This window comes from Malurus melanocephalus, unplaced genomic scaffold (assembly GCF_030028575.1).
Source record: "Malurus melanocephalus ecotype Western Australia unplaced genomic scaffold, MMel_1.1 scaffold_119, whole genome shotgun sequence".
Lineage (NCBI taxonomy): Eukaryota > Metazoa > Chordata > Aves > Passeriformes > Maluridae > Malurus > Malurus melanocephalus.
Window position 1 is genome coordinate 905,825 of NW_026623351.1, and position 72,089 is coordinate 977,913.

The 72,089-nt window shown below is 38.4% G+C and overlaps 1 long non-coding RNA gene across 1 annotated transcript; it reads right to left on the reverse strand.

Annotated features, from left to right (window-relative positions):
- Positions 1 to 45,798: 45,798 nt before the first annotated feature.
- LOC130575869 (uncharacterized) lies at positions 45,799 to 56,776 on the reverse strand. The gene is made up of 3 exons (XR_008965607.1): positions 56,637 to 56,776; positions 55,681 to 56,323; positions 45,799 to 47,446 (listed from the first exon to the last, which is right to left on the reverse strand). It is a non-coding gene; the product is annotated as an uncharacterized LOC130575869 (long non-coding RNA).
- Positions 56,777 to 72,089: the final 15,313 nt, after the last annotated feature.

A 72,089-nucleotide genomic window follows, 5' to 3' on the forward strand; every position in this document is an offset into this window, starting at 1 on the left:
CCTGCTGTGGGTTAGTCCCCTAACAAGACCCAGGCTTAACCCATATCCTGCTGAGATCCCATATATTACAGTAAAATGAATATTTGAGCCTCGTTCATTTGCACAGGGAGCTGTCAGAGCTTTGCCCTGTTAGTCAGCACAGATACTGGATCTGGAGGAACCACAGATCAGAAATGGAGAACCACAGGAGCCTGTGGTGCTGTGGAGGTGCTGTGACCTCCCAAAACACACCCTGCACAGGGTCTTGGAAAGAGTAACTGGACACATTGCAGATGTCCCTGGGTGACCAGGACACAGGTCCAGCCACAGTTATCAGCAGGGCACACAAACACTTTTCTGAGTAAGCATATTCATTAATATTCTTACTGTCATCACTACTTTAAAAATTGACTATTTTGGTGCCTAAGACCAGAGGCTACCTAAAGCAGGGGCTAGACAAAATTAAGAGAATAAAAAGCAGTTATATTTATTGAAGAGCTTTCAGGTACATTTAGTGCAGTCACAGCCCACCCGGGGGCTACACCCAAAATGAACAATGGGTCATGGGTTTTTCATACTTTATAAATTTTATCCATTTGTATATTGGGGATTAATCCTCCAATTACAGCTTCAGATAATGAAGTCATTTACTCTAAGTTGGTTCCCCCCATTATCTGTTGTTTACATATCTTGGGGTCTGGGACAGTAAGGTGCCCTKGAGTTTCAGGCCTAGAGAGGAATTGTTTTATCTAAAAAAAGGGAGAACAGTAGTTTAGAACTGTATACAGAGTCTAGAGTGATACTCTACAGAATCACAGGATTACAGATGCATGAAAAATATAGAAGCTAAAAACTAAAATCCTAAGGCAACAGTTTCATCCAACATTTCAGTGTTTGRGAATTCCATCATCTCTCATGTTTGGGAGAATAAAATGCTGCATACACATCAAGGAACAGAGATCATCACACTCACTCATCAGTCTGTAATTTACAGCCAGCATTGAACACTCTGATCTACCCTCTATGTACCTGGCAGACCACAACCTTGACTTATCTGTGTGGTAAAAGGTCATGATGACATCCCTAATTTGAAAATAAATAGCTTCCTGTAATGCCATAGAATTGCTGCAGCAATCAGCCACATTAAGATAAAAGCTCATATAGATAAAAGCATATTAATTAGCCCATAAAGCCTTATTAATCAGCCTTGTAATGGTAGCAGTTTAAAACCGTAAAACGTGTGAGATATTTGTCTGCAAGCTTAAAATAGAGAAAGGAATGAAAACAACCCTCATAGCACGATGTGACATTAGCACCCTGCTACTGGGAAAAGGAATTTAGAGTCTAAAAATAGCATCTTCTTTAAAGTATGTGAGTGATTTAGTACATTTGCTCTGGTCTAGCTGAGGTATGGCAGCAAAAAGTACTTTGTATTTACTTTAATTCATTTCTGTCCTGGTTTTGGCTGGGATAGAGTTAATTTTCTTCCTAGTATCTGGTACAGTGCTGTCTTTTCGATTCAGGATGAGAATAATGTTGATGACATGATGATGTTTCAGTTGTTSCTGAGCAGTTCTTACTCTAAGTCAAGGATTTTCCAGTTTCCTATGCTCTCCCAGAGCCCCCTCTGGGAGGGGGCACAGCTGGGACAGCTGAGCTGAAYTGGCCAAAGGGACAGTCYGTGCWGTAGAATGTCATATTCAATCTATAAACTGTGGGGAATTGGCTGGGAGACACTGATCACTGCTTGAGGATGGGCTGGACATCAGTCAGTGGGTGGGTGAGACTGTAAYGTGCATCACTTGTGTTTCTTGGGGTTTATTGCTCTGTATGTCTTAATTACTATTATTACTGTTATTATTAACAATAATATTATCAGTATTATATTCCATTTGTTTCAGCTAGTAACCTGTTCTTAYCTCAACCACTCCTTTTTCCCAGTTTTTCTCCCCACCAGGGAGAGAAACTCAGCCACAGGAGAAAAGGGAAGTGAGCAAGCAGCTGCTTGGTACTTCATTGTCAGATAGGGTTAAACCACAATTGCTCATGGAAATAAATGTGATCCTGATTGAGTGGATCTTCTGAGATCCATTTGTAAAGAAGAAATTCTATCCAAACTGAAGTCACTGGCTACTGGTTTCAAAACAGAGGATGCCCTGCAGTTCCTGATCACCATATCCTAGACCTCTTTGAGGCAAAATTTCCTATTCAGATTTAGATTGAAAGAAATTCAAGGATTCTATAAAAATGAAATATATCTTTTTATTTCATGGAAAAACTCAATTTTTACATTTATTCAATATTTGATACTTCCTGAAAAAGGCAGCCACTCTCTTTCATTAAATTGACAACAAAAAACTAAAGATCAGAGACATTTAAAAAAGTTGTACATTCCTTTATTTCCTTCCCTGTCACAACCCATTGCCCTACAAACTTCTGGTGAATGTGTCTTGTTCCAAAGAAGACTTTTCGCAAATGCTTGCACCCCATTTTATTGCAAATAACTGAGKCAATTGCGCTGATTTATGAATCTGAAAAATACCCTTCCTAATGACTAAATCTCCATTAACCTTAAAAATAATTTCATAAGGTGGAACAGTTTGCTGCGCAAGAGCCTATAAAAGAAGAAAGGTGTGATTTTTCCCTCCTTTCTTTTTACTTCCAATTCTGTAACAAATGTATAACAGATTTACTTGGGAAAAGTTAAGTTCCACTCCCTTCTTGAGCACCCGTGAGCAGCAGCAGGAGCTCATAGTCCTTGACACTTATTCACCTCCTCTTCACACGTGTCACCATTTGTTCAAAATTGCATAAACCAACACTTAGCGTGGACAAATCCTGACAGGACCACATCAGGATGATGAAGGCTTATGTTCCATTTCAAGTGCTTCCAAAGAAATGCATTTTGGGACATCAGAGAAGTTGATTGGGCTTTTTTTTTCCTTTCAATCAAATATTAAACTGAAGAAAGCACTATTCTACTTATTCAGTGGTTCRCCCCTTACACAGAATTAATGGTAGATCTTAAATTGCCCTTGTGGTCAACCTTGTACTTCCTAACAAACATAAGATGGTGACAATTACACAATTTTCATTTGTTGCTTTGTCAAATAACATTGTTTATATTATTGCAAAACAACAGTGACATCCAGAGGCACAAAAGCCTAATCAGAAGTGTTCATTATCCATGATAAATTGTTGAAAATCTGGGTTACTCAAGATTTCAGTAATTTTGGTTCTTTGAAACTCTGAATTTTAGAAGCATTTGTAGTATATAAGTAACACATGTTTTTTAAAACAAAACTTTTTGTTTTAAATCTTCTCCAACACAGCCTTATACTTTACTGGAATATGGTTGGCAGAGACARTATTAGGATACTGGCATAGAGAACCATTATGTCCTGTCATTGATAGTTGTCAYTGATAAGGCTCTGTGTGACACCTTTTGGCCCCAGCCACTTTTCTGCACTCTTTTTGCTGAAAAGAGGCAAGATCAAAAGAAATTCAAGTATTTCCAACTGAGATACAAGAATACCTTAAAATTGCATACAGCCAGACACCTTCCTACGGCACCAAAGCTGTTAATGTACAGCAGATTGCTAAAAGCACACCTACCAGGTCAGCGGGCTATAGGGTATTAGGCAAACTGCAGGGCACTTCTGAGTCATGAAAATGAAATTGTGATCTCAGTCCAGCCCACCAGCAGCAGTGACCAGCCTCAGCACACATTTACATGCACAGTAAATGGTTCCTTTCAACACAGAGGTTGACAGTGTGTGTTTGTAATGAGGCTGAATGCTCACCGAAGTCTGAGTGGTGAGARTTTTGCCTTTAAAAGGGACCGACAGAATAGGAACTTTAAAAATTGTTTCTAATTTCTTTTATGAGATGCCAAGTGGGCTGCAGAAGAAATAAATAYATATGTAGCCCTGAAAAAAAATTTAGGTATCCACAGCACTTGCAATTACCATAATCATAGAAAAGTTCAAGTCTCAAAGCAGTGCACTTATTGACCAGCTCCTCTGCCAGCCTGAATCAATAACAGCTCTTCTTTCAATGGAGCTCTGTCAGGTTACATCAACAGAGGACTGGGTCCTATCTGTCTCATTCTCAGCCTTCCTGTCATTTCCAAATGGATGTAAGTGCTGTTTCATTTTTGAACTTTTTAGCTCCTCACACATGCTGAACCCGTGCTTGCAATATGAAGATGATTGCACATATTCACCATTTCTGTCTACAAAATGGAGAAAAATACAGGTCTGTTTAACTCTACACACTCATTTCTTTGCCAAGGAATAGTATTTTGCAACATGTCTTTTAAGCAATCCTTTTGTACACTGAAAGAAATGGCTGTTGTAACAACCACAGTATCATTTGGGTTTTCAATAGAAATTTTCTCCTAGTGTAGCTCCTGGTTATAAATAATGCCTGTGAGTGGTTTATTTTAGGGGGTWATCTTTCTTCCCTGCTAATACAGGTCTCACACGGCCCTTTTTCCCAGAATTTCATTCAAGGAAATAAAGTTTTGGAGAAAAATGCTTTTCATTTCCCTCAGTGTCAGACTGGCAGTTGGCATACAGGTGAATTGTTTACAAAAATACAATAGTGCTTCCTGAATCCAGCTGAGAGATTTCTGTGGTTGGTAATTTATTAGTTATCCTTGCTATGAAAGAATATGGACATAATCCCTTCATTGCATTCATTTTTGTATAAAAGACAGAATAATTATGATTCTTTTATTTGTGATCACACAGCTGCCAGTTCTAGTCATATAKTCCCAAAACAATTTACTGATAAGCATGTGTGAAATGTTACTGTATAAATAAGACTCTTTCCCTTTGACCAGTAAATGATGATCAGTTGGCCTAAATTAATCTTCTTTTAAATTTTTTATGACAATACATCTTTTTCTGAATCTAGAAATTTTGAATTTCTGGAACTAGCAGAAAATAATCTATAAAAATTTTAAAACGGAATTACAGTATTAGTAATATATCACGGTTGAAGTGGAAGAAAAAACTGTAATAGAAAAATCCTTGAATACATTTAGCAGTGATGAAGTGTTTTTATGGATAAATATTTTCTACCTCAGGAAAACATGTTCAGCTAGCACAAATCAACAATGATCCCTTATTATCCTGAGCTAAGAATCTAGCCCATGTTTTCTTCTCTAATATAAAAGTATTTTTCATTCTGATGTAAGAAAGAAACAATAACTGAACTCATTTTATAAATTGAGATAATGGTGGGGCATGGTGGGGAGGGTGTTAAATAATTTGGCCAAGTTTCCACAAAATGCGTGTAACCAGGCCAAGGCTGTCTGCACAGCTTTTCTCCATAACAATGCAGCCCTTGCCAAAGTCACCATRCACAAAATTTCCAAGTAGGATGACCTTGAATTAGGCCAAGGATTAATGTTTTAGAACAACAAGTAAGTACATATTTCCCACTAATTATTTTACATGCACAGCAAGAGAAAATGAAAGAAATCCATCTCACGATAAAGGAATCAGGGAATCATAGRWTGGTGTGTGTTGGAAGGGACCTTAAAGATCATCTAGTACCAAACCCCATGCCATGACCAGGCTCACCTTCAACTACAGCAGATTTCTCAAAGTCCCATTCAGCACAAGTGGCCTTGAACACTCCAGGGATGGGTCATCCACAACTTCTCTGTGAAACCCCTTCCAGTGCCTCACCACCCTCACAATAAAGAATTTCTTCCTAATATCTGATCTAAATCCATTCTCTTTCGGTTTGAATCCATTCCCCCTTGTCCTGTCACTACCTGCCCTTGGGAAAATCTCTCTCCAGACCCCTTGTGTTCCCTCCTTAGACACTTGAAGGCAGCTAGAAGGTCGCCCTGAACCCTCTCTTCTCCAGGCTGAACAATCCCAATTCTCTCAGCCTTTCCTCAAAGGAGAGGTGCCGGAGCCCTCTGATCACCTTTTTGACCTCCTTTGGAATAGCTCCAGCAGTTTCCTTGAAAAATATTAAGTTGAACTTAGCCTTTGATTACCATGATGTCACAGATGAGCAGAGAGGGCACAAAGAAATGGAGCATTTTTTTTCAAAATTGCACAGCAGATGATTTATCATCATGGTTCTGTCTGGTTAAAGGTCTGCATCCCTGTGAATCCATGGCACAGATGATATTATAAAGGACAATCCTCATGCACACCTGCAGTCTATACTTGTCCTAGTCATCATCTGCTGCCTTCTGTGTCTGTTAATCATAAAATAAAGGAAGTCAGCTCCTTGAAAATGCATTTTATTCTGTCCCTAAACAGATGTCAGAATAGATATCAGGGAGGCACAGCCCATCAATAAAAATTGTGTGTGCTTGGCATGGGCATGATCATCCAGTCCCAGAGAGAGCAAGTGCATCAGAGTTTCAGACCATCGTGGCCCGGGTAGCTGAATGCACCATAAACCCCATTTCAGTCATGGTCCCCTAAATCCTGCAAGCACTTCTAKACCCTGCTGTGCAAGTCATCTTTGGAAATACATGTTAACCTCCTCCAGCACACCTCCTCTAGGTGTAAACCCCCTAACTTTGTAATTGGTTCTGTGGATCTCAGCGGCAGAGAAGTCAAGGCTTCTTTGGATTATCTTCCCAATTCTGAATGAGTCACACTCAGAGATTAATATGGAATTAAAATTGAAGGTACATGAAGGCATTACACCATATTCCTCACGTGCACTGAAGTCATTTGTAATCTCTTAATCTCTAATTTGCATGTGATTAAACTTCAAGAGTGTTACCTGTCTGCCTGTGCTGTATCTCCTGCTTCAGTGCGTATTGCCAGGCATTTTTCAGAACTGATAGTGGCTTATCACTATAAAAAAGCAGCTCAAAGGCCTTAGGAAAATCTTCGGTTTAGCAACCATCCTTTTAAAATCATAAATGGTTCCTGTTTTCCTTCATCTTTATAGCTATTAATAGGCATACTTTTCATGACAACAGGATTGTTTGCRGGGTTGTGAGATATCATCTGCTCCTTCTCTTTCCTCCTCTCTTAAACTGTAATTTTCTGTCATATCATAGAAGGTTGTCCTGGAAATAATTTATCACAAAAATGAATGATTTGTTGCTACTGAAAGAGCAGAAATAGCTGTAAAAGAACAAAAGTTAGATYTTAGCCAAATGTTCTTTAAACAAATGGAGAGGAAAACAATGAAACCCTAAACAATGCTTWCTTAGGAAGTTCTTTTTTCTCCAGGCAGCCTTTGTAAAGTCTGGAAAGAAAAGTAGGGCCTTACAAGTGCTTGTACCTTCAAATATATTGCGTGGGTRGATAAATATAGGGAAGCACAGTGAGTGAAGGAAATGGGATGGGCTTGGGTCTGTATTTAGAAGGAAAACAAAATTTCTAGCAGAAAGCAATAAATAAATAGGATGGCTCATCATTACCTGCTTTAAGCTTGATTAGGCTAAATATACCTCCAGCAATCAAAATGGGAAAAAAAACCCTAAGTTTTTCTTTCCTCTGAGGAGTCTCTGCTGCCCTCATTTGGTGTCAGGCATGAGGATGGGAGGGTCCAGGGGCCAGCAACCACACAGAAATGTGATATCTATTTCCACTAGAGTCCTAATCCCAAGGGTTGTTCCACCACCAGGACACGCCAGAAGGCTCCATGCAATTCCTGTTGTAGGTAACTAAACATCCCAGTGTGTGCCTCTTGCAGTCCCTGCAGGAGGAGCAGGCAGAGCCACAGCCCCCAGCTCCGTGTTGGTGTGTGTGTGACATTCCCAAAACAGCAGTGACACACAGACAGACCCTCTTCCTTCTGTATATGAGCAGAGCACTGGGCTGAAACCACAGCTCGGTGTACACAGCACACAGGTGTTGAGTGTTCATATTTTTGCAACTGAGCAGCCCAGAGAACAAACCAACCCGCTTCTCTCAGTCAGCCCAAACCTGAGTAACTGTAGCTGGTGAAATTAAAGCATGGTCAAACCCTTCTAGCAGAAAGACAGCTGAAGCCCACAAACATTCCCAAAGAGGTGTATTTTTAATCAATACAGTGAGTCAGGCAGTATTTGGTTTGCCAGTAGTATTCACTCAACTCTACATAAGAAAGTAAACTGAATCAACACCAAAAAAAAATTAAAACAATTTGATTGCAACTGCAGCCTGCAAGGCCTGGCAAAATGAGCAACCTGGCCTAGTGAGAGGTTCCCTGCCCACGGTAGGGGGGTCGGAACTAGATAATCTTTAAAGTCCCTTTCAACCCAAAACATTCTATTATTCTATGATGTTTCAGCTATAGTTAATGTATACAAACAGAAATAAGCTTCTTCTACTGCCTCCAGACTTAAACCATGRTCTTATTCGTTACTTATGGTAAGAGGCTATGTTTGTAAATCCTCTGAATGATTATCATTATTGTAGTTATGCTGATAATTTCTGGTAGCCCCACCTATAAAAGCCATTGTTATGTGCTGCCTGCATATGGTAAAATATTCTACCAGATGATGAGAAGAAAATTATGATAATTTTGATTTACTTGTTCAAAAGTAAACATCTGTAAACTAATTATAAGATACACCTATTTTACAGGTTTTGTGAATGAAAAAGACTCACTGATTGCCAGTTTTGTCTTCAGTTCTATTTGATGAATCACATTTAATTACAACATAATTAGATAGCACCTCTGGAAAAATATGTCATGTGACAGTTCTAAAGAATGAAAAGAAGTGATCATACTGTAATTTTGAAATACATCATAGCAATTCTTTTCATTAAATTTCTGTGCAAAGGATGTCTCTTATCTTAATTGTCAGTGTCAATACCATAGTCTAAGTATTATAGTTTGCAAAAAACTAATTTCAATCCCAAAGTAAAATCTGGGTTTACTTAAGAAATCATCCCAGACCCATTTGACTTCAAAGACTCAAGGAATCCCATTTGACTACTAAATATACGAAAATAGAGAAGTCTCTGCATTCTAGAAGCTTTAGACAAAATTGGAGCCCTCTAAAATAATTCTGATTTAAAACAATACTTTGTGTGGTTTACAGATATCTTTTAGTCTCAAGTGAAYAGAAATACTGCTAAAAACATCTCAATTTACATTACTGCAGCTTTCAGTGACTTGAGGCAAAATCAGGGCCCCGTGTGACTGAAAAGTATCAACATTTAAAGAAAAGCAAAACTAAAAAAAAGGCCTTGCTGGATTTATGTAGAAAGGAAACAAACAAGCAGAGAGGATGAATGAAGCAGAMATCTCTACAGAGCTTTTCTTGGCCTGATGAATACATAGTGAAATACTTGTGGACAGTTCAATAATTCCATTTCCACAGGAACAACCTTCTCTGGAACAGCCAGGTCTACCCCTGGCTATAAAATATATTCCCTATTGGCAGTGGATGGGTTATGCTGACACAGATTCTGTCTTTCCCTTTGGAGTGCATTTGGAAGCCCAGCCACCCTCTGCCTGRTGCCAGCATGCTGAGATCTGCTGTAGGGTCTGACACACCCAAAGGTTGTCTGGGCTGCTCCAGTCAGTCCTAAAGCCGAGAAATGGTCCCAAGTCATTGCTTTGTTACTCAGACTTTACCTCAATTTATTTTACAAATCTAGCAACTAAGGCTCTGTCTATGCATTTTGTCCTGCTGTAACTTTCAGCAGCCTCCAAGATGCTGGGTCAGGCTGAGGAATTCATCAAGAAAACATTCTCCGTGACCACAGCAGACTTTGTAAGCCCTTATTTTGCACACTGTTGTCATAGTTCTGTTTTTTGAGTCCCTTCCAACAGTGATCTTTCAGAGAGGAACAGTCARTTCTAGAAGATTCATTGATTGGCTTAATAACCTCTGGGTTTTAAGACTGCATATTGAGCCTCAGTTAATTTGAGCACTGGATTATTAACCTATGAAACTGGCATCTTTGCATGTTTCTCTAGCTCAAAAGGTTAAACATATGCAAAGTTTTGTTGCCTTTTTTTTTTTTTTTNTTTTTTTTTTTTTTTTTTTTTTTTTTTTTTTTCTTTTTCTTTAAATTTTATTTCTAGGATTCTTCAGTAGAAACTTGATTTCTTCCACATCACAGGATACCATGAGGTACATCCCCGGGTGAAAAATGGCAGATATTTTAAAATGTGGCAGAAATCATGGAGGCTGCTAGTGTTACAGAGTGAACAGCAAGGAAGAAAAGCAAGCTGGCTAAACACTCAGTAAGCTGCCTGAAACTTTTGTGAATATTTTTAATGATTTTTTTTAATGGAATATTTTTAATTTTATGTTTTCTATGCAGAGAGCAGTTGCAGCASTGGAGACTGCACAATGCTGTTGCTAGTGCAGCCATGGGACAACCAAGACCCTCYCAGACAGTTCCTGTGGAAAATTCCACTGCAAAAAACTGCTGTCTTCACCACACATTTACAGTTGTAGAGAAGACTGACAAGAAAAGATTTTTGAACTAAGGTAGGTTTTCAGTTTCTGGGCTACTTTGTTTTGCTACAGTGAAGACATTTTTAAGCCCAAAGGGGTTTCAAAGGAGCAGGCAGCTGTGAACCTGCACCAAGCCTGCAGCACAGTTACTCAAGGAAATAAACCCAAGGCCAGATAAATATGAAGTTTCTCTTAATGCTGTAACCTAAATGAATATTAACTTAAGAATCCAAGTATCTTTTTTTCTGTCCTTATCTCACCATGCAATTCCCAGCATGACCCAGTGCCAGGAGGTTGCCCAGTGCCAAGGACCACAACCAGCCTTCTACAAACCGAGCTGTGCATCTCTCACAAGGGCTGGAGCACAGCATTATTTTCCATGAAGTCCCAAGTGGTGAAAAAGGGCCTAGATATTGCCTACATGTCACCAGAAGCATAAAGAAATGTTTTTATGGACTCTTGTATAATTTTAAACATTAAAATTGCAAAAGTTCTTAGACATAAAAACAGTAAGAAGAAAATCAGGCATGTGCAATGCTGGAATTTTTATTGTGTTACAAGAAACTCAGTAGTAGGTTGACTTTAAGTATCTTGGGCTCAAGTGAACATAAATGTGTGGTTTATCTTTTGCAATTGCCTGGTTTTACTACTGTTTTGTTTAAAACATCTTATCATTAAAGTCCTGCCTGAGAAATGCTATCCAAAAATGTTAAAGTTAGGTATGATAGCAAACTGAGACAATAAAAGAGACAGCTATTAATACAAAATTATATTTTTCTATTTTTTAACACAGATGTCAACATAATATGTTACCATCAATAATGTCAACGGAGAAGGAAGAATACAGAATTGTTTTTAAAATATTTTTTTCTTCTCTTTCTTTCTCATGTTTGTAATGAATGAAATTTTTTTGTCATGACTATAGAAATACTGCTGGAAAGAAATTAATGAGAATTTTATTCTGAARGATAACTCCAAGATAAAATGCTGAGATCTATATAGCGTGGAATATAATTATGGTAGAGGAAGGAAATGATCACAGCAATGAAAAAGAAATATAAGCTGCTTTGGAGAATTAAGTAACTTCATCCCCAGTAAGTTCAGTACATTTCTCATCAGCATTAACGGGAGCTATGCTCAGAATATGAGTAAATTTAAACAAGTTAATTTTATACCTCTCAATCCAGAAAGATGATTTTAGGATGAAGGATGAGGATTGCTAAAATCTCTCTCTTAGGATGAAGATGGCTACCTCGTCCTTGTGCAAAATCCCATAGTCCCTTTCCTTTGTAATCTTTCTTCGAAGTCAAATAATTGTAAATGGCTACTCCTTGTTCCAGGATAATAGTCAGAATAATATTACAGCATAGATTTGAGTCTACATAAGAGGAAGATAGTAAGCTTCCAAATCTATCTTTGAAAGATTTTGGTCTGAAACAAATTAAGATTTGAACTAACACAGTTGTTTTAGAAGGTAATATGCCATCTTTTTGGAAAGACCAGCCACACTGATCTTACGACACTGACCTGAAGCACCATCGTACATTTCACATTTTGCACCTCGTCCAGATCTGTGGACTCAATATGCCTCYGTCATTCACTAAACAGCTTTTCAGTATCTTGGTCTGAGTTCTCTTTCTCCGTTACCATAGCACACATAATTCTAATCAGATTTACTGCAGCTGGGGAAACAACAGTTTCTCAAAATTCATAATCACGCTGATGGCACATAACTTTCATTCTGTTTAAATGACATCTGCCTTTCTCATGTTTTCTTCTGCCAATAGCTTAGAAAAATAATTCCACTTACTGGAAAAAGCTCCACAAATCATGAAAGTTTCAAACTACATTAAAACATGCTCCTATTCTTGCTTCAATTTTAGGAACTTCAGCCTAATGGATGTTCAAGAAAACCATACCCAAGGACCTAAGAGGTAAATACAGAGTGCCAGGCCAGATTTCTCCCAGGTACAAGAAGACCAGTGTCAGTGCTCATCAAAAGCCTTTTTTTTTGAAATGTTAGCTCATTATAACTCATATTATGTCCAGCTGCAACTTCTGTTAAGATACAAACCTTTACATCAAGCAAAAATTACACTCAGGAAATTATTCTGCGGACATAAAATATACAATATGACACATATCAGCGGTGATGTACGTAGAGAAGTATGAATTCCCAAAGTAAGAATTTAAAATAAAGACACCACTTCTGATAAGTAGCAAGTATAACAGGAAATAAAATGACCAGATAGTGCTTAACAGCATGTACTCTCAAGAACTGTTTAAAACTTACAATGAAATTTTAATGAGGTAAAGGTTAATTGGGAGACATACCTTTTCTATCTAACCTTCYAAATCAAATAATCACAAAGCCAGCAAAGACTTGGTATGCTTTGTTAAAGCAACACAAGTCTGATTGAAAAGAATCATTCTTGAGCTCAGTTCTGCATTCACTTTCCTCAAGTAATTCTTCTGTATCCAGTTGTCTCTCAGTACCAATAAAATCTCTTCCTTTTCCTTAAAGTTCCCAGACAAATCACCCAACCAGTATTTACAAGAAAAGACCAAGCTGCTCCAAGCTGGGAGTTCAAACCTGCCTATTTGTATCTGAATTTCAAATTGAACAGGGATAGCCTCCAATATTCCTTGGGTCCTACAGAGGAAGAAATTAGAACAGTATTTTTCACCAGCGAAGTTTCACTGCTCCTAATCTCTGTAAGATGAGGGAAATTAAAGAAATTACAGCACCTAGGAGACAAATCTTTCTTTCAGTCTTTCTTTGAAGTTTGATAATGCCATGYTGAAGATGATTTGGGGGATTTAGAGATTTCAATCTGTCCGGTTTAAATTACCATAATAACAAAGCATCAAAAGAAGTTGAAATAAAAGTCACATCAAAATTTAAAAAAAAAGTCAAAACATTGATTCCATAAAGAGTGGCTAGAGAACAGTACAACACTGCTTGAATATTTGTTCAAATTTTCTCAAGACAAAAATCTGGTATTCTAGTGTGTTCCACAGAGCYTTTAAACATTGTTTTTTCCACAAGTAAGTGTCCATCAAGGAACTTACCACACAGTTTTAGTATCATTTTGGAGATAAATCACAGTTCTTCTATTACCAGATAAAACACATCAGAATTTGGACTTGCCTCTAGCGTTAACCTTYAAAATACTTCTGTATATTTTTTACAGTCACATTCCAATTTCTATATCTCTCCTTTTCAGAGCCCCGGAGAAGAAGTAACTTACAGTAACCATTCACACCAGGTTGTAAGATGCCCACATTGCTGTGATCACTGTGAAGTCAGAGGAAGGTCTGAGCCAAAGGTCCACTTCAATCCTGAGCACATTTTAACTGCTTCTTATCTTCCACATTGTGAGAGAAACTGCAGCAGAAACTGCCATCACTTGCACTATAGATAACTATCAAATGTGGCCTATATCTTGGATCTCTCTTCTCTGTTCYTCTGAATGTGAGCAAGAGTCACACTTTGATCTCCAGAGCTGAGGAGAAGAAATTGAAGGAGCAGCAGTTTAGCAGTAGGTATAGAAAAACTTGATATCTACAGAAAAGTAAATTAAATGAGGCAGTACCACTCTAYGACACTGAAACTCAATGCCGTGGACCAGTCCATATCCATAATACTGAATTCCTCTCCCCCCCCAAACAGGATTGCTGTATTGAGGATACCTGCTTAGGACTAGTCCCTCCTTTTTCCTAACACCTGAATCAGGCCCCAGTATGGGCTGAGAGATGGCTGGCAAGGGCAAAACCACCTCATGGACCATCACAATCAGCCTAGTTTGCCAGCTTCCAGGTCAAGGAACATTCCCTGCCACCCCTTGATTTACTCACATGTATACGGTGATAGCAGCATCGAAATAGGCAGGAAGAATTTCAAAGAGGGAAGAAGGCAGACAGGCATAGGTTTTGACAAAATGTTCAGCAAAATGCAATAGCAAGCAAGTTCAGCMATCATTAAGCTGTTGCAGATCCACAGCCAAGTCACAGCACAGGACAAATTTGTCACAAGTTGTCCTCAGAAGGAAGTTTAGCTGACTTCATCCTGATTTGGTTTTCCCCATGTTCAATGCACTTTACATAGTTACACATGCATCCTTTAAATTATTCAGGAACCACTTCTTTTCTTTTAGAAAGAAATTGTTATGCTCATCTGCTCATCCATTTCACTAAGCTTCTCACCAGTGAAAAACTGTAGAGAAATTAAAAAAAAAAAAACAAAAAACATTTCCAGGGCAAGGAGTTTTGTAGTATGTCAGAGCCTTTTTTTCTGCCATCCCATTACTATTCATGATTTTAACCACACACTTAATGAGGTTGAGATTCACCTTAAAAATTCTCSTCGCAGCTGCCAAGATTCCTTGCTTCTTTTCCTTAAACTCATCAGAATTCTCCAGGCTGCACCATTCCTGCAGTGAAGTTCCCTCGTGACACACAGGCTCTCTGATTGACAGGCAGCACGCACACGCCAAGCAGAATGTCAAAGAACGTGACATGATAAAACCAAACATAGCTTAATGCAGTTATGATAATGCCAAACTGCTTAAAATTCTCTGTACCTTTGACAGACTAGCCATGTATTTTATGTCTTTTAAAGCTGTGCATCTGCCTAGAGAAACYTAGTTTCTCTGGCCCTTGAAGGAGATAAACACCATTTGCATTTTAGACCAGGTTTAAACTAAAGTTAAGTAGATTGATTTTTGTTAATGAGTGTAAGATGTTTATTGGGATCTTTCAGACTTACAAGCTTGTATTTCATTGGATAGCTACTGAATGTAGTGGAGGTTGCCAGACATAAATAGAAGGTTTTTTAGAGCTCGTTAAAAGGTAAAGACCTGAAATACATATTCACATGTGAAATCTGAAGGATAAGGTTACCTGTAATCATATTCCAGCACAATAACTGGGAAAAAAAAAATCATTCTTTTCTAAAAAAACTATTCTTCAAAACTTGATTGTAGAATTAATTATTCCAGATGTTCTTCTCATTCAAGCAAAGAGATGACTTTGGCAGGGAACACAAAACACTGAAAAAGAATAGTTAAGCAAACGATTCCCAAACAACACACATAATGAAAATTTTTCACTCAAGCAAATGTACTTGTTTCCAAAGACAAGTATGTTGGGAAGGTTTCGGGGTTATTTATAGCCACAACTTTGAATGCTGCTGTATAAATCGTTTTCCTACACAGAAAGTCATTGTATGCCACAAAAGACATGAGTCTACAGCATGTTTGCTCTTCCTGCTGCTGTCTGTGGACACACCTGGGTAGACATTATAGGGCCACAACCCTATTTACGATCCTCATGGCCCAAAGATCCACCTAATGTGGGGCAGGGGAGCTTTCTCATTCCAAAGTGCCTGAAATCAAAGCTGTTCTGCAGCGTGTCACAGAGGTGCTTTGCAGGATGGAACTCCAGGTGTCTGGCAGTGTGCTGTGAACACACCTGCATGGTTTGGGAAGGCAAAGCTGTTGAGGGAACAATGGAGGGCTGTGTGGCGGCAGCCAAACCAATACTGATGTCAGACATGTCTTCTGTCATCTGAGCCATACCCAAAAAAAACATCTCAGAAAGGGCCAGCCAGCACAGAACAAAACCTTTAGGGTGAGCGCATGGGGCACAAGAAATTTAAATGSTAGGCAGACCATTGGTTGAAGTAACCTCCCATCTCACTTTTATTTAGCACAGAAAAAGGCTGAGAATTCAGAAGTTCACTGGTCTTTGCAGAAAAATTGAGGACAAAAGACACTTTCAGCTACYCATGCACAACAGCAGCAGGAGAACCTTCAGATTGAACCGCTCTTGCYTTTTGAAATAGTCCATCATCAACTTCATTGTTGTCAACAATGTTTTTATGTCAAAACTCGAATTATTCTTGCATCCTCTGTTTTCCTGTGAAGCTCTGAGAAAGCACTGGTGCCCAAAGCATTTTTAAACCTTGCTGGCTATATAAGCTAGTAATAAACTAAATTACCTCTGTCTACATTCTGGCTCTGGCATTTGTCCACAGACTATCTTGGCTAGAGAAAATTATCAAGTCCAGCTAAGATTATGCCTTTACTTATGAAACTCTTGCATTTTTAATAGATTCTGTATATTGAGCTGTTGGTAATAGAAAACCAACACCTCTGAAACATTTTTTTTTTAAAAAAAAAAAAAGCCAAAATCCTCGTGGCCTACTACTTGAGGTTTAATTTTTCATCCAAAATTAGACTTTTTTCCCTTGAAAAGCTGAATACAATAGTTTTCAATCAAGCCAAACTGAACTTCCTTACATCATTTATCCCAATATAAACTTTCAGCCATGAGAGGGTTCACAATTCACTTTTTTTTCTATGATGTCTCAGGAAATCTCCCAAATTCTCTGTCATCCAAAMTGCCTGGCAGGACAAACTCATTTATGTGGAAACACAGCACTCATCTTCACTGTCTTCTCACAGCACCTCATCCAATATGAAATCTGACCTAGTCTCTCCCCAAAAAGCAACTCAGTAACAGATGCTCTACAATTTAAAAATACAATTTCCTTGATATAGTAAAAAAAAAAAAATTGTTAATCTAGATGTTTCTAGGTGAAATACACTGCTAAAAGCAATCACAGGCATTTTCTAACTTGGTGGGATTTCCTGGCCTGTTTTACTAAATATGGCACTACTAAATATGACTCTTACCCTGAAAAATCTACTGAATGAAAAGAGAGCAAGTATCTGTTGCAAACACTGTATGAAAAATTGTTCACCCCAATACACAAYGCTCTGCAGTATTGCTTAGATATCATTCATCTCCCTACCCCTGAGCCTATTTCTCATTCCTCTTATATTACTAGCTGAGTACTGCTGCTTTTACCATATAAATATTTAGGATTCATCTTAACTCTTTACCATGCTGAGACAATTACTGAGAACACAGCAGTTTCCAGAACTATTCCTTAATTATGCTCATTGCTAAAATAATGGCTTGATTTGACAAATACCTTTAATTTGAAACTTTCATGTCTCAATATCTGCACCAGGAGTGAAATGCCAAAAATCCCACTGACAGCCATGCAAGGAATACATCTAACAATATACCTCTGCAAAGAGGAGATTTTTTTTTTAACTTGTTCATTACCATGCCTTAATTTCTCCTTTGGGTTCTGTTGACTCTCAGGTGAAAGAAAAGCAAAATATTGCAGAGAGAGGTGCAATACATTGGCATGGTATGAGGTGACAGACTGTGGTTGCTATGTGACTGGAAATTTTCAAGATGAAGTAAAATGATGGGGAGCATTCCTTACAGATTCATTGTAGAAATTGCAACCAAGTTAAGCATGAGGAAACTGCTGCCTAAGAGACCCAGCAAAGATTAAAGCAGATCAGCTAATACTAGCTGAAACAGGAATATTTTTACTTCAGCTGGGTTATTCTTGACTTGTGTCTTTAATGGGTAATGTTCATATTTGTTCTTTCTTGCAATCTGAGTTACATGAATTGCTATGCAAGCMCAAGATAATGCTTTCAAATAGGCTCATTGGCACATTAATCTGTAGCACTATAATCAGCCTGAAGATCAAATTTTTATTTTTTCATTAAGCAGTGAATGTCAGCTCCTTTGGGCACACAAGGTGTCATCAACTTTATGCCAGCTTTGCTGACTCATATAAACATCTACACTTGTAAGCATTCATTTTCTTAGAGCTACAGCACATTATGTGCAAAGGAGATCAGAAGTAAGCAAAATCATCTGGAAAATATAGTCTAAATTTATATTGCTTCTGCTGAGAGGATTAATTTAACTGTCTGGAGATAGAATATATATTAAGCCATTAATGTTTATAACTCTAGAGACACAAAATAACTCACTTTACACCACCTATCATTACCACACTTGTTTTGTTTCTATGTTTTCAAAATGTTCTGCTACCTGAGTGCTGAGAGTACCCTGAAATTATCAGGAAGCTTTATGTTCAAGGGCAAAAGCATTTTGTGGTTTGAACTTTTTGAACCTKTGAGGAAATTGGATGCTGTGTATTTTAGTTGAACAGCACACATTTACTGAAAACAAACAGCAGCTTCCTTTTCTAAGGACTTTGCTTTTACCTGCTTTGACAGCTAGGTATATAGAAGGTATATATATACACAAATATATATATATGTGTATATATATATATATGTGTGTGTGTGTGTGTGTATATATATATTATATATATATATATGTGTGTGTGTGTGTGTATATATATATATATATATACCCCTGATATATACCTGAACTTCAGCTACTCTGTCAATATCTCAGCTGCTGGAAAGAAACACGGGATGAGACAGAAAAACTGCAAAATAGTGGAAGGATCAGGAAAAAAATTGAATTCAGTCATGGGGAAAGCTTTAAAATATTGAAATAGAATATTTTATAGAGAGAGTTATCCCTTGACAGATAATTATTCTATTTCTTTGTCTTTGGAAATGGACATAGACAAATTCCACCTCTCTGTGGGAAAGAGGATAGCTTGAATTCCATGTAAATTGACAGAYGGCTGGGTTCAGCATGTATGTGTAGATTTATTGATGTGGTTTTATGATGTTTTCACTGCTTCTGAAATCAATTTTCACTAAGTCTTGAAAGTAAAGCTTTTGAATTACACACTGTCTCCTTCTGCACAAAAGCTGAACAATGGTTCCAGCTAGTTAAGTACTGAAGACAAGGAGCTATTCAGCTCACCCTCTCAGATGCAGAATAGGTCCTGATTTTATTTATCTTTTTTATKGCACTGTCTTCATTCATATTCATCATTTTAAAATATGTTAGAAAAACTTATGACTTTAGCATTTGGGTGGTTCAGGGAAATAAATGGTAATGGAATACTGAGGCGTCTCTTTTTAAGGTCGTCAGAAGAAAATTGGTATGGGTGAGCCTTTATTCCCCACAGCTACACAAATTAAGCTGACAGCCTCCATCTTTTACAAGTGGACTCCCTTCTGTGAGCATCAGTAGTGAATAGAAACATCTGGTAACTGTGAACACTGTTTCACCTGAATTCCAGCTTTTATAGTGTTATTTCAACAGTTCTTGATTTGAAATCTCACAGTAATTTTTTATACTTTCACAGCTTTATCATCCTAAGAGATAAAAACATCTAGATTCTTACTGCCAAGAACATGTAAACTGACATTAATGCTTGTTCTTTGAACACTTCTAATCATAAGCTGGGAGAGCAAGCCAGTACATGTATGCCTCTATAAAAAAMCCAGCTACTTTAGCAGAAAACAAGTATCTATTAAACTGTTTAAATTGAATTTTAATTACTTTCTGAAGAAGCATTCTTAAAAATACACAAGTTCAGTAAACTGTCATATAATATGAGAAGTACATTTCAAACTTTAAGCAATATTTTCACTGCATCTGTACATCCAGCAAATAAAAATGAAATTATAAATACTGAAGCAACTACTTTGCAGTTTTCTCACTTGAACTGCAGCTTTAATAATTTTGTTTGTATCAGTCTATCCCAGTGTTTGTAAAACTATACAGTGAGTAAGATATGAGAACATCAGAGTCCTAGTGTTCGCTCTAAGGAAAATCAACCCAGTCTTGGAAAATTTCCATTAGGAATTTGGCAAAACACTACTCTGGATTCAGTGAGTAACAGGAGTTACTCGTCTTGAGTGYAATGTCCATGCTGTTACCAATCACACATTTGCTGGGCTAAATGAAGCAGGGACCAAAGGGAAATCTGAGTCACGCAGAAGACAGAGTTTAAACTGCATTTGTCTCAGGCGTAAAAGTAAGCGAGTGTAAATGATGTCTTGAGGCCCAATGTTACCCTACTGCTGTCTTATGACCCAAGCAAACCTTTCAAAATTCAGATGAGGTGCGCTCAGTGTAAATTTTTGTGACCACGTTAAAAGTTTCCTTCTTAAGACAAGACACACATAGGAACTTGAGTGCCACAAAATCAGCTTCGTAATACTCTCAGCTGAGTGGCTTTGACATGTTTCAGACCCATGAGGGCACCTGAGCAGCCTGTTCAACAGAAAAGCCTACCAGATGGGAGAAAAAGGCTGATGCCCACAAATTATGAATATTTTCATSCAGGGATGTGACAGAGAACCCCAGCTGTCAGGAGTTCCAAGTCTACACAGACCAGATAGCATTTTATCGGTGTAATGCCTCCCATGCTGTTTCTCAAAGTGTAAGGGTACGAGGTGAAGGAAGGAAAACTCCACTTCCTCCTTCTTTAGGCTCAAAAGCCACACTGCAAACGATCAGATTATCACACCAACAAAATCGGAAAGCAGATCCACAGTTGGTGAACTCTAGCATAGAGCCACCAGGGTACAAACTTGTGATTTAGGTTGCCAGGGAACAGTGCTGGCAGGAATGCAGCCAGAGCTCATAAATGTTCTGAGTATTATGCAATGACTGACCAAGACATTTAAAGGTCTAACTGTGAGACTACAATGACCATTGTAGCAATCAGACACTAAAACTCTGCTTATCCCTCCCTAGATCTGTCACTGGTAGCGGGCCAAGTTGGAAGTTTATGGGCTGCAAATCCTAAAAATTGTATTGTTGATCACCTGGATGAACTTGTTTGAAAATAATCTTTCACAGTCACAAGAAAATGGAGCATAGATGTGCCTATTTTTACTTCATACACTCATTTCATTGAGGAATATTATCCAATTTACAACAAAGYCTGCAAGTCAGGGACCATATCAGAGTAAAGAGGAGTAAATCAATCTGAGCTAACCCTAGGGAAAAACTGAGTTCTCTCTGGTTTACAATGGTAGCCTCAAAGGATGGTTAGATTTCCACAATATCTGTGTTAATCCCAAATACACTTTATCTATAAGAAGAAGAACACTGTATATAAGCAATTTTGAAGGAAAAGRGAGAAGATTTCTCCAAGCAGTTTGCTGATGGTCAGTGAATTTTTTTCTGCAAGGATTAAGTATCTTATATTGCACTTCAAAAGGAAGTGATCATTTAAAAAAAAAAAAAAAGGATTTCAGATGGGACAAATGTGTATAATRTGCAGGAGCTTATGACATAAGATTAAAAATTGAATTTTCCCCTTTTAGAAACCCTCATACTGTTTCTGTTACTGTTCATATGTTATGTCCATTCTCTCCCTTCTGCTGAAGCATTAGACAAAGCAACTGCCGGAAATAGAATAATGGACCCGAAGGACCAAAAATCCAATCTGGTGAAGCAGATTGTGTTTTTGTATTCAGAGCTATTTAACAAACCACATTGTGAATCAAGTCTGCAAAATCAGTACCTTGATAACMTTTAAAGAGGATTTTATATTGGCCAGATGGGTCATGGCACAGCCTAGTCAAGACAGGGGTCTCATTCAGCTAGGTAAACAACAAACATGAGAAATGAAGGCTTGAAGGGAAAACATGACAATTACAGTATGCTATTAAACAAAGTGCAGAAGCACCTGAACAAGCAGAGAGAAATTATGCCTACAACYTGAACCCCAGCAGCCACCTCTGCAGCCCAAAGAGAAGCGATGTCTCCAGATCCCAGTCTCTAAGGCACCCTCAGTGGGCTCTCAGTCCACTATTCCAACACAGTAAAATGCTGTGGGACACAAGAGATTGACAAAGCTTAGATATATTCAATGCCTGGCTACTGAGCACCTATCACAAAAAAAAAATTCTTACTGCTTTCGTACCCTTGCACCTTTCTTTATCAGGCATTGAAATCTGTTTTTCCAAGGCTTTTCTGGAGCAGGTTCCTGGAGCAGCCAGCCCGRTGCTCTGTTAGCCCTGGCCAGTGACTTGCAGCTCCATTTGTAACTTGCTTGGTCTCCGTTCATTCAGAAGGAGACATTACTACCACCCCTGCCTTGYTGCTTGCCATGGCCAACATATCTCAAGAAAAAATATTAAGTAGACTATCAGAAGGATTTGCCATTGGGAACATAAAAAAATCATCATAATAATAATAATAAAATATGAATAACATTTTGAACCAGTCAGAGGAAGAACCTTCAGCAATAAAAATTAACAATGTATCAGTTTACTGCCTTACGGTCCATTGCTTATTGAGTTAGCTCAGTTTCCTCTTCGATGGAATCATAAAGGCTTCAAGTGGAAAAACAATTTGAAAGACATATTTGTTTATCATCTTTCACTACCAAGAGAGAGATCAAATCCACAGTTCTGAAGCCATCTTTYAGAGAGAAGTGCAGTGCAGAAGACAAGCTGCCTTCTCTCAGCTGGATGAGAGGAGTGGTGAGAAGAAACTCCTCAGAAAGGGCACTTTTTCAAGGTGAAAGAAAATCCTTSACAAATCCTGGCAGTGAAAGGAAATGAGAAAGTATGATTAGTAGCATCATTAAAAGTAACAAAATAAACCATGAAAACTAAATAATCTAACATTAGGCAGAGAGCCTATGCATATGAAGACTATTTAATTTATGTATGTTTCAGTGGTTTGCTACCTTTCTAAATTCTAAAGGGTAGGCAAATGTATTCCCCTTTTGACCAAGCAAAGTTTGCAACACCGAGTTATAAAATAACTGCCATCTCCCTGTACATTCCCACTGGTACAAATAACACATTCCATGGTTATTTAAGAGTTGTCAGTCCCTTTTCCTTTTACTTCACTGTAAAAGTGGTCAGGCATTGGAATAAATTATCCAGGGAAGCGGTGGGGTCGCTGTCTCTGGAACTGCTCAAGAGGTGTCTGGATGTGGCACTTGGKGATGTGGTTTAGGAGTGATTTTGGTGGAACTAGATGAGATACCCTGAAGATCTCTTCCAGTCTTGATGAAGCTGTGATTCTGTAAATTAACTTGATATTTTGACTCCAGTCTGCACAATAAGCAATGTGGATTTCAGGCTCCTGAAGGAAATACACAAAGCATTAAGAAGAGAAAACCTACATAGAAAGCTTCTTCACTTTGTTTAAATCAAAMCAGCTGTATCTTCTACTGTTTCCTTTTAGAAACAGCAACACATGTGTTTACAAAGAAAATAAAAATAAAGCCCTTAAGTAATGGGTTTGTTCCTTGATCCAAATAATTTATAAAACTCCCTAAGAATGTAACCTTTTCTTGCTGCAATTTCAAACAAAAACCATGTTTTTATTATTAAATATTCTTTTTGTATGGAGGAACCTGTTTGAATCGCAGCTTATTAAAGAAAGACAAACAGGACTCACTGGTACTTCTGCATTACATCAATGCACTAAGTTGAAAAAGGCTTCATAAAGGATGCTCAGTTTATTGTTTTTATCACACAAAAGTAATAAATCTGGCTGAACTTCTTAACTTCAAGAATGTTCCAGAGAGCTATATAACTGTCAGATCAATGCAACTTTTTTCTKCAACTACAACCAATATTTTCAATTTTCTAGCCCATACACTGTATTTCTATAACTATACTCCTGCAAACACACATTCATCTGTCTCTCACTCAGATCCATGTTCCCTCCTTAGCATTCTTATTTTCAATTTCTTTTAATTAACATAAAGTAAGAAGGTACACAAAGAATTGGTTTATAGATTACCTCTGCCCAGGGAGAACATTTTCTAGTTCCACAAAATGGAGAAAGAGGTAGGTCCAGGAAATCAAATCAGTCAAATTAAGATCCTGTTCTTCCCTTAAAATTCATTTCCTGACATTCAAATTCCTGCCAATTATTACTCTCAACTGCCCAGGCACTCCTGTGGAGGGGATGATTGACAAACATTGGCTGTAGTACATGATGGATCTTCTGACTCAGGGAAGACCAGACATCCCACCACCTCTCCTGTAAATTTCACACATTTTTCATTTTCTGATTCTGGTAACATCACAGATTTCTCTTACTACTAACTCATAAGTCTTTTTTTTCTGCCATCCCACTGTCATGACCAACCTCACTTTCCTCTGCTTAAAACCTGTGTGTAGTATTTTCTCTCCCCACCACCCATTCTTTTTTATTTTATTTTCTGCTGTTTTCTACACTAATTCCCTGGAATTTCGTGCTTCTTTTCAGCATTCTTACTTCTTACCTTTGAAATGACTGACATTACTACAATTCATAAATGTATATTTCACAATTCATTATAAAATATAAAAAAAAAAACCAAAAACAAACACCAGATTTTAATAAAGCAATCTCACAGTTATTGTTATAGAATACAAACATTTAATTTCTATGATTGTTTTTATCCCCYGAGGCTGGTTGCATTTTTGCCCTCTACGTGGTGCCTATTGAAGATGCTCAGGTCATATTTTCCCCAAGGTCAGCAGATTGGGCAACTGGAAGCTTCAGAGTGTGTTTGACCAGAACAATGAAATAAGCAATTTAGCAACAAAACTGGACACTCTTTAATAGTTTAAAGTATTGTCATAATGAAACATCTTTTATYAGTTAGGTCTTGATGTAAATTAGCAATGACTAACTGATATGACTTAGAGCACTAAATAAACAAACAAAAAAAMCCAGATYTTGTCCCARCTAGAGGTTTATCTGATTGCCAGAATTAGGTGGATAATCATAAGAGGCATGATTTCCTTGGGGCTTTGTTGTTGCTTTTATCTTTTTGCTATAAGCATTTTGGAAGAAAATAGATCTTCTTAACCATATAACCTTGGCTTGAGCTACATCTCAAAAGAATTGTATTAGAGAGGCTGGCATGTTTTTCAGTCTACAAACTACCCTCATACCCCTTAGGTTAACCAGCTGCAGTGYTTCCTCTCACGTAGCATGTTGTCTGTTTATCTCTAAATTTTCGAAAGTACATAATTTTATAGATAGATACATCTTGAACATACCTTGTGAAAGCTGATAGCAAAYTGCTGATAGGGAGGTCAGCCATCCCAGGCATTTTTATATGCCCTGTTCTCCTGTAAAGGTCAGTTTACTCCTGGTTTGAAAACAGAAAGGTTGCTAGAGGGCACAGTTTWTAGAATCATAGAGTCGTGGAATGGTTGTGGTTGGAGGGAACATATAAACCGAATGCTGATGAGACACAGAGCATTGTATTCTGGCACAGAAGATTTCTATAATTTTTCTCTTAGTATAATCTTAATTGGCTATTTTAGGACCACAAGATGAAAATTAATAGTTTGTGTTTTTCCTTATCAAATCCATACTATGAGACAACACAAGATAATTAAGATGTACAAGAGGATTTAAAAAAAAATTAAAGGAATTATGTCAGGGCTGGCAGGCTTAAAAATTAAGCATACCTGCTTGGCTGTTGTAAGCAATTGTGTTTCCTTGCCCCAATGGTTTGACTGCTAGCAACATTCTTTGTAAACCAGTGAAGTGCAGAAACATTGTGAATATTTTGTCAGTGTCTCTCTGCCTTTAAAATTTATAGAGGGTGGCTGTAATTGTAAATCCTTACAGTATTAATTTAGATAAGGTATAATTTAAATAACTGACTCCTTATACACAACTTGAAAATTAAGCTTTTCATTTAAATCTTGTGAATCAGTCTTTTATGATAGGTTGGGTACATAGGCTGTCTCCTATGGGGTTTTCCATGTCCTGGCTCCAGGACACATGGGGACACAGGTTCTGTTAGCTTTAGCTCATTCCAGCAAAAAGCCAAAGCAAAGAGTGGCCACTAATGAGCTCTAGATTCTCATACACAGTCAGGRGAATGAGCCCCACAGCAAGCACAGGACCTGCTCTTTACTAGGGAGCCACTAACAGATCTATATTCAATCTAGCACATCCCAATCAAACATGTCGCTATCTCAAATCATCCTCAGCCTACACTGGGCACCAAAAAGGATTTAATCCCGGCCAGTAACCAAGGCCAACGCAGCCACTCACCCACTACCAGGACTGGTGAGAGAAGCAAAAAGGTAAAAGCTAAAAACTCATGGGTTGAGTTAAAGACAGTTTAACAGGGAAAGCAAAAGCAGTGTACACAAGCAAAGCAAAGCAAGGGCTTAGTTCACAGCTTCCATGGGCAGGGACTGTTCAGTCATCTCCAGGAGAGCAGGGTCCCATCCCGTGGAACAGTCACCTGGGAAGACAAACTCCATCACTGCAAATGCTTCCCCCTTCTTTCTTCTTCCCCTCACATTGTATACTGAGCAAGATGTCATGTGCTCTGGAATATCCCTTTGGTCACCTCTCCTGGCTGTGTCTCCTCCCAGCCTCCCAAGGACCCGAAACTTCCTCACCACCATGGCAGTATGAAYGGCAGAAAAGGCCTTGGCTCTGTGCAAGCCCTGCTCAGCAATAACAAAAGCATTTCTCTGTTATCAACCCTGTGTTCAGCACAAATCYAAACAGCCCCATAYCTTTYCCACTGTGAAGAAAGGCAACTCCACCCCTGAAGARCTCTACTCTAGCTATTAACAGTTGTCCTGAAGCTGAAGTTGATGTTTTGTAACAAACATTCAGCTTCAGCCTGTTCCTGACAGAATAGCATACACCACTAATGCCACATTCTGGTGGTGGAAGGTACTGCCAAGGCTGAATGAAAGCCACTGATCCTTTGTCAAACCYTCCCAAAGCAAATGAATTCACCAGTATTCTGCCAAACCTGCAGAAAGGAGGTGATGCAGTGTTTGCAGGGTGGAGACCTGTGTCTGCTGAGCTTCCTTCAAAACTACTGTCATAAGAGCCTTGATCCCGTTTTTCTGAGTAATAYCTGAACTGTCCTGGTTTAACTAATCCCAACAAGACTTCCTGGTCAGGCAGCCCAGCTGGCTTTCTGGGACAGGAGAAATGTGTTTCTGAAGTCCTCTTCCCTAGGCCCAGCACGAGCAGCTCACATCCCACAGGAGCTGCYRTGCTCAGGATGTGCRGGAGCAGCTCCACCATGCCTCKTCCAATGCTGCATCCAACCCCTGGGGASAAAAGATGCAACAGATGCCAGGCAYTAATGGATTTRTATCTTGATCTGACTCCAAAATAAAATATAGGTAGGAGAAATTCATCTGTACATAATACTACAGAGCGAGACAAACTTCTCCCGGCATGCTAGGACATCTGCTTCCTCCTGTCAAGAAAYCCTCTGTTTTAAACCAAACCACAAGGCTTTGTTTTAAACTACAKCAAAGTCTGTGTTGATTTCACCAAGGAAACACCCCATCTGTGTTCAACCAGATGCTCCCACACTTTACACTTGCCCCTTACTCTTTAGTGCCAATGTATAGAGATTTAGTTTTCATACTCTGACCCTTGTAATGGCAATTTGTGGAAGACACACCCACTTTATCAGTGTGATATTGCCTGTTAAAGAAAGTGCATGTACTGAGCACATTTATCTGTTTGACACAAACTCTGAAATGCCATTTTCAAGACGTCTGTATCAACCACTGGTATAGATTAATCAGGTGCTGGCTAAAGCAAGCCAACAATTAAAGCWGTCAGAAAAAATATATTTGAAATAGATAAAATCATAAATAGGCAAATACATAATTGAAGAACACATCCCATTGCCTTGAAAGACATTGATGACTTCCAAATAGAGGATAGAAATTTGTGTCACTTTTAAGGCACTAAGCATTATTGTGCTAACAGCCCATTAAATTGCATCATCATCATTTGTGCTACTACAAGAAACATAAGTGTACCTTAGATATGAAAGCTGTTTTGTAAAACTTGTGTCTGACAGCCTATAAGCCTTCTTTTTTGTAGTTATTTCTTCATTGGTAGGGGAACTCTAGAGGTTTGGTTGGAAAAAAGTTGCATTAACAAGTTGATCATGTGAGGTTTCCATATGAAGTTTTTAGAGCACCCTCAAACCTTCGTGCTATTGAAACACAACAGCTCTGCCAATAGTTAATGAAAAGTAAGTACTTCTTATGCACATTAAATTTGGCTTCCTCCTGATTTGATAGTCCATTCAGTAAAAAAAAAAAAAAAAAAAAGTAAGTACTTCTTATGCACATTAAATTTGGCTTCCTCCTGATTTGACAGTCCATTCAGTAAAAAAAAAAAAAAAAAAAAAGCTAAAAACACCAGCAGTTTGGCCAGCAACACCACAATTCCTGGCCTTTGCCTCTTCTGGTTCTCACTGGTAGGAAAAAGCTGTTAATCTATAGCCTTCCCCAGTGCTATGGGTAATTTGTAAAAGGAGGTTAATTGAGCATTTCTCAGAATAAATCAGAGTGCTAACTGAGTTTCAGCATACACACTGCATAGATGACTTCTCCAAGCCCCRTGTGGGGCTATTTTCTGTAATCTGCAATTGTTTCAGGCTGTTGCATTATGGATTCAGGTTTGTGCTTCCATAGCCTCCTCACATCATCCCATGGTCTTTCAATGTCACAGCTTTTGTAATGAAAACAAAATCTATTGCATAACTTGGTGACAAAGAATTGATTCAGCTGAAACCCTCAAAATCACAAAGAAATCTTGGAATATTAWGTTCAAAAGAATCCCCTCTGTCATGGCCATGCTTTAGGTGAGGTTTTGATCTAATTATGTATATGTAGCTAATAGAAAGTGTGGGRAAAACATCAGTTTTAAAATAATAACACCAAAGCATTGAAGAAAGCTGYTCAATAGTTTCTTTATCGGGGCAATCAATTGAATCTTGCCCTGATTAAGAGAGATACAGCAAGACCTAACTTTACAGTCTGTATCAAARCAGATTTCACAGGATTAGCCTGGGCTGTACTTCAGATGCAATGCTGATGTCCCTCTGGACAGATTATTTATCACAACCTATTAYAGCTGATTCATGAGTACTGAATGCTAAGGATGCTGCAAAGCTAATAATGATAGCTATGACTCCTAGTTTACCATCACTGCTCTGCAAGCATGTAATTCATTTCAGGAAGGTGAGAAAGCTATTAAAAAGTAACATAATGTGACTCATTCTGTCAGGCAGTATAAATAGTGTAGGAAAATCAGAGCTTGTGAGCATCTCTCCTGGTTTTGGATGTCTCTGGAGGGTAGTTCTCTTTCCCTCCTGGGTGGGTGSGTATCCTGCTTCCCATTCTTTAGTTACCTATAAGAAAAAACATGATTACCTRAAAGAGAAACTACCTGTTATTTTCTTAGTCATGTAAGGTTTTTGTTCTTTCCAAAGAATATTTTAATATTTCATAGCAAAGATACTAAAATGGAAAGGTGTTTCACTACTAAAATACCATGCCTGCCTCTTCTGCTAAGGGCTTAGTCACAGGAACAGAAAAGAGGGCTAAATCCCTCATATAATACTGAGAATTAATGTTTTACCCAAATACAGGTGTATGTGCAAGTTTTTATGTGTCATTTGCTCTGAAACTGCAATCTACTTAGATTACAATTAAAAGGTAGAAAWGCTGCCTTTGTAAAGCATGCAGAAGTGGATAACAGATGTCCTGCTGGTGTTRACAAGATCTGCCAGTCATGCTCAACAGTCCCAAACTGTTGGGACTTTCTTTCCTATCCTTTGTCATGCATTGTGGCCCATACTGTACTTCTCAATGGGAAACAGCTCTCAAAATATTTTTCTTTTCTACATTAGTCCACATTTTAGGGCAAAGTAGAAAATCATGACTAACCCAGCTCTGGACACAGTAGCATTAAAGCACAGTTTCAATTTCCATTAGAGGAAACATTTTGAGATTGCAAGAAGGCAAAAAGAATATTGAGTATGTGAGTCAAGGGTAATAAATACCTCTGTGATCCTACCTGAAACCGTAATTTTTGTGAACCCCAAAGTCCAGTGTTGTCACAAGGAATAATAAGGATTTATGGAAGGATATATCCCTGTCGAAGCCTCTTTTGCCTTAAGCCTGGCAAAAGGCCAACGTTGCCCCATTCCCGTGCAGTCTTCTAAATTCTGAGTTCAAAACTCCTACTCACTTGCTCAAAATCTTGCAAATGGATTACAGAAATAGTAAAAAAATTAATGCACATAGGCTCCATTGTGTCCCATACTCCTTAGCTGTAAATCAGCCCCAGGCTGTCCTCCTCCATTCACAGATCACAGAAAGATAAATTTCCCTTCCCATTTTAAATAGGTTTTGTCAGTGCTTTGAGAATGCAAATAGTAGTCAGACAGAAGGAGAAGAAATGATGGTAGATGATAACATTCTGTCATAAAATGTGTGAAATTAAATTTAAATTAATTTTAGTATATTCATTTCAGGTAAAATAATTATTTCCAGCAGTTAAAAAAAATCTTCAACATTTCAGACACAATAGTTATTAAATCTTTTCAGAAATTACCAGTAGACTTCTGAAGCTATAAGGGGCCTTTACCTCAGAAAGTATATTCAGTCTGAAATAGAACCTGTAAATGGATTTTTCTTATCATCCTTGAAGAAGTGTAAACTTAATCTAGTTGCTGGTTCTTTATCTCAATTCCTTTTTAATTGACATTCTGCTTAAACTAATGAAAAACCACCCTCTCTGAAGTCACTGCGGCACTTACCTTATCCTGGCCTTGTCAGGAATGAGTGACAGAAAGGTGAATCTTAAAACGCTGATAGTTCGAAATCTTCCTGTTAATCCAAAGTCACTAAAATCTTAGAACTCTTCAGACTGAACATATAGCTATTATTCTTTGTAACCAACTTCAAGAGGATTTGAAATGGTAGATAACATGATTCAATAAGACCTTGGTACACTCTTAAAACCTCATTTAAAAAGACTCATTGGCTTATTAGATATTGTGATTTATTCCAGAAAATGCTTTCAAATATAAGAGGGGGAAAAAAAAACCCCACACAAAATAAGTTCTATATTTGAAATATAATCTTTCCTACCTTCCTGTAATTCAAGCTGCCAATTTCTCTTCAATACAGCTGTTAGAGCCCACATGCAGCAGATTAAATCCTGACTGAGCGGAAGCAAGGCTGAGTCAAACAAGCCCAACCTACAGCTGATCTCTCTCTGCTCCTTAACYTATGGCAAATGTACTTTTCCTGGACAGAGATGCGGTTTGGTGGCACAGGGCATCATATCTGTCAGAAGCACATCACTGTTTATGTACCACATCATTACTGCACAAGATCATCAGGTTGGAGGAATATTTCCAATGGAASAGGCTGGGGTAGAAAGAAGAGTGATCCCTTCTAATGATAGCCAAAGGGGTTGTTGGAAGAAATACTTCTATTTTTCAAAMTTTTGGGGCAAAAAGGAAGCAAAAAAAAAAAAACTTGGTTTAAGTTCCTACACTAAGATTTCAATTGGGGGGAAAAAGGTACATTTTATGTTGTAATGTAGCCATTCTTTAACGAATCCTAGTCATCATTTAACTCAATATGTTCACCATTGTCAATAAATTAAATACTAGCTGAGCAGAAGATTAACRTTCTTATTTTCTTTAAAGTTCTAGGAGTGTTTACATGCATTTATGTTTTTTATATGAATATTTTGCTTTTCAAGCCATCATGGGGGAATTTTTTACTGTAATTATTTGAGCTACAATTATCAATGTACTTCTTGGAAAACAGGGCTGTAATTCATTCCTGTCAGAAACAGATGGCTGAGAAAATGAAAGCAAAAACAGCAGTGAAAGACAAGGCCACCTGGGTCCATCAAGCTGATGAGAAAAGCCTGTGAAYCTAATGCCAGTGGTACCTGGAGCCAACACAAGTTGGCTTTCAAAACAGCAGCAAGGAATCAGTCAATAATAAAGAGAGGAAAATATTTTTTTTTAAAAAAAAAAGAAAGCCCCTATGAAGCTGTGGGAGAAGCAGCAAACCGTTCTGGGAATTTTAGACTGCCTACAAAACCGCATGAATTCACAGGGAAATTGGCTGATCAGGACTTGTTACTGCTCCTCTTCCTGCTTACAGAGATGACATGTAGCACGATGCTGAAGGGTATATATGCTTAGCAACCCACAGAGACTTGAATCCTTCTGCTGCACTTAGCAAAACCCACAAGGATTCCCATATTTCACATGCAAACGATAGCTCTGTGAGACTTAAAGGTACAGTACTTTTGAAAGATGTGGAGGTACAATTATAAACCACAATATGAATTATGGTGAAACAAATGCCTCGTTCAAATAGCAGTGCTAGTCATGGGTTGCAGTAGCAGTTATCTGCAACTGCAGCCACTTTGAGCTTTTGGGTTTTATTTAAAAAGCTTAATTGGAATTTTTATTACTCCCAATTAAGCTTTTTAATTAAAAAGAAAGTTAAAAGAGGCTGGAGGCAAGTATARCTGAAACTCCTATCTGCATAGACTCTGAAGGGGAAAAAAAGGAGTTTTCTAAAATTGCAACTGTCAGCCAGATGCAGCTTTCAGTTTCAGCTTACTGCTGATCCCATTTACCTTGCCAGTGGCATGCTGCAAATGCAGATACACAMGTCTGCTTGGGAAAACAGGCTTTCAGCTTTAAATAGCACTATAAGACTATAAATCCTGTTTCATTCCTGCAAAGGACTCATCACATGAGTGAAAAATATTACTTACTCCCCCATCTCCACTTTTTTCATTTCATTAGCTGTTTGAGTCTGGTAGGTATTTTCCTTTTCTGAGAGCAGGGTAGATTCACCACAAAATTAATTTAATGACATTCCAGTAGATATTGGGCTACCCTCAAATTTCTCTCCAGACTTCCACCTGTAGAGACAGAACTGAGAACATGTTCATAAAACAGGGGCCCTCCTGACCCTTCCTTATAGAGCCAAGCCAATAGTTTAGACCCCAGATTTTCCTTCAAACTCAGTTTTTCMATTCAAATTTTCCATTAAAACTCTTTATCATTTAAAGAAGACATGASAACTATTATGGAGACATCTGCAATACTCAGCTGTCAAAGCAGCATATGGGTAACATTCTCATATCACAACAAATGAAATTTAAAAAAATAATTAATATATTGGACCAAATATTTAAAAAATAGTATAATTCATTATTGCACATTAMATTCTCCACTTTTTGGAAGCAAAGATACTTCATATTTGGCTCTATTTGAGGTTTGTTCAGGGAGTAGGATCGTATTCTATCTCTTTGGTTTAGCCCTTGGAGTTTACTCTATTGTTCCTAGAGAATATCTGATGAAAATATTTTCTGCATATACCCAATGACAAAGAATTATTTTTACTTTAATATATATTTTATTAAAATACAACAGTTAGACAGTAGGTTGTTGGTAAACTGATTTTTGAAGTTTAAGTGTAGATATATATTATCCCAGATATGAACCTCGACAGAGCTCATTTTTACTATACATTTGCTTTAAGTAATAATCTTACTGTAAATTACTCTTAGAGAATAGATGTGTTTTTCACAGGGCTTAGAGGAYAAAGTCCTAGAAGGAAATGAAGATTAGTATTGTGCACTTTTTTTTTTCTTTTTAGCATGGCTAAAGAGCAAAAAGTGAAGAGATTACCCAGCCCACAAGCTGAAACATTTCTCTCAAGAGAAAGAGGTGCTTAATTCCATGGGAAATTAAGGATTCAAGAAAGATTGATTTCCTCCTTGTTATTGTAGCTAAAGCTATGCTTTGAGTGAAGACTAGAGGTGAAGTGCATGGCTAAACATGGACTGTTTTTCTTAGAATGACATAAAACAAMGATTGAGGGATATTCGGTGGCTTAGATAAAGTCCAGACAGTGTTTTGATATTTTGAATAGAAATTATACRTCATGCTGGATAACTCTTGAAACAGATAATAGAATCATTTAAAAACATCAGTCTAAGAACTTTTATGTTTTCTGTGTCCTTTATCTTTTCACCTCTTCAATATTTAATTCAGAATATTTGTGTTTGTTTGCACATCAAGATCATTACCAAACAGATTACTAAGGGAATATCCTTCACAGTTATTCATAGTCTGAGCACCAGAGATTAAATATACCGCGTAGTTTAAAAATATGAGGGCAAATCTTATTTACTTTAAAGTCCAACGATTAACACCATATAACACAGATATCAAAAGCTTTGTACTGAGAATATGCTACTTTTTTTTTTCTCTTTGATTTCTTAAGCCAAAATGTCTGTAGACTGTCAGCACAAACAGCTCTTTCTAGCCAGGGAGCAGCCATGTTAGAAAAGGCACCACTAGTATGTCCCACACGATGGATAATGATGATATTATTGATAAAGATGATGGTGAATTTTGTAGGCTACTTTCCCCCAGCTCCCCATGGAAGCCATGAGAGAAAGCACCATCTCTAAGCATGGCTCTCCACTCTCTCTTGCTCACACATGTAAGGTCCTGGGGGAAGAAAAGAGGAGAGTTTGGTCCCACCTCCCAAGCATAAATTAGTGTAGGTGATGTGTAGGATGAGAGAAAAGAAGCTCGGCTACTGGTCTGCACCCAGGATAGTCATCCAAACCGTGTTTGACCCAGGAGCTGTACAGTCATAATAYTGACTATAACTCAGGAGAGACTATAATATTGCAATTTACATTAAATGGTCTAACTATGATTCCAAACTTCATAAAGATGCCAGTCATTTTATAGATCCTAATCTTTTAAAAAAGAGGCCAACACATTGCATTGTTTCTCCTTTATTTGGTGCCTCATTAAAAAGATTTAAAAAAAAAAACAAAAAACAAACTGCTGTCAATATTGCAAATACATTTACTCAGATTCTTTGTTCAGCCTAGGACATTTTTTCATATTTATGAATATGATTTTATGTATTTTATCATTAATATGTCTCTGAGATATGGAATGAAAAAAATTAAATATTAATTATTGAATAACTTTTAGCAAGGATTACAATGAGTGTTTCCATATACAAATGCGGTTATGGTAGGGTTTGGGGGTTTTTTTGCAAAATATTACTATTAATTATCCAGAATTTGCTGAGGTCATACTGATAAGATGGGGACAAAGTGTTCAAGGCCAATTTCATTTGTTTCAAATGGTTTTTGTCATCTGATATATACTAGAAAATGTCTTTAGCAAGAGAGAAACCAAGGCACATAAATCAGGTATAAATCTAAGTTACTGGCTTTATTGTAAGAATTACATCATTTTCTCTGAGAGACTTGGTAAAATTTCTTCTTTGAGTTAGYTCTCCTGAGATGTGTGATATCAGCTGTGGCAGTACTACCAGCACAGCTCCAGCACCATTCCAGAGGGGCTGGAAAGGTGCTCGTTTCTCCAGCCAAAGTAGCTTGGCTCTGATCTAAATACATGACTTTGGATAACATTCAGGATGTGYCCTCAATACAGTGAAGGGAGAGAGAAAAAACAACACAACAGAAAACCCAAAACACCCTATTTAAATGAGTCTACATTTTTCCTTTCTTCTTAGGAGGTTGGCTATAAATCTCTGCCTTACTTAATCTTTCCATCAGTCAATCTCAGTCAGGGAAGTCAGGGCACTTAAGAGCTGCTTGGTTCCGAGCAATTACCTGAACAAAAGACTGTCTGGGATTGGACTAACTCTTGGTTCATCTTTATTCAGCAGCTCTTTCAAATCATGAAAGGGGACACCTGGAAAGTACAAGGGAAGAGGTGCAGAAACAGGACCAATTGAAAGAGAAAAAATATACTGTAAATGTGCACCACAAGAAAAAAGGGTAGAGATGTATATTTATTGTGGGACCAAAGAAAACGTTTAGGTGAGAATGTAGAAGCTGTAGGGAAAAAAAAATAATTTAAGAAGGCTTCTCTGCTTCAGTAGAGCAGCTTTGAGTAAATTTCAGTAAATTTTGCTAAAAATAAGAAGACAGTGAACATTTCAACCACAAATAAACAAAGACTCTTTCGGGCTATCTGAAATCCAGAATTAACTGCTATTATAAATCATGATAGGAACTTAATTTTTGGTCTATCACGCAGCACTCCTGGTCAATAAGCTGTTTATTAAACTGTGGAACATCTTCCCCCCTCCACCACTTTGAAAAGCCTCTGACTCACCCTGATGTGATGTGGAAAATATTCCAAGATAAACTCAGAAAATTTTRTGTGATGAGAAAATTCACTCTAGTTGAAGCTGAGCCCTGAAACAAACTGTATTTACACACACTGAGTTTAGTGCTCCACTAAGRAAAACTCCAGTGGGCAGTGGCCTTGTTTTAAATTATTTTGTTAAGGACTAAAAGACCATCATTTTTACCAATATTCTCAGATAGAAATTTTTTTAAGTGGAAACTTCTCCACTTCATTATATGACTATAGACAATTTCATGCAGCAATGAACTTAGGGAAACATTTTATGCAAAGATTCATAAAATTTACCATTAGATCACCTAATCTAAATATTTAAATAACTCATAGATGCTGTTTCAATTATGTTGAGCTTCAGCATCATTTCTCTCCTGCATTTTTCTTTAGGTCGAATCACTTTTTATTACTTTCAGAACTACATTCAAAGTTCCTAAATTTGTTAGTGGMCTCATGATGTGCAGCAACTGGAAGCCTTAAGCACAGCCTCAGCCTCTAGCCCAGCAGAAGATGGAGCCAGAGTTCATACTCCTTTGCCAGCTAGCACATGGTCTTCCCAGAAGGAGATTTGGAATGGGTGTCTCAGAAGTTACAACCATGCAAATTTGAATTACCAGCTTTTTGGACTTACTATGTAAAACATTTGCTAAAGTTAACCTTGTACTGAAAAGCAAGAGCTTTTACTTCTTCCACATAGCTTCAGGCTGCCTCTCTGTTCTGGGGATTAAGACCCTTATATGAGGCCAATCGCCACCTCTCTTGTTCTTGTAACTCTTTGATGATGCCACCTAAATACATTTYAACYCTACAGWWSWWMWAWWAWMAAAAARTCATTGAGTTCCACAAAAATGAGGCTGCAGAGTCCTCTCATGTTGTTTTGAAAGTRTCTGTGTTTATAAAATGAATAAATACTTGTTGAAAGCTAAAAAGATTTCTGCTGACTGTTGTTACTTTGATACCATTCTTAAAGCCTCCTTAATTGAGGAGACCACAATGGACSAAAGCTGCTCTTAGCTGATATGTATGCCCATCAGCATGGAGGGTGTTTAGTTATCTCTTTGTAGTATTATGGCACTTTCTAATGCAGTTTAAGGGTCCTGTTTGCACAATAATGTGCACATTCTTTTTCCTGACTCCCTTTTAATCTTTCACAAAAATAAAACCATAAAGCGTCTGTGCAGATCTGCTGATACTTTGAGAACCTTGGGTTTTCAAAAACCCTGATTTAACAGGAAGAAATGACACAGGACAAAAGAAGGAAAATCGTTCCTCTTGTTATAACCAGTGAATATCACCAGAGGCTGGGCAAACATAGGTCAGACTGCTGCAGGACCTTAACCACAGCAAAACAAAGAGGGGCCTGAATTCTCAATARCAGATGGAATAGCCAGTACAGGAAYATGATGAGCTTTGTTCAGTGCCATGAACAATTTAGAGTATTCAGGATTTGGAGGATTTTAGCACAGGCTGAGAGTGTAAACAAAGGGGAACCTTCAAAACTACTCTTTATTTGTTCTGTAAAATCTAAGAGATGATGATTTCCTGAGTCAGAAGCTAAAATTATTTGAAACATAAGCATAATCCTCCACCATCATCCAACCCCACAGAATTACAGATCTCTACCAGTCGTGGCATATTGCAGGACAAAAATATGTCAGTCAGGGAATCTGTGCTAGATTCACCCCTGCTGGCATAGAGGGTTGCAAATAATTTGAATAATTGCTCTAGAGAGCAGATGGTAGAAATACTCCACTAGAAGAGTTTCAAATATAGCTTGATTCAGCAAAGGGAGTGAGAAAAGTCAAGAAAAAATTCAAATAAAATCTGGCATAMCAATAAAAATAAATATTAAAATTAAAATTATAACAATATAATTACTGTTATAATAATAAAATAATCAGAAAAATAGCTATTTGAGGCTATTGCACTCTAATGGATTCCACCAGACAAAAGCAGTTTGGTTTGCGTCACCACCTTCTCTGAGAGTAGCACTACAGCTAGGTGCCATCAGTACCACATTATACTGTTTCTGGCTTTGGCCAGAGCACTGAATCAGATGGATCTCCTGAATTTCCCAGCTCTTTTCTGCCTTCCCACATCATTCTGGGTTGCTTGGGTGCCACTCAAGGATGAGAAATGCTCCCCTCCTTGAAATGCAGTAACCTGCTCATCCAATGCCTCGCYCCAGGGCACAGACCCATGAAACTCAGGGTTGAACCAAGATGCTCATCTTTACACCCCTCTTATTCCAATGGCAAAACTGCAAGAARGTGTGCCCTGCAATGCCTGGGAACCCAAGACAGATCACAACAGCTGAAATGGGTCACAGAATCAGTGCTACAATATAATAAATCACCAAAGATGCAGTTCTCCCGCGGAACTGTGCTGTCGTAAAATCAGGGAGATTGAGTGAACCTTGCTGAATGCCCTTCCTCAACGCCTCCATGAACGTTCATCATATTTGTCAGATTAATAAATTGTAGTAAGAGAGCAGAACACACATTTGAGAAGGACACCATAAATACGATTTGATACAGGTGATAAAAACACACTGCAGGATGAAGAGTAACTTGGTTAAATTCTGTATAGAGGACTGATGATTAATTTGAACTTCTTTCCACTATTCTAAAAGCAAACATGAAAAAGAGATACATAGTTTAGTCAATTCATTAATCTCCTCATATGATCTTGAAAACAGTACAAATCAGATCCAAGTGTGGCAAAGGAAGTTGCCATTGGCTAAAATATGTGACTTAGGAAAAGTAAAAGTCCAAAAACCAAGCTTTGTACAAAGATATAAAAGGAAAGAAAAAAATACTTTTTTCTTTCCACATATTTTGCCTCAAAATCTGGGATTCACTATCCTCAGTATACTTCACTCTGTTTAAAATAACTCACAATTTACATTGCAGCCTAAGTTAGATATTTTAAAGTCAATAATGGTAACAGACATACATTTGGAAAAAATAAAAATCAATAAATCAAAACTCAAAATCAATAAACCAGCAGTGTTAGCAACTACATCAGAAAGCATTTGAACCTTTTACTTAAATCTGCAAAATTTAAGCCAAACTCCCAGCTTTTCACCCAGATATGCAAATAACAATATTTATAGTAGCAAAACTGTCTTATTTKCATTTGTTTCTCTTTGGAAATAATAACTTTGTGGCCTTTGCATTTGTGTGCAGAAATGGCATTGCACAAGGCATATTTTAGAGACTTTGCACTACCAGAGCCATGTGCATCCATTGCCATGGTTCATACTCACAGCTGCTGTTTGCCTTACAAAGGTTTCCAAAATCTACAGACAAAAAAACCCAGCAGAAAACAACACAGGCTTAAAAAAATCCAAGTGTTTTGTATATTTCCATAAGTACTGAAGAAGGCTTAAAGAAGGTCTAGCACTTCAAATATTGCAACCTGTTTCACATTTCTAATCAAATCAAACATGAACAGAATCAAATTACATGAAGAGTAATGAAGTCKATGATAACGAATGCTAGATTTCAGTGTGTGGTCTGCCTCAGCTTTTCTAGTTTTTCTTCTGTAAATGTCATTATTAGCTGCAAAAGTCGTTTAATCAGGAAATGAAATCTTATGTGAGGAAAAGAATTGATGGAAATTAAAGCTGAAGATGCTCATATTTTACAAAGAAAGTGCACTGYGGAATGTTCTAAATGTACTGAAAACRTRAGTCCCGAGACAATGGTGAAGGGGACATCCGAATATTAAATACTATGGTAACAAGGCTGAAAAACGTGGGCAGTGTTCGAGTTTGTAGCGAAACAGCTGGACTGATTTGGCAACAAGGAACTCACCAGAACCAGGTTACCAAGAGAAAAAAAAAAAAAAAAAAAAAAAAAAAAAACAAAAAAAAAAAAAAAAAAAAAAAAAAAAAAAAAAAAAAAAAAAAAAAAAAAAAAAAAAAAAAAAAAAACTCGGATGCTCCTACAGAGAAATAAGCTATAGTCTGGCTGTAAGGTATTTTACAGCCTTCCCCTTCTGTATGCAGGACAAACAAAGGCAGAAAAGATGACGAATGGAACAAGGGACGAAAGCAGGAGCAGAAACGGCCCTTTCCGACCAAGGGAGCAGCAGCACAGGCCGGCAGTGGCACTGACCCTGCTGCCAGCGCTGGGCACGGTCCGTGTCGCTGYCGCCGCTTCTCCCGGCCGCGCACCGCCACCTGCGGGACAGCCCCGCCACAGCGCCAGCTCAAGCCCAGAATCTCAGGGCACACACCCTGCTGTGGCCRCAAACCYTGMGGAGAAGGACTTGGGGGTGACGTTTGATGAAAAACAATCTGCAATCACCGTGTGCGCTCACAGCCCGGAGAGCCGAGAGCGTCCTGGGCTSCATCCAAAGCAGCGGGGMCAGCAGGTGGAGGRRCGGGATTGTCCTCCTCTACCCTGCCCATCTGGAGTGCTGCACACAGCTCCGGTGCTCCAGCACAGGAAGGACATCGAACTGCTGGAGCAGCTCCAGAGGAGGGCCACGACATCGGTAAAATGGCTGGAGCCACCTCCCCTTTGAAAACAAGCTGAGAAARTTGGGACAGCTCAGCCTGGAGATGAGAAGGCCACAGAGAAACATTCCAGCGTCTGAAGGGGGCCTACAGGAAGGCTGGAGGGGGATTKTTCATAAGAACTGCAGTGATAGAATAAGGAGTAATGGGTGCAAACAGAAAGAAGGAAAATCTAGGCTAGATGCTGGGAAGAAATCCTTTAGGGTGATATATGGGAACAAGGTCCCCAGGGAGGTTGTGGGTGCCCCAACCCTGGCAGTGTTCAAAGCCTGGTTGGATGCAGCCTTGAGAAACCTGTCTAGTGGGAGCTGCCCCTGCCCATGGCATTGGGGAGTGGGACTAGATGATCTTTAAAGTCCCTTCCAATCCTCAGCATTCTGTGATTCTATGATAGAAGTGTACCTACACTGCTGAAAAGAAGCAGCACTGTTATCTCTCAGCAGAACGAGCCACAGAGGGGAAATGCTCACGTTCAGTAAATCTTCCTGTCTGTAGCATTAGGAGGTCCCAGACAATGCCAGGCACATAGATTGCTTTAGACGTTAATATTCTCACTTTCATTTAATGACTGTGAAAAGAAAGAGAGGAAGAAGAGATATTTGTAATTAAAGATGGATGCRGGAAATACAGGATTTAGAGGAAATATTGTATTAGTTGGCTTTCAAAGAGTCTAATTCCCCAGGATGATTTAACTAAGTTTGCCAACCAGCTGCGTGTCACATGCAGACACCGGATGCCTATTCTGTGCTTCTTTAAGACAAGGGAAGGAGAATCGGGGAATACAAAAATGTACTTTATGCTATGCCATGTGGATTCCTGGCTGTACTAATCACCAAGGCAAAGCTTTCACTGATCCATATGACTATGATGCTGTATCCACAGTTTGGATACAACGACTGTGAGATTTTTTCCTGGTTGTGGCTTTGTAAATGTCAAGGGCAAAAATGAATGTTGCAGAAAGCAGTTCCAGCAGTTTGATGCCATACACAGGTTGAAAAGCACTGCTTTCTGAGGACATGCTGGATAAAAACAGCAGCAGTTTCTGTGCTACAAGGAAAAACTATCTGCACACATTCTTCAGAGAGCTGGTCCTTTCAGCTAACTTTTACTAACTACTGGAAACAGAAGGTTTMATATAACCAAATCATTCAAAGAAACTTCAAGTAGTAGATACGAGACAGAGTCTCAGATGAGCTACAATAAGTAGTGCACAGCAAAGAAACGCCCCCACTTTCCTGGGAAGAACAGCACTGGGATGTGCAAGAATGCAGCAGGGTCTGCCTGGAGGCAAAACAATGATGTGTTCTGCTCATACAACRCCTCACATGGTTGGGTCCTTTGTTCTACACCAGAGGTACCTCATATCCACGAATAATAATAATTGGCAAAAAAAAAAACCCCAAACCCTCTAGCAGAAGTGGACTGAGATGCTATTAACTGCACTGGAGCAACCTGTGCAATGCTGACACAAAAAGGCAAATGCAAATCTGGGATGTGTGGATATGGTTCATCAGACATAGAGGTGACAACTGGAAATTAAGTTCAGCAGAAATCAACAAGACTGATAAACACGGTGTATGARGAGAGAGTATACAGCAATAGGATTGAATTAGTTTCAAATAGAGGAGAGGCATAATGAGATGATGGGAAATACTGTCAGTGATAAATTGTTTTCTGTGTATCCCCTATACAAGAAATCAGCAACACTAGTAAAGAAGATTTCTRTAAGGTGTGGGGAAAATCTGTATATAAGGAGAGTTAAGTGCTGAARCAGCCTGGGGAAGTTAAGAAATCCTTGTGTTCAGAGATTTTTAAGAACAAATGCAGCACMATTTGGACTCCTGCCATTTGGTCTTGTTCTTACAGTGTCAGTTAAAGAGATTCAATGATATTACAGATTTGTCATGATTCTTTCTTGTCAATATCTCTTTAGTCATTGGTAGATAAAAAAGCCATTACCATATTGCAACTATAATATGSCACATGTGATTTGTATGAATGCAGAATGAGAACACACATGTATTATTTCTTTTTCACATTTCATGAGGCCAAACATATTTCCACAGTTTGACTCCTAACTTTTAACACTGAGAGAATAACCACACTGGAATMAAAACAAATAATAAAGATAAATGACAAGAAATGTTTAACCATCTTTTATTAATAGGTTACATTTGTGAAACAAAGACATATGCATTGTTGAGTATGTGTAGTATTTTTACACCTGTATATTTAAAGTATGAGTAACACAATGATGCACTTTTATAAATTCTCAAAGACATCCAGAGAACTATATATATAAAACGTAATACAATCATGTAGCTTGAAATTTTATAGAAAATAAAATTTCATAAGATKAAATACTAGGAACCAGGGAAGGTACCAAAAATAGGAACCAAACACATCAGTATTCATACTGAATTGTGTACAGCAGCTCACAGATGTCTGCTGCGTTAGTGGCCTGAAGTTTCATGTGACTGTAGGAAACAGATGTGCCCCATGTTTAAGTAATGAAATCCAGTGCTTTGTGCTATTTGGAAATCTCAGACAYTGGGCTTCAGCATATTGAAAGGATATTAGAAATAATGGGGGTATGAACAGAACCACAGAAGGGTYGGACTTGGAAGGGMCCTCTGGAGATTATCTAGTCCAATCCCCCTGCTAAAGCAGGTTCATCTGGATCAGGTTGCACAGGATCTCACATCCAAGTGGGTTGTAAATATCTCCAGTCAAGGAGATTCTCAGGCTCTCTGGGCAGCCTGTTCCAGTATTCTGCCATGCTCAAAGTAAAGAATTTTTCCCTCACATTCAGGTGAAACATCCTTTATTTCAGTTTGTACCTGTTGCCCCTTGTGCTGTCACTGGGCATGACTGGAAAGAGTCTTGGGCCATCATTTTGACACCAGCCCATAAGATATTTGTACACATTGATGAGATCGCCTCTTGGTCGTCTCTTCCCAAGCCTGAACAGGCCTCAGCCTTTCCTCATAAGAAGACACTCCAGGCACCTTATCATCTTCCTAGCCCTCTGCAAGCTTCTCCACTAGTAACTTGTTTGTCTTGAGCTGGGGAGCCCAGAACTGGRCACAGCACTCCAGRTGAGGCCTCRCCAGTGCTGAGTAGAGGGGCAGGGTCACYYCYTTCARCYTGCTGGMAATGCTTYTCCTAATGCACCACAGAGCACCATTGGCCTTCTTGGYCACAAGGACACTGCTGGCTCATGGACAGCTTGTTGTCCACCAGGACCYCCAGTTCCTTTTCAGCAGAGCTGTTTTCGTTTTCCAGCAGGTCAGCCCCAACCTGTGCTGGTRTATRGGGTTATTCTTTCCCAGGGGYGGGATCCTGCATTTRTCYTTGTTGAACCTCACTATRTTTCCCTCTACCCAGCTCTCCGTCCTGTCCATCTCCCACTGAATGGCAAAACAGCACTCTGGGGTATCRGCCACTCTTGCAGTTTTGTGACATYAGTGACCTTGCTGAGGGTACACTCTGTCCCTTCCTCTAGGGATTCTATTTCTCTTAATCCCTGCATCTACACAAGCAGTTGGTTGAAATGTCTAAAATTTCCCTAGTGTTTGTTTCCTGGACCTGACCAATAGTGTGAGCATTTAGATATCTTGGCAGGCAATTGCTTTCCCTTCAGGAATATCACAGTTTCTTCATCGCTTTCTTACAGAACTGGACATTCAGAAAATGGAAGATACATTTCCAGTTTGCAAATGGATTACTTAGGGTTTGGTGTGGTTATGCATATTTGAATGCCTTAGTGTCACTTGAGACACACCAGAGCATCTGACAAATCCCTGCAGAGCTGGTATATATTTCACAAGACCTCTGTGAGACYCATTCACTTCTAGAGGCTGTTGGATACTCTCAATAGCTCAGACACCACTGGATGTTCAAGCATGAGTAAATTAATCAAGCCCAAGGACACTAAATTTGAATTTCAGCCCTTTCAACTCATTCACCAGMCTGAAATGTTCAAACCATAAGAGAAAATGCTGGCAGAAATAGCTCTGTACTTAAATACCTCCTTCTTAAATCCTCTGATGGAGTGGAAAGAGGCATGAAAAGGGGTCAGGGACAGTGGAAGCAAGGTGGCATTGCTTGGCTGCAGGGACAGACAGCACAGAATCTGGGTAGGAACACACAGTCTGAATGGCAAAACACAACATAATATGGCCCTCCTCCTGTGAAGCCTCTTGAGAATAATAATGTGATCACCTTTTTCTTATTATTATAAATAGRTTGTTACACAACCCTGACTTCTCTAACCTCCACAAAAGTATTAGAAGTATTACTCCACCAGGACAATAATAACACAGTGGTAGATTATATTAATTCTACAAATAGTGTGAGAAATTGTGGATAGCCAAAAAGGTTAATCCCTGTTTAATCTTCAGTTGCTGTGCTAGAGTGGTATAAATCTGATGGTAAATGGGGTGGCAGGAGAGCAGAATAAAGCACTGCATATAAAATGTAGCCATCTGAAAGTTTGTCTCTTATTTTTGCTTTAATACTATAATAYCTCACAAAAGGCTAGTGAATTAACAATAATTGCAAAATAAGTACTAAAAAKAATAGCATTTTTCTGCCCTTTCTGGTATGCTCACTTTGGATGCAAGAACATAGAGAAAGATAGAAATTCTGCAGATGAAGTGCACAAACCATTTGTTTTCAGAACAAGAGAAAGTCTCCTCAAGGGGTGGCTAAAATACTCAAAGGATGTACCTGCATACATCCAAACAACGCTTAGATTACTCTGTCCACTGCACTGCAACACCAGGTAAGGCAGATACTGAAAACAAGGGTTTATTCTCTGCATGGTGTTTTTTGTCTCTCCCTGCTGCTAATATTATTCTTATGACACTAGACACTGCATAATTTGACATTTCAAATGTATGGCACTGCCACAATGACACATTTACAGAGCCTGGYACAAGAAGCAAAATTAATACTGAAAAGCAAATGACTCGCTTGGATTGGCTGCTATTACTCAGTTTGCAGGGTAAATATTCATTTTAACAGTTAAACTTGGGAACACAAATAATTGATARCTTTCAAGCAATGACTGTAGATATTTACTACCTACCTGTTTAACTACCTGTTTTTTGCTAGCAGGTCTGGCTGCGTGATCAAATGTGGCTTAAAATACACTGTGAATTCATTATTTTCTTTGCATAAAGATTATCATTAAGATTTCAAAGAGAAAATGTTGCATAAACACAACCGRAGAAATAGCCCATGGAGGTCATTCAAGAGAAAAATTTTTTAATAAATGGAAAATTAATAAAGTAGTGTTCCCTGCCCAAAGTATTTTGTCTTCTTTTGAACAATTTTAAAAAYAATTTGTGAAAGGATAATTAAGAAATACACTGAATGTTTCTGCTCAGCTGCCTTGCCCCTCCACCCTCCCCACTCCCTTGGGCAGCATTCATTCAAGACACATCCTCACGCTCRGTTTGCCTTAAGCTCAATCATCTTAAAAGTGTTTCTCTGAAGGTCAAAAAGAGACAAAAAGAATGTATCAACATTAAGGGAAGAGGAATAATATGACTGTGAGTGCCAAAARGGAATCAAAGAGAAACCAATCATGTCCGGGGCAGCAGAAGGAGGACAGAAAAAATAAAAGCTTCACTCTCCAAATTCCAGCACTCCAAACAATCATTTCTCATAATATWAATCAGCAGAATAGATTATGTAAAAATTAGAAAACCACGAGTAGTATGTCAAATGATCTCATCACAGCTAAGAATAGTGCAAGGAATGCTTTGCTTTACATTTTCAAGAGGGTAGCTAAAATGGATGGCTGAATTGCCARGGACTAAGCCCAAATGGGTCTTCCCCAGATCAGTGTTTTAGGGTGACAARAAAAATGCTAGACTCCTATAGCCTTGAGCACTGCTAGATGAACATTCTGCAGGTGATAACAGGTCTGTAATCTCCACAGAGTGTGGCTGACTCAGCACCATTACAATGCAGTCAATGCCTTGTTACCATCACAGCCAGGACTTAGAGATGTTTAGAAGGTTATCAACCAAGATCTTCCTAATGTAAGATCAAGTCTCCATAWAACTCCAGCCTTCTGGATCTAAAACTCCATTTGTTCAAAAGTGTTAGTATATATACATGGTTTTAATAAGCTTTTGGTTGAGAAGCTTTTGTTCACAAGTGATTCTGAATACAGACTTGTGAAGGAGATCAGAGAAGAAAGATTGCATTCTCTGCTCCTATTTGTTTCATACTCAATTCCAAATTAACAAAATCCTGGTGYCATTTCTGGGCTAGCTCTAATTTATATTACCCTTCACTATAGTTTTTCCTTAGCTTAAAAGTCAACAGACACCAGTATAAACAATTTTTGTAATTCTATAAAACACTCAGATCTTCCATCAAACTGGGTTTTTTAATTTTAATGAAAAAGAAAACAATCTTTCCTTTAAACCAGGTCTTTTATGTCCTTTAGTAAGTTCTGTAAGGTTTTAATTTAAATTTTTAGTAATTGTTAAAGAGTTCATTAACTGACCAACTCATTATGTAACCTCAATAACATAATTTATTTCTAAAGTGGAAACTAGAAGCAGAGTAAATCTCATACACAAGTTCCTATTAAGCCCTAACCCTAGAAATGAAACCACATTGAGAAAAATTGTTCTTAGATAAAGAAGAAAGACGATAAAGCTTGCATTCCAAAGAGGAACAAAGCTACTTCACCCGGTCCTGTGTGAAAGGGCCTTTTGTGAAGACTCTACACAAAGCATTTTTCTTCCTGTAAAAGAAATGATCAATAAATATCAATTTGCTTTAAGAAAAATTCTCTGTCTATAAGCAATTTCTCACCAAGCTGACAGCCCCTTTTTTCAGAGTCCCAAAGCAGAGCTATTAGACTGAGTTTTGGTGAGAGCTGTGTCCTTCAGGAACACTTTCAAAGTCAAGTGATTTCTCACCTACAAATTGCATCTAGGACTGGCATTGAAGGGATTTAAGTTGATAATAAAGGCCCACATGGCCAATCAGATGCTGCAGCTTGGATGGCTCCCATGAGCTCCTACCCCAGCCCTTTATTGAGATGATGCATCAAGACCTTATCTGTTCTCTTCTTAACTCAGATGACTTCCACATCAGCTTGTCAGCAGGTAAGATTCCAGCTCAGAGCTCGAGACTGACATGTGTTTAGAGATAGTCAAAAGGAGTAGACGAATAAATGTAATATTATACGCTTATTTTTGGCAGGTTGAAAGTATTTGGCACTTGAAAACAGAAATGTTGTGGGAGGGAAAAATATTTCCTTTTAAAACCCTATGCTGTCTTGTGGGACCTCACCAGGAGCTACAATTCATTAGACTAAAAAAACTATCCCAGAAAAATAAGTTTAATAAGTATTACTGTCAATTATGCAACTCTCTGGACCAAATAGTGAGACTGAAACAATTACACTAAGTTTTACATTATTATGCAAGAAAACACTTTATAAATGCTGTTACTGGATGTGTGACACAGCCCACACTGCTGTCTTGTCCAGAGCTGTGCAGGACAGTGGCAGTCACATTGCCCAACAGGTCAGTAACACACTTACACCACTAAGAAATGCATTGGAGAGTGTTAGAGTTATAAAAAAAAAGAGATGGAAAAAGGATTCTGCTCGAGACAGAAAGAGGGTAAAACTGGGAGAGAGCAAGAACATGGACCAAGATAGCACTTTCTGCTTGAAAAATCCTAAAATATTTACCAGAACTCAAAGGTATGTTTTTGATACAAAGTTGTCTGGTGAGCAGCTTATATCTGCTGAAGGACAGATCAACTCATCTGGACAGGAAAAGCAAAACCAGCATCCAGCAACAGAAGAAATTAGCACTGTGTACATGGAAAAAATTCTGAAGTTGTTAGGAAAGAAGTTATGGGCCTCAATTCTGAAATAAGAAGGGAAAATTCTGTAGCTTCCAGGGTAATATCRAATGCCTAATGTATTATGTCTTTTGAAACCAATTTCCTTAAAATAATGCAAAATAACTTTCAAGTGAATACAGACAAAACTGTGCACTTGGAATGGTAACAATTAATAGCTTGCATGATAATCTGAAAGAATAATAAACTCTTTAACAACAGACATCAAGTAAGACTGATTTGTTCAGCATAACTTGCTTGATGCTGTTAAAGCCAAGCTGCATGAAAAAAAAGATAGATTTATGTATTGTCTGGTACGAAAATGTCAGAAAGTATTGGGGAAAAAGCTATATTCAGTCTTGCAGGAAGATGATTCACCATCCGCCCCTTGTAGTCACTGAAGTCAGACACATTCATTACACATTATGCCGAGGAACTTTTATTTCTCCCCTTTCGGTGAATAAGTGCTGAATTACCCATATCACTGAGCCATCTCACTAAACACAGCGGCTGCTGCTTGCCAAAATAATCATGAAAAGTTTATCTGTGACAAACTCCAGACATTTAAATACATGGAAGCTGCCTCTGCTAATAACAGAAATTTATATTCCATTCTGAGAGGGATGCACACAAACTCTTAAAATCACTAGCTAATACCACATATATTTACTATACTACTACTACTGAGCAAATACAAATGCTCAGTGACTACTTGTGGCTTTAGTCTCTTCCTATGAGAGAAGCATTTAGCAATCTTCAGGGGAAAGGTTGRTGAAAATATGAAAAGAAATCACTAGTAAGGATTTAAATTCTTCTAAATTCCCAGGGTCCCATTTTCCATATGGATTGGATTTTGAACTGATAGCCAGATGCTCTTCTGAACATCAAATTTACTATTTTAATATAAAATTCCACTTTTTTTTAGCTTTCCTTTATTCTTAACTTTCTCTTTCTAATCAATTTACTCCACCATAGTACAATGCAACCAGTAGACTGGATTTTTACCAGTCTGTGTCTTCCAATCTAGCTTGATGATAACTGTGTATTAATGTGTTACTGTAATTAAATCTACTTAAAATAAATAATAATCACTTAAACGTACGGCTGCTGTCACTTAAATGTATTCTACTGTGCCACACAGAGATCTGCTTATTAATGTATCTGTGGAGCTTGAGAATAAATATATTTTATTGATATAAAWTTCTTTATATCAAGAATATATTTTTATTGAGAATAAACAAATCACACGGGTGTTACAGAACTGTGTGGAAGAATCCTCCAAGCTACTATATACAAGTAAAAACTATATACAAGTTTTTTCATGTATTTTATTCACTGCTTATATGTGGAGTTAGCTGCTTAATAGTTTGCAGAAACAGGAACAATGAGGCAGGTTCAGTMACTCTATTAAAAATGATGGAATAAGATCCAGTAACTGGGACCAAATTTGACTCATTTAGGATTGTCAGTTGTTGGATGTGCAATTTAATAGCATTTTATTTTTGAAAAAAAAATGTTTATTAATCATGTGCAACTGAGCTCTGATCAACATGGCCAAGGAAGACAGACATCAGTTCAAAGCTTTTTCAATTAGCCTTCACATTTCTGGACAGTTATTTTAAATGKTTAAGTGGCTTTTATTCTGCTCTGCTTAAAAACAGAGCTCTACACACCTGYCCAAAGATGGTGGGGTCCCTGCACAGGAAGTGGTTGCGGCAGAGCTCAGTGGTAGCTGTCCAACCACATTTCAAGCAATGATGAAATCAGTGTTTGATTACTGTACAAGAAAGWAGTAGTTCACATTTCCTAAAATTTTAATACAGCTGATTAATGCCAATAAGCTAAGTCATGCATTCATTGTTTTCATAAGCATCAATGAAAGAAAGTCCAAATAATTAATCCATTTGCTTGGTAACTGGAATAAAGAKAGGCCATAGAGGCAGGTCAGATCAWCATAAAGCAAATCTCTGTCCARGTTCTGTCCTGAGCATGCTGAAAAGTTGTTTGCTTTGGCCTACAGGCATTTTTAGGCCATGAACCAGAAATGTAGATTTCAGTCATTCATCAGTCTCTTTTATTGAACTTCATCAATTGTGAATTTAGCACAATTCAAAAATAACTCAATCTTATTTCCACTCAGCTTTTGTCATCCTTTATGTCAGTGGAGTTGCTTGCCAAGTAAAGGATTCCATCATACATGGCATCTTTCTCCTCACAACTCATGTGAGATCTGAAGACAAAAAAAACTATTAACAATTAAGCCATGAATATAACATCTCAGCTTTCAACTCACTGCTGCATAAATACCAACAGGAACTGCAACAATAGCTAAATGCACTATAAAAAAATATAAAAATTTTAAAAAAGCTAAGGAATCAATCTAATTTACCTTCAGTTTAAAACTTTTCATCTTGTATTATTCTGTCTAATGCCTTGAATACTTTCAGAACACAGACTCAGATTAAGATTCCCAAAATTGTTCTGCAGATATGAAAGAAAACTGACTTCTATGCAACTGCCTTTGGTTATTGGAAKTGAGGTGCTTGTACACAGCATGCTGCCTCTGCAAAACCCAGCTGCAACCAATTTTTCAGAGGAAAAATGCCATGCAGGAATTTCAAACAATTACAAGTGAGTAGCAATTTTAATTCTGAATTTACTGAAAAATCCACAGTAGATAAARTTACGTGTACAAATGGCAAGACTAAAGAAATTACTCAAATCAAAGCATGTTAAGTATAATTAGAAGTTTAGGTGRAATAAATGTACAGTGCAACGTAAGAATGATACTGACTCACTTTCCTGTTTCATAATCTATTTTTCCTACCTTCTAGGGATCTGATTACAGATCCAATATAGTAACAATGTCATTATTCTCATTTCCCAGAAATAAGCTCTCAATCTGTTCAAAAAAAGGGGTCTGTTTTGCAGCTGAAGCCAAATAGAATCAACTTCTGCGARAGCACACCTCTGTGCTCCCACCTGGACAAAAAACCACTTCAAGAGACACCTTGCAGGTGCATCATGACACAGCCATTCCAATTTAGCAGCCTGAAACTATCGCTCTGTCACAGCCAGGGTGTGCACCAAACTCAGGAACTCAGAGGACTTTGGTTCAATAATGTTTGTCAGGACATTTCAAATCATTGATGATTCTTGCTTCTAAAACAAATCATGCATTTCATCAAGTTTCTGAAGAAAATACGCTTTCTTTCAGCTAACTTAATGTTACTTTAACCTACAAAAATTGACTAAGAAAAGTCCCGTTTTCCTCTTCTTCTTCTTCTTTTATTCCTTGGTGTTGTGAATAAAAGTGTTTCTAACTGGCTCTATCTCAAGATAAATTCAATACTTTAAAAAGCCTCCTCAGAAATTAGCTGTGGTGACAAAACCAGCATGTATTGTATGTATTAAAATGCTACTGAGCTTTCTGAATGGAAACATTTTAAGGTCCTCATTGATTCACATGCACATGCACTGAAAAAAATAAGAAAAAAAGTACTCTGTGTGAACTGCTGCTATYTACTGGAAATTAAACAGAAAAGCATTTGGTGGAACAAAAAGGCCAGAATAAGAGTCAAGCCAAGGGAAATAAAGTAGTATACTCCCCTACAATACCACCTATAATGTGTGCCTTGCTAATTTGATCTATAAAGAGCTAGTTTTAGTTACTTGTGCAATTGTTACAGCTGTATTCATAGACTGATTTGTCAGAACTCCTACACTTTGAAGGATTTTTGAGTTTGCATTTTTCTTAAATGGTCTCAGATGGTTTATTCCCATATATCACCTTCTCATCGCTTCAATGAACAAGCTGTTATTCATACCAGGTAGTACAGATCTTCAGACTAGAAACATGCCTTTTCTCTTACATACCCTGAATGTCAAGTGTTGCAGCACATAGCTGAGGTGACACTTGAAATACCAAAAGATGCACCTCACCGAACTTCAGCTGTCTCAAAGACCAGCATCAAGTTGTGTGTTACYATTGAGGCTTCTTCAATGCAGTCAGCGGAGAAAGGCAGACACTTTCAGAGTGATTCAACTCATTTGTTCCAGGAGAGATAAAGCATTCACGGGAAGTACGTGCTCTCTCCTTTTGAGGAGACCAGCCAGTCCAGAAGTGATAGCTAATCTTCCAGCACCTTCAGTTAAATGAGATGACTCCACCCTGACTGCCTGAGGCTGTTCCTAATTACCAAGAACAAAACAGGGCATGCTCCAGGATTTTGATTGCTAATCTGGGATTCTCCTGGATTTYGCTCCACTTTCCTTTCTGCAGAAATCAGAGCAACGGGATGCAAGGAGGAAGCAGCTTTGTGCACTCCAGGTTCACAGCTTGAGCAGGAGCCAGGATGCAATTTCTGACAGCCCCTCAATAAGATTAGCAATGGCAGCTACAGCTGTACGACCTTTCACTGCTGGAGGAGTGTGTGCTCAGAGAGAACCCCGGGGCTCCTCGGAACAAGCCAGTCCAGAAGCAAAGCAGCTGCCTTGACCCAGCCCTGTGTATTAGCTTTTCATCACAGATAATTAGCTGCTTTAATTCAGCATTGCCCTTGTCATATCGGCTATACACAGTTCAAAGCCAGCTTGGTCATATCTTCATTTTAGGTTTAGCCAGAATGCCTGGGAACTCATACAGATTTAACTTACTTATACTTTTAAAGTTGCCTCTGCAATTAAAGGATTGGAAACACATTTTCCCCACATTAAATTTTTTTTAAGCATAGTTCAGGGTCAGGGAAGGTAAGGGAGAAGACCAGTACAAGGACAAGCCCAGAACTACAGGGATAGAGACAGTCTACCAAACCATGACAAGAAAAAAATATTTCCATATTAAGGAATCCATGTGACTCCATGGTCAACCTGTTCCCAGTTCTTCTAATCTCAGATAAAGCAGAGGTGGGAAATAAGTGTCTCTTTCTATCCCTTCAAAAATTTTGAGTGCTGAAAATTTCAATCACGTGTTATAACCAGGTATTATGCAAAACTTTGTCTCTTTTTGATCTATGTTTCAATGAAGATGTTTTGAGAGGGTAGTCCCTTTGTGATCTCCAGCAATGACAGAGCTGCACCTGGGAAGAGCTCCACACTTATGTCTGGCATAGCTGAGGCATGGGCTCAGAGTCACCAGACTCTGATTTAGCCTGCATGATTTTTGTGAAAGAAGAGTTCAGGCTTACAATACACTCAGCAGTGCCATGGCTTTTTAGGCTGGTTTTGGCTGGGTAGAGTTACATTTCTTCACAGTGTGGGGCTATGTTTAAGATTTGTGCTGTAAACAGCATTGATAATTCAGGGATTTGTTTGTTATTGCTGATCAGTGCTTACAAAGTGTCAAGGCTTTTTCTGCCTCTCCCACTGCCCCAGCAGTGAACAGGCTGGGGGTGCATGAGGATCTGGGAGGGGAAACATCCAGGACAGCTGATCCCAACTGACCAAAGGAATATCTGATACCATATGACATCATGCTCACTATAAAAAGCTGGAGGAAAGAAGGAGGAACATTCAGAGTTTTGGTTCTTTTCTTTTTCCCAAGTCACTGCTATGTGCAATGGAGTTCTGCCTTCCTGGAATGGCTGAGCATCTGCCTGCCCATGGGAAGTGGTGAATTAATTCCTTGTTTTGCTTTTCTTGTGTGCTTTTTGCTTYACCTGTTACACTGTCTTTAAATCAACACACACGTTTTCTTACTTTAACCCTTTCAATTCTCTCCCCCACCCCACAGGTGAGTGAGCAAGAGCCTGTGTGGGGATTTGTTGCTGGCTGGGATTAAACCAYGACACTTTTTCAGGGTATTCATGAGAAGACATCAAAATGACATGAAACTTAACTTTGATACATATATCTGTATTTTGTCAGTTTCTGAGGGCAAGAGGCAGCTTAATACATCTATAGTACGTAAGGCCAAATGCTCTGCTTCCCACAGTCATGTTCATAGTGTGCAGAAATGAGTTCTACATTYCTCCTTCTCATAATTCCCCAGGTAAAAGAAGCTCTCGGAAGAAACAGACCCTCAGCATCATCTTTACAAAAAGCACTAAAAAGAGTGATGGGGAGTGATAGGAGCACAATGTTTCCTAGCAGTCTCCARCTAGTATGGAAATTATTGCAAATTCATAAAACACTCAACTTCAAGCTTCATAGTGTACCAAMATAATGGCAGCTGAGCAATCCTCCTTTTTTTCCTTTTCCACACAGCAGAAGAGAATCTATACCAGAAAGATTTGATTCTYTGTCCATTAGGAATAACAAAATTTGCTAGAGGTGGATGTGGGCTTTTGATGGTTCACTGAAGTTATATCTATGCAATAAAACCTACTGCCTTTGAATCCTGTATTCTAAAGGGGATTGGGTATGGTATGAAAARGAACCAGTATTGTTCCATGGTTTTCTGAGCCCAGTAACTCCACAACAAATTCTGAAAGCATCCATTTTCAACAATAAATATACTAGTGCCCTCACTGAATATGCATAAATCCTTAACAAAATTTACCTTGCTGAAGCCTGATAYGCTATGTCAATGAAATCCAAGTGCAGTTTATTCAGGACATGTAAGAAAGGGTTCTGAGGTATATCAGCATGCTCTGACTCTCAGCACGAACAAAGCTCAGTCACTGAATAGAGCAGCCCTGTCTGCTAATACAGTCTGGAAATAAATGTCARGCGTGCTTTCATCTACACTCAAAACTGAACCAAGATGTCTGAAGGRACAACATACCCTTTCACATACCCACTCATCTAGAATGAAACACTTTCTACATGGTACATGAGACTGGGGGGGAGGGGAAAAGAAGAAATTAATTCTAACTCTGAGAGGAACTCTTTTTTTTTATTTTTAATTTACAGATTTGCACACATTTACTCTCTCTGACTTGTTTAAAATGTCTGATGGAAATTGGCTTCACAGTTGATGCCACATCTTGATCTCATGGGACATAAGGAGACAACAGCTTGAGATGCAAATGAAAGTGCAATTAAAGTTAGTTACACCATGCTTTAATTTTTAGTCACCCCACAGTATCAATCACACACAGTTTATACTGGAAAATAAACACCACGGAACACAGATAAACAATGAKGGAACTAAAAAGAAGTAAAAGAAAGCATCATTACCTTTCTATTCAATTTGGGGTCGGGGTGGGGAGGTGATTCTCCATAGGAAAGAAAGTAGGTGTRTTTACTGTCTTCCAGAAGGATGCCTTGTGGTGTACACAGAGTTGATCTGATTCAACACATGCAGTCCCTGAAGGAAACACTTGGCTGTACCAATTATACCTCAGATTTTTTAAAATACAAATAAGAATTTTTTTTTTCAGAAGGGACAGACAGTTTGTTATAGTCTCTTCCYTGTATAACTAAAATATTAGCAGGTTTTTCTTTTTAATTCTTTTGCTATTTGGATAATTCTACTCTTCACTACCCTYACATGGCTCCTCCTAATCATTTATTGGGGGAAAATATGTGTTTATTAATTCATATTTTCCTACAGAATAATATGAATCCTTGCTCCTCAGCATTCAGGGGAAATGCCTAAGAGCAAGTATTTTGTTTATGCACAACCTGATTAAAACGAGACATAACGCAACTGCTCATAGGCAATGAGACAGCTAAAGCAATCTCCAGCTCCCTTCTGAGTACTGGGGGGAGAAAGGGGATTGAAAATGCAAAATTAGTTTCAGGCTTGAAAATGAAGTTGTGAGCCATCCACACATAGTGTAAACGCCACTGAATGTTAAGCCAAACAGACATCTTCTCCCTAGAGGGGAAAAAAAAACCCAGAGAAGTTTTAAATTAATGTTTAAGCATGGGATTAAGTAAGTAAAATTACAGTCTAACCTCTGTTCCGCCAACTGCAATCATAAACAGCCCAATTCTGCAAAGAAACAATATCCCTCTTTCACACTGATTACCAAAAAAGCCAGTGCTTGCCAGGACTGCATCTAGGGCTGTTATTTATACCCCTGTCACAGTCAGCACTGACTGGCAAAGAGACCAGACCAGACCTGACTCCCAGCTGGGATGCTGGGCTTACCATTASTTTAGCAAGACAGAAATAGGGAAGAACTCACTCTCTCAGTTTCTCAGTCTGACAGTCTGCTGACTYCTCCTTTGCAGGACAATGGGACAAAATCATTCCCAATTTAATAGGATTGTAGAGCAGCTTCACATGCAACCCTGGTACAATCATGATGAAATCAAAGAAATWGACCATAAATGAATGCTTCAGTGTGATAAATAGAAACCTCAGCCCATCAGATATGCTGTGGTAGCAGAACTGATGTGGGTCCAGAGCGCCAGGGAACAGCCTGAAGAGTGACACCAATGTGTGAAAGAGTTTGTGCAGACATGAAGAAAAGTTCTTTCTCCAAAGASAGCCCAAGACAAAACAAAATAGAGTGGCCTTGTATTAAACACCCTTCACAACCATTTGTACCACCCAAGCCTTCTGAACTCTTTCCTTGCAGGTGCCTCTCTACTGAGTACGAACACAGGCCCCCAGGTTATTCTTACCTCGAATAGCCTTCAGTCCATTATTCTGGTTCAGGAAAGGATTTAATGGCATTTATCTATGCTCTTTTAAGCAAAGCTGGAGACACATGCTTAAACTTCTGACCTGGTTATGTTTATACACTCTGCAAAATAAGTTGCTTCTAGAAGAAGAATGGGAGAAAGCATGAACTATCAACACTCCTCCTTCCTTTTGATGGACAGGGAAGGAGGCCCAGGACCAGTCACAATGTCTGTGGTAAAGCTCAATACTAGYACTAATCTTGCTGTTAGTTTAATAATTTTAACACCAAAACATTTTATCTATTAGAAGAGTAATTTAGTATAAAACTGGGTAGAAGAATAGACAATAAGTGAAAATGCAATATTCTAAAACCAASTAAGTATGTCTCCATCACTGAAAAAATGTGAAAGCCCATGTAAATGTTTTACTATAGCATCCCCATTTTATGTCTTGCCCACTGATAAGATAGAAAAAAAAACCCTATCAATAGACCAAGAATCAAATTCTTGGTCTGTTGATAGATTCCTAAGAATTCTAAGAATTCAAAATCATTAGGGTCAAAATCATAGGGTCTTCAGAATAGTACAAAAAACAATATTATTTTAAAATTTCTGAATTATGATATCAAAAATCTGTACTGTTGCGTGTCAAGAAAGTGAAACATTCTTGTCCACCTAGCATCTCAGGTAAACAGAGAATCACRTCAAAGGAAGTAACTGACAAAACCTTCCAAAATATACAAAATAGTCCATAAAYATAATACTTTTTATTCCTTGTAACCTGTTAGTCAGTTTTTTTATTTCAAATTGCTTCAGAGCTTGGCTCCCTCCTTTTCCTTAAAGAAAAATGAAGAATGGTTCAACAAAAATTCCTTTACATTTGTAAAAAATACCTTCCCCTTCAGCTAGAACCCATAAGAGGACATTTTCATTATGTCAAATTTTGCCACAAGAATGCAATTCTGACTCAGTTATTTTAATTTCTCTTCTCACCTACCTGATCAGTTCAAATCATAGAGAAAATTATTTTGCATTATAACTGGCAAAACTGAGTCTTGTTAAACAAGCTGCAGCTTAGTTAGTTCAAAGGCAGCTGGGAACCACAGGKATCTTCCAGGGTCCAGAGAAGAGAAGCAATCTTCACATTTTGTTGGGGAAAGTCAGACTACAAAAGTTTAGAGAGAATTAAAACAGGCAGGAATAATGTTCCATTTTGTCAGAYGCATTCAGCATTTTTAAACTGAATGGCAGAGTTGCAAGCTCAGGATTTCTCCCTTGCTGCCTGCCAAGCAAGTCAGACCTTCAGCCCTTYCTTTTTACTTCAGTCTACTTAATGAATGGCAACACAACACAAAATCTCTGATTCAGCTCTGAGCCTATTTACAATCCATCGGTCCAAGAAAAAGAGTAGATCCTGAGGTTTTTGCTAATAAGATAAATTCAAAATAAGCCTATCCTTGCCTTTAACATACAGACATTAGCAGAGAGGCTTCCTGTGCCCAGGGGAARTACAAAGGAGTTTTTACAAAACTGGGGAGGCTGCAATGACCTAAACTTCTATATTGATATCCATATTARGACTTCCAACTTTTAAAATCACAAGTTATGACTCATTCTCATCTCCAAAGAGTCAGTAGATGCCTAACATAAAATTCAATTGCTTTGAAGACACAGGTCAGAGGCCTTACTCAGATAAAAAGATGTACTAGCGAGCTAGGTAAAAAAAATGTTAGGCTGAACCTAATTTCTGACAAAATTTCCTTACATGCAAAGATTTCCAGAATGAAGTGTTTGTACTTTTGTGCTGGAAACACATCTTAGATGTTTGCAATGTCAGAGGACAGATGAAGAATGACCTTACAGAAGAGCCAAATGRCAAATTATGTYGYGYTGACCTCAGAAAAGAGGGACAACTATGTTTCAGGCCAAGSAAAGCAGAGATTCAGACTTTTATTTACCATGATGTACTTTTAATGTTCTAAATACCTGAATAGTTTCTGTTCCAATACAGCAGGTTTTCAGCTTCACATTCGTTATTTTCTACCCGATTTCAAAGTATCCAAATTTTCCCTATGTTCAATCAAAACCAGCAAGAAAGGCTCATTTCAGATGGTGTTCTGTGCACTCAGAAGCTTTGCAAACCCAGCTCATAGCTCACTGTACCACACTCAGCTCTGCATAAGCAATTTCATTGAGTTGCACAGATTTGTGACCGATTCCTCAAGGTCTGATTAAGCAATGATCTCTAAAATGATCTAGAGCAGACCTCAGAGCTACCTCCATTTATTATTYTTTTACCACAGGCAATTATTCTACTATCCAGCATTAATTTAAAATCAATTGCACAGCACCACAGGCAGGCAGTTGTCTAAATATACCTGAGATAGGTAAGGCCCAATTACACTGGAATAGTGAAGAACACACAGAAGAAATTCATCACCAACTCAGATGGTTATCAACCAAAGATATAATCAGCAAGAGACCGCCTGATATATAAGAATGTGACCCATTTTGTGAGTTAATTCTTTTGCAYTTCATTACAAACAACTTTAAATCATTTCTTTTTCTCAACTGATTAATTGGGTGCAGTGAACAAGATAAGACTTTTTAAATATTGTAAGTCTGTGCACAGAGCCCATGACCTAGTCCATAAAAATCAGTGAATGTTYTTTTACTGTTGACAGAATTATTTCAAAGACAGACTAGCCAACACCCAGACCATCTGGTCAATTTTGTCTTGGCCAGGGCCTAGGTGTGGATTTCCCTGGTGAACCTCTCTCTACATGGATTTTTCTTACCATCTTACCATGAGAGCAGCACCAGCAACACACAGATCTAAGGCACAGGACAGCAGATTGCATGGCAGACCCAGACCTGGCACACAGATTCTGGCAGAGCAAACCCTGGCAAAAGCAGCCAACAAGTCACTAAGAATGGACTGAGGAGCATCAAAAAGAAGGGAGGGTTCAGTGTGACCAAAAAATGGGGTGGAAACTGTGATGTTTTTCCCAAGCCAGGCACTCTGAGAATGCTCTTTGAGATGTTGTGTAACAGACCAGGAACCTTGAATGAATCTCCACAACTGATTGGGTACATGATGTATTTGTTAGATAGTAGGAGTAGCCCAGAATATTTATTAGATACTAAGAGAAATGGGAGAAACCTGCTGAAGGAATATTCCTCATGATCAAGAGCAAGCCAATGGAAATAAAAGGGAGGAGCATGTGGCTCCTTTTCTCTTATTTTAACTTCCTTCCCTGAGAATTTTCTCGATCTTAGAAGCATTTGGATATTTATTCTCCTTATTTGATAGATAAAAAGACAGCTGGAGTTACAAATTCTTACATACTTGGACTTTGATTTTGTGCCACACATAAATGTAAAAATCAAGTAAAAATGTAAGACTTTGGGACATCTACTGTCAGTCAAAGCCTCAAATCCATGCCATTTGTACAGAAGATTGGTTTTGTTGCTTCTTTTAATTTAAGGGCAATAAAAAGTTTTCTTTTAGAAAGGATAACATGCAAAGCTTTGGAGTTCTGCATCCAAGCAAGGTTTTAGCAGGGAAAGCATACAATCATCTTTTATTATTACTATTATTATTACTATTATGTGATTTTTCTTTCCTAAAGCTTTGTTACCTGGGTGAGTTCTATCCTTATCTATCATTGGAATAATTTATCAGTCCCATACCTRTGAGAAAAGGAGAGGCTTTCTTTTCTTCTTCCTTGAATGTTATCTGCTCCAAGATAAAATATAACACCTGCTGTTTTCTATCAAATACTYATGAATAGAATAAAATAACASTATATTTTATATTATATCTCTTTGTGAATGTCATCCAGTTATACTTTTCCATGGAATATACAATTAGCATACACACAAGAGAAACTAMACTAAAAATAAGGATCAAGCTAAGTCTGCTTTTCTAAGCAAAAGGAGTAGCAAATGTAGAAATAGGTAATTTTACAGAATCTCCTGGCCCTACAGATCTGCAGACAGGCTTCTGATGGTGCTGGGAGCTCTGCTGGGAGCAGCAGGCAGAGGCAGGGAGYGCTGGAGTGATGCAGTGCCCATCCCACCCCACAGTGGGGATCTCAGCCCTGTGGCACCTGCACATGAACCAGCCCTTGGGCCAACACACCCTCAGGAGGGCACGGTGATAAGGATGCACGTGTTAATGGTGGACTCCATGCTCTTGGAGATCTTTTCCAACCTTAACAGCTCTGTGATTCTATGATTACACAGTGTCCTGAACCCTCTGTAGAAGGAAAGAAAGGGAAACTATTTAACAGAAATTTAATAAGCRAACTGTAGGAAGGCCAGTCATTCAGAGGCTTTCTCTCAAAAGAACTATGACACATTCTGCATCCCTTTTTRTCAGAGGAAATGTGTTGAACCCTGCTGAGGAGGCAAGCCTGTGCCTCTGCATGCATCCTGCTTTCTTCAACATGCACAGACACACTCTGGTCTCCTACAGATATTTACTGGCACTAAGAGTCCTTGTGCCTGATGTACCAGTGCCCCAATGTCCTTGCACAGATGCATTTATTCTGGAAAAAGTGCAATTTTGCAGTGAATTCTGAAAGCATCCCATAATTTTCCAGTTACAAATTGTACCCTCAGCAAGAGCACTTTGATAGCAGASATCAGCACAACCACACCAGCATATCCACACCAGCACTATGTCTGTCTGGCATTAAGTCCTGTCCCTTGACCCCTCTTTCCTCTTCAGCTTTCACCTGTCTGAATTACCACCTTTCACTTTCTCTTACAGCTTTTTCCTTMAGCCTTGATCATCAATTTCCCTGCTGCACAAAGGATGCTGAGGCAGGGTAATGTGCACAAAGATTTATTAGCAGGATCCACTGCTGATGACACACATCGACTCTAACAGACAAAGTAATCTTGAGGGAAAAAACAAAAACAAAAGTGGAGAAGGACAGAGAAAAAAGAATAGGAGAGAGGAAAATGCAGAGAGGAGGAGAAAAAACTCCCAGGAGGCCAGTCAGTAAGGTAGCCTTGGAGTCCCAGGTGAACCTTATCCTCTGGATGGTGTCCCGTGATGATAAAGGAGGAGGACTTTTCCCTTCATTCTAAATATTTCACTGAAACCCTCTCCTTATGGACTGCTACTGTTCATGATGGTATTAGCACAGACTAGAGTACACTAACTAAAGATGCAAGCACTGTACATCGACTGATTTTTAAGCATTTTTCCAACTTATATTATCGGAYAATGTTTATTGAGCATTTGGATAATTATTATCCACTGGTTGTACAAAGTCTTTGGTTTCTCTGATATGAATTAAAGTCTATTCATATTTTAGTGATTGTAATTATCTCACAGTCTTTCCTAATGTAGCTCTCAATTCGTACTGATGTAGCAATGCCAGAACTAGGCATCTGTCYGCAGATTAAAACAGAGCAGAGCTTTCTGATTTCCAAAAACTGAAACCAGAATTTGTACCATCCTATCCTAGAATTAAACTAGTAGGCTCATTACATTTCTGGTTATCACAGGTAGGGCAGGTTAACGTCACAAAACAGAATCCAAACCAGCAGGGGAATCTCAGCAAGGAGGCCAAGGACTAAATGCACCTGGTGAGTAAATTATCCTCTCATCTTCCAAAGTGCTCCCTCTGGATCGCATTAATGACATGCATTAGTTGTGTGCACCAGCACAGAAAAACACCGAGACATGTTCCTGAACCATTAATGATCACTTTATCAAGATGGAACAGGTGCACTGTATAGGATGGCAGCAGCTASACAAATAAACTAAATTGTCAAATAAACAATTTGTGAACTTCATTTTACTTCCAAGGATTAACTCTAATCTCTCCATTTGGATTCTGCCCTCAGCTTTCATTACAGCAAGGTAAACTCAAAAGTGTTTGTGATATGTGCAGCCTTGCTGAGCCACTGACCATGTTTCTCTGAGTAAGGACAGGATTCAATCACTAGCATTCAAAGATTATTAGAAAAAAAAGAGGACAGAAGATTACTTAGAAAATTCCAGAAAATGCTCTGAATGTCGAAGACCTCAATCCATGCAGTTACTTTCTAGCATAGCATATGATTAGGTGACTAAGTCCACCCATCAACATGACAGGCTGCTAAATGCACTGGGGAGCCACCACTGAACCTGAAAGTGAAGATCCAGGGCAGGACAAAACAAGGCAGACAAGCACAAGGACTCCAGTCCCTGAAAATTTACAATTTATTTACTGACATTGGTATGGGAGGGGAGACAGACCCACCACCCTGCATCAGGATGGTGGGCCAGCCCACAGGGCACCACCATGAGCTCTGGTGACAGGCAGTGGGGCTTCCAAGAATCCTACTCCTTCCACAGAAGAAGGAAAATAAGGATTAGTAAAGTCCAATCCCTGGGAAGCACATCTGTGCTTATCTGGTGATCCAGCCATGCAAAGCACATGCCACTCCATGGTGCAGGGGCTGTAATTGCAGTTTCCCTTGATTTTTGTGTAGAAGATGTAAACTTTCAGTGCTCCCTCACACTTGTAGAAAATGGGTGATAATACCAACACTAGACTGGCAATCAGGCCCACCCTGTGTGTCCTGTGGGTATCCTATATTCTCAGATGGAAGGTCCCAGTGCAAATGAATTTCAGCACACACTGGGGATGCCTCATTCCCTATGCTGCCAGTAGAGACAGGAGGGAAGAACATTAGGAAGGGTAGATCSTCACTCAGTGCTGGTGGCTTTTCTTATGACAATTTCAAGACATTTCCACCCCTTACTTAAAATATTCAAAATTCATTTCCAAAGTGATGATGTTTGTAAATATTGATCTCCTGAGTTTCTTCTAAACAATCCAAACTAAACCTCATAAAGCAGTACTCCAGCAAATGAAAATGTTTAACAGCTGGTAGCTTTCTTTTTTTCATGAAAAATAAATTAACTTCATTTGGGGAAAAAAAAACCCAAAAACAGGACAAAAAATAGGTAAGAGGAGTAATTTCAGAAAATTGGTAACAAATAGCAAGTCTTTCAGCTCTCACAAAACCCCACACATACAAAACCATTAAATCACACTCTGTGGCTGTGGTATAATTTCCACTTTCAGGTACCTTTAAAACTCAATTGCAAAATTTTTGAATATATACTATGTTGCTAACTCAGAAAATTACTTGTGTAATAGCTTTTACAAAAAAAATAGTCATTCATTAGAACAATAATCTAGAGCCTGTAGTTGCAGTTACAGACAGGATGATGATCCTGTACTCTAAACATCACCATTACAAAAGTTTTGTATAAACCAGAAAGCATCACCAAGTTAGAAATTTTTATAAAGAAGTCTTGAAAAAAAATAAACAAAAAAACCTTCTCCAGCAATCCTTCGGGTCTTATTTAGATGTGCACTAACCTTTGAAGACTCAGTCTACACATAGTCCTCTGCCAAACTGTGTTAGTGCTTAAAACTAACACATCCTTGCTAAAACTGTGTGATTTAAATTGTACTTGGTGATCTTAAACTTCTCAGATGACCTCCTACTGCACAGCACCACAGGAGTGAATTGGTTTAAAGCACATGACATCCTTCCAGTACAAAGTTACTACCAGAGCCTTGTTTCTGACCCAGAAACTGGGACTGCCTTTTGTTACAGAACAGATGGCAGCAGAAAATCAGCATTAAAGTATGCATCTTACAATTGGCATTTAGCACTGTTTCTAGTTTCTAAATGTGATTTTCCTATAAAAAATGCAACCAAAGCATTGTGAGAATTGCATTTTTGTCTTCTCTTATAGATTTGTAGGTTAAATATCTCAATATACCAGCAAAATTACTTTTTCTTCTAAATCTCAGGCCTACAAATTCACTCTGGGGAACAGAAGTCAAGCTGGGCTTTTTCCATCTTGAAGATTAGCACCAGAAATAAAAGCTTCACAAGACAAATTTAACTCTCAGTTGTGCTTCTGTAAATACCCTACTTTTAAATGACGCTTAAGTTTTGAATACCACATCAAGTTAATTTAAATCTTAAATGTTTCTCAAGGCAAATATTTAGGTTTTGGAGTTGAGTTTGGAGGGCTAGAGGTCATAGGAGCACTGCTAATGCAGGGACTAAGGACCCTRATGCAAATTATCCTATCAAGGGTCTTTGCTAGGGGCCAGCCCCACTCTGCACATTCAAGTCTCTGAGAGTGACTTGTTGTAATGTCTGCTTATTAATCTTCAAACTCCTTTGGCCCTCAGACTGCTGACTCAAACACCTCTTTGTCCTCTTCACATTCTTTTTTCCTACGGAATAATGTGGATGATATCTCAATAAATAAGATCCCCCCTTAGGAAAGGTTGAGTAAGTGGGGAACTAAATGATCTTTTTAGTTCAAAGGTATCAGTGCTTCTGCCCCTCATACAGTCAAACATGGCAAAGCCCCACAGCCATGCCCATTGTGCTAAGTGCCCACAGAATCAAAGAGCAGGTGAAAGCACAGCACTCCCTGAGCCATGGTATGCACATTCATCCTGCCTCACTCAYGTGTGCCACAGTGAGCCTATTTTCCGTAAGGACAGGCTGACCATAAAATCAGGCTTTCTGATCCCCTTATGGCCATAGTACATGACTGCAGATCCCAGAATCAGCTAGGTTGGAAAAGGCCTTTGAGATCATCAAACCCAACCTGTGACCTAACACCACCATGTCAAGTAGACCATGGTACTGCATGCCACATCCAGTCTTTTCTTAAACACTTTCAGGGACAATGACTCCACCATTCCCCTGAGCAGCCCATTCCAATGTCCAGTCACTGTTTTTGTGAAGAACCTTTTCCTAATGTCCAACCTAAACTTCCCCTGGKATAGCTTAAGACTCTGTCCTCTTGTCCTRYTGCTGGTTGCCAGGCAGAAGAGACCCCCACAGAGCTACWACCTCCTGTAAGGCACTTGTAGAGAGTGATAAATTCTCCCCTGAGCCTCCTTTTCTCCAGGCTAAACATCCCCAGCTCCCTCMGCCACCCSTCACAGGAKCTGTGCTCCAGACTCTTCACCAGCTTCATTGTCYTTCTCTGGACAYRCTCCAGCACCTCAACATCCTCCCTAARCTGAGGGGCCCAGCACTGGACACAGCACTCAGGGCAYRGCCTAASCTGAGCTCAGTACCATGGAATTCCTTCCCTGGTCCTGCTGGCCACTCTGTTCCTGACACAGGCCACRATTCCCTTGGCCTTCTGGCAGGGAACAGAGGCTAAGGAAAAGCAGGCACACCCATGCTTAGCCCTCCTTCCTAACATGAACTGAACACTTTGCTCACACTAAAAATTTGCACAGGCTCAGTTAGTATTCTSCTACACACCTCAAAGCTTGTGGAAAACTGCTTCAGCATTGGCTGGGGTKCAGTGAATTTGGCAAAGTCAATTTGGGAACGAGTGCAAGGCCTGGCCSACACTGGCAGCACACTCTAACCATCATAAAGTCATTTCATGGGCAAGCAARGGAAACTATTGCCAGACCCACCATCTGGGACATTTCATTAAAACTAATTTCAACATTAAGCCCTGTCTCCAAGTCTTTTGTAAACCGACTGGTTGCAGACCAGCTCTAAACCACTGCAGCACAAACTCCAGAAAGCCCAGAAATTCTGTGACATAGCATTTTTACCTGTTTGTGAAATGCTTCCTAATAAAGCAAACAATGTCTTGTCTGGTAGATATCCCTGCTTATTTGGATGCAAARCTCCGCAGCAATATGGGTACATATTTTTCTGAAAAAGCTGACGGTAAGCCATSCTTATTTATTTGTTCGGGTCTACAGGTTCAAATTGCCTCAGCTAACTTATTTGGAACTAATGCCATTATAAATATTTGTAAATGTCAGAGATTATCCTCTTGGTTGATTTTGTATTACTTACTGTTCAGTGCTTTTAAATAGGACAGCACTGCATCATTTTAAAGTACTTTCTCCAAGTACATGCAAATTCAAGAGTTTACTATTGTTTTCAAGTTTCTCAAATGGTAGCAAAAATTCAACAACCTGAAAGTTTTCTTCCAGAAAAGAAGAATTATACTATCATTGCATTCACTTATGGAAAAAACTACCACACAATAAATAACTTTAGACTGCATAACTGGGAATGTTAAGGTTCTTACTTGTCTGTCATGGAACAGACACAATTAAATATACAATACACAGTATATGCTAAAGATTTACTGCAGCTTAACCTCTCTTCCCTAGAGTTATCAAAACAGAAAGATAAATCTACCAGTAGCACTTTCTAGGAGAAAAGCCAAGTGTTTGCTTTGAAAAGAAAAAATTCTCCCCACTATTTCATCTCTAAAACCTCTTTTAGACAAATACTTAGAAAYGGAAAGATTACGAAAATTAATACAGAAATTATATAAAAAGTAGRCCAGGTAATAATACAATCAATCTTGTCATTGAGCAACACCTACCACATATAATGGATAGAAATTCAGTACATAKTATGCTTTATTCTTATTTCTGAACTTYAGGTATTTTATACTTTGCTTGAAAAGTAAAGAAATAGGGGCCAGAGCTGTCTAAAGACACAAAATGAAACCTTACTTTAAGSACTAAAAATTGCACAGTTCTTGTGTACTTACAGTCAGCATGACCCTTACCTCCTAGAGAATGGAACTACATACAAGGTATAACAATAGGAATTCATATATTCAAAGTTTGTGCATTTTTCTGCTTTTCCTTCCCTTTAAATTCTTAAAAAAAGTTAATAAACAAGGATACATACCACTGTAAATACTCAATAGCACAGTAAAGCACAACACTCCCATTTTTAATCCTAAAATAATGTGAGCAATAATCTAAACAGCAGCCCACGTATTTTTCTGTCAGACCACCTAAAGAAAATCAGGTTTTACAAAAGCAAAAAGTAGCACTGGAACAAAGAAGCAGGGAAATTACTTTGAAAGAGCACATCCAGAAAAGCACTTCTATCATTTCCAATGGCCAAAAAAAAAAAAATCACTCCAATGTTTGGATTTATCAGCTAAAGGCTAATGTCAGTGATAACACTAGTTCCACTCTCAAAATAGGAGTCTCACTATTTGGAGAGGGGAAATGAGGTAAACAAACTGAGACAAATCAGGGAAATAATTTTGAAATTATGTATTTGCCAAGACCATTTAGCATTCTGTATTGAGCAAAACAACCTACCAAACCAACCTCATTAAACCATATACTTCTTCCTAACTAGGCACAGATTGTGCAAATCTTAGTATTGACATACTTCATTGTGCTCAGAAAGCCACTACATAGTCCATGGTAATTCCATACCTATAAAATCTTCCCATTTAAAAATTCTGTCTGCATTGGCAACATTCCTAATCTAGACACCCAGATGTTAAAAACAGTTCTTTGTCAATACAGTTAATTCCATTCTAAAATACGGTTCATATTATGATAGCAAAAAAATTCTTTTCCTGGCATAATACACATTTTCCTTGGAAGACATGAGGGGTTGCCAGAAAATCTTTTAAAGTCAAAACAGAAAGCAATATTTCTGACATCCAAAAATGATAAACATGCAAGACACAAAAGAAATTCTTTATTGTCACCTTGTGAATGAATGAGAACAGGACTCAGTTTTTTATATGCTGAATGAGTTTCATCATATCTCCCTTACGGTTTATTTGAACTTTTCCAGAGAAGAAAAATTTTTTGCCTGGSCACATTTTATTACTTATAGCACAAATTAGACAGAATATTCCTTCCTCCCTGAGACATATTGCAGGTCTCTGCCAATGCCTCCTGAACACCCTTCTTTTGTAGGAGTCTTTCTTCAAAAATGGCAAAGGTGACCCCATGTAGATGAGGGATGGATGCAACAAAAAACCTTAAGCATCATTAGCTATGGAGATCACACTGTTTTAGGCAAACAACCAAAGATGAGCAAGCAGTTTGCTGGAATGTTCAAAGTATTCTCACAAAATGTAAGGTGAGGTAGTGATACATCTATGAGAAAGGCATAATGCAGGATCAGCACAAACGCACACCATGCATACCGATTCAAATTGCCTTCTAAATTCACAGAAGAGCACCTTCCTCATTTGTTTCTCTGAACAAGAATTGTTCTATATGGGCAGTAACTGATACTAAGAACTTTCCTAGGGCCGCTAGACTCCACATATTATGTAAATTAAGGAATTCATAACTTTTCTCCATCTAAAATGTAATTATAACTCTTACCTGTGAGGTAGCAACTGAAAATCCYTTCCTGCAAGGAGATGATCCTAATCAGGTTAACCTGAATTTTGACACTGATTTGCATAGAAAAAATATTGGGACTCTGACTACTTATGCATGAAACAGCAGTTATCTGCCTCCAAGACATTTCCTACATTGGTAGAGATCTGTCACCTTGCATGACTCTCTCAGCTTCCAAATTGAGCTACTGAAGTGGTCTGATTTTCCCATCACTGTTCCAAAGTCATCAGCTATTACCCATAGCTAATATAATAWGACAACACTCCTCAATGTCTCACTCTTCAAATGCCCTTAATAATTGCTATTATTCAATATTTARAACTATGCATGCTGGGAAAATCTAACTCATAAGTGTAGAGTCTGTTATGCACAGAGATTCCCCTCAAACTTTTCTTCTTGAGTTTTCAGAGGTAATATGAGCCCTGTRTATGCAAACAAATACATTTCAAAGCAATGTTTTCTTCTATGGRGGACATCCTTGAAAATATAATAGAAAGCATTTTGACCAAACTGCCTTCTGTTTGCCTGCTACCAGTCACACTGAATTCACATTAGTTAACCCATCCACCTTAACTGGATGCCACCAATCAACAAGAGTTAATCCTGGGTCTGCAGCCAWTTTTGCCAATGCAGCTCTAGATTACAGAAGGGGAATATTGACAAATAATGAAATATAATTACTGCTTGTGTTCCTCAAAGTGCGTTATCCTGCTGACTTGTTCTTTTTCTCTGCATCAAACATTTCTTTTATGACAGCTCTTCTTCCGTAACAGAGCAAGTTAATATCCTAACACTGGGCTCAAGAGCAAACACCATGATTTTGTCACCCTTTCTCATATAAACAGCACTCTTTTTTGTCACTCTTTCTCATATAAACAGTTACATAAACAGATGCACTGAAACTACAAACACTTGTAGAGCAAGTGAAATGAGTCAGGGTGAGCAAACTGACCCCTTCYYGTTTAATGGGGGCTTAATCCATAGGTGCTCACCACTACTGCCCATTTGCCCTGCTCTCGCAGTATAAAAGGACATTGAAATGGGTGAAAATACAAATAYCAGACCAAAACAAGTGCTGTGCATGCGTACTGCACAGTCATTAGTAGGGTACAGAGTGCGAATGATGGATGCAGGTGGTGTTCCCATGTACAGCAGAAAGAGGAAAAGTGACTAATGGGTGTGCATGGCAAAATGTCAGGAATAAAAGTAATGCAACAGTGCTCCACTCCTTTATCAGAGGTTCAAATGCCCAGATATAGATCCTTGCAGAGAAAGGGGGGAAGGAAAATACCCTACGATAGCAGCAGCACCCTTAGACCACTAGTGGGTGTCACTGAACCATGAGCTTTACTAACACTTTCTATTACAAATTTCATAAAAGTCTGTCATAAACATTGAGACATGACTGAAGCCCAAAGAACTCAAACTCAGCTAGAGAAAGTTGTCATTGAAAAAAGTAATTGAAAAAAGTGCATCACTTGAGAGAACTCACTCTGAAGGAAATTAGTTCATGCTCTACCAATGATATGCAAGATAAACTTAAAAGAATTAAACATGAACCAAGTAAAAGGTAGAAATATAAAAGTGGCTTTGGGCAAAAAACTCTCTTAAAAAGATTGGATCCACATCAGCTGACTTCTTGGCACCTTAAGGTGAGAGAAAGCATTAACAAAARCAGTATTTTTCCCTTTACCCTGAAATCTTAAAATCGTGACTTGGTCAGTCARCTGAGTGATCAATTCACTGTCCCTCCACCATCAAGTATTTGACAGGGTGTTATTTTATCAGTGCTAAAAAAGCACTGATGTCTCAGATCATTTCAGAGAGTTTGTGAGGGTAGAACTCTTTCCAGCCTGCAGATGACATGTACAGAACTGTCTAGAGAAATCTYTAAAGACCTTTTAAAAGTAAACAAGTCAATTTTCATGTAACTGAGTGGTGCCAAGTTTTTTGTACCACTGTCCTTGAATGCATCCTGTTTGCGTGGAGAATAAAAAGTAAAGGGTATTTAATTGTATCAAATGCAATCTTATATGTATCAGGGTATTTACCCCGCACTGAAGCAGAAAAGAAAGCAGGCAAAAAGATAAATGGCAAATTTTGCAGATTATACTTAATTGAAAGCATAGCCAAAGATGATAAAAAATGCAATGAAGAACAGAAGAGTCTTAAGGTAAGCAAGCAGRCAGCATATGCAATTGAATGGGGATAAATTTAGAATGAGACTATCTGCAAAAAAAATCCCAAATTCTCCAAAATAGCAAAACTTTTTTTGTTGAACAAGAAAAGTAATGCTAAGATAGGAAACATGAAGAAAGAGATTAAGGAGTACAACATACATTGCTAACAGCTAATATGACCATGTATTTTTTGTTGCAAGAGAGAAAAGTTTGCTCTGTAAGTAGGACTAGTTAGTCAAGATTCAAAACTTTGCCTACATACGCTTAATAGTTCATAATAGAAGAAGTAGTTTCTGGTCTTTAGACTTAGGAAAAAGTTTCTGGTCCTTTACTTAGGAAAAAGTAATTTTAAAAAGCAGTGGAGATACTGCAGGTCAGATAGAAATCTAGGAAATGCTTAAGTAAAATAATTATGAACAAGATCTAAAAGTTTTGGAAAATAGTCAATTTTTTTCCCAGTGAGATTAAATTCAGTTAGTGATAATCTTTCATTAGACACCCTTTTTTAAAATAAATGATGAGCAATTTATTACACACTGTCCCTTTTTTAAAAGACAACTTTATGGAATAGATAATAAATGCATTGCCTTTTATTAAAAAAAAAAATCCTATTGAAAATACA